Genomic DNA, 72,089 nt, shown 5'->3' with positions numbered 1-72,089 from the left:
GTGGTGAGTGTGTTTCGAAGGCTGACTTTTGATGCAATTTCCAGGAGTCAACCCTTTTGTTCCCTTCTAGTTTTCTTAAATGAAATGGGCTACCCTTCTCTTTCAACACTCTAATTATCATTAGCCTCAGAAATCAATTTTCAATTCATGAAAGTCTGAATTCTTCATGTTGACAAAGCAGAACCTTAATAAAAACAAACACTTTTTGCAAACTCATTCCATGGTAATTAATAGCATAATTATATCTGTTTAATATCTGACATACATCTGCAACAGGCAAGGTTCTGTTCTCACTGTTGTCTTCCTATTGCTCAAACTTGCACACTGGAAACTCAACAGTCAGCATGTGTCTACAGTAAATTAAAAGCAATCTGTGGTAACTATTTTACAGAATTCTGTCTGAAGCAGCCAAAAGCAACAGACATGGTCTTTCCTTAGATTATGGACAGATAGAAAGCTCAGTAAATTTCTCAGACCATTTACATTTCTGAAGATCAAAACGTTAAAACAGAAGAGGAGGAGTATCTTCCTGCCAGAACACAGGTCAGAGAGTTTGCCTGCAGCAGCAGCAAAATATTCAGTAGGTGTTTTCATGAATGGTCATGAAAAGGGAGGGACAATTGTCCTACAGTTTCCCCTGAGTAACTGAATACTCCTCCAGGGATGCAATGCCTCAGTAATCCTGCAGTGCATGAGTCAGCATCAGTGCGTGGGAGAGTTGTTTTGTTTTTTATAGATCATGATAGAAATTAGAATATTTGGAAATTTGAAACATTTTCACATTTACAAATGTAAACTTCTGTAGGATTTTTTTCAAGATTTCCATCACTACTGATGTACCCTTTTGCAGTAGTTAGAGGCTTAAAAGGATATCTATACTGTAAATATGAACGTGGCATTATAACTTCTGTGTGTAGCGAATGGAAAGGGGAAATATAATTTACTGCATCTGTTCTGTACTGGGAGGACAGGAAAATGAATGTGAAGACTGCAATGCAGTCTACTTTGCTCCTGGATCTTTCCTCAAATGTGTGGTGCAAACACGGTCCCTGAAAACACTCCCAGGTTAAAGAGTAAAGTAACACGGATGCAACACACCTTCCAACTCCTGGTCTTTTCTCTGTTGCTCTGAGCATGCACAGAGTCATGAATCATTGTGCCTGCGTGGCCCAGTGGGGTGTTTTACCCACAGCATTACTGTCCTAAGTTTGCATGTGAAGAAAATGGAACATAAAATAGCTATCTGAAATATCCTCCGTATATCAGCTAATCTCTAGCAGATCTGGACATTAAACTTTCACCTTCTGAATCCTAATCCTCTGCTTATCAACCCAGGCAGTTTCCATCTAACCTGTACTCAGGTGCACAGTATCTGTTAACTGCTCACCTGTGCCAGAGGAGCTACAGGAAATGCTCCAGGAACCATGACAGAGCAATACATTTGCTTCTTACTATGTTCTATCTGATTATTTATACTGATGACTAGTTACAATTCCAGGAGGATATGTATCTCAAACTCCTTATGTTTGCATCCTCAGCTATATTACAGTGGTATGTAATAGCATTTTTGCATTAAGGCATTCTGTCCATCACTGAATTATGCATGAAGTCAGCAGCTGTCCTGATAGCTATACACAGATACGGGTTGAATTACAATGGAAAGATGTCTCTGTACATATAGTTAGGAATGACCTTATTACTTCTATGCACACTGGAAGGGAAAGGACTTCCAGGAGGAAATTGAATTTTTTCTGGAAAATGGAATTATATGAAATCAGAATGAGTTTTGTGACAAGCCATGAGGAATTACCTAGAAAGCTATTCAACTCTCTGTTTATCACTTCACCTCTGATCTATCTTTTATAGGACTCCAACATGTGAACCACTTGAGACTTACAAATAGTGTATCCTCACATTAAGCAGATTAGCTCACACTGTCTTCCCAGCTCTTTAAAAATTTATTTTAATGTATCTTGCAAAACTTTCTTCTCTGTAAAAGCAGGATTGTGGATTTTGAAGGCGTGTCCATCCACATGTTTGTGTCAGACCAAGAATTCTATGAAGCAGTAGCTGGCAAAGTTTGAGGTTTCATTACTGTCAGAGCCAAATAAGAGTTGCCCAAATGTTTTCTTTACTAGGCCTATACAAGCTTTCTGCATTCTGTGCTGTTTGCCTCTGTCATGATTTGAAATATGCCACAGGAATACTGCATACTTAGGCCAAGTATTAAATGAAAACCGTACGCTATACCAATGTCACTGAGAATGACAGCTTGAAAAGAAACTAAATCTGTTAATTTCTAAATCTGTTTATGCTGTTTAGGCAGCAGCATTGCAGTGCATTTCCTGGATGGTTAAAGTTTTTGACTAAAAAAAATTTTGGAAAATCAGATTGTCATAAAAATGAAAAGTTTCCTATGGGAATAAAGTTCTTAACAGCAATATTAAGGTTTCTATAGGCAATTCTAAGCTTTGATCTTTAAATCCTCCCGCTAACTTTCTCCTTGCCACCTTTGGTTTTTCAAAGCAGCAATGGAATTCTAAGATAATATACTGAAAATGAGTGAAAGGCAGAATTCTTACTGAGAAGTGAATGTAGTAAATATTACTATATTTCAAAGTTTCCCTGTTAGCTGAGCAGAACTGAAAGAAATGCAGCCTATCAAAAACATCCCATGGGCACAAACTGAGACTTTTATTTTAATATTCTGTCTTTGGGCTACAGAGTGATTTGATTTAGGCTAGACATGAGTCAACTGCTCAGTATATCAGCAGCATATCAGCTGCTGAGCTATGTCAGATCATTAGGTACTGATCCCAGGACTTTCACTGAAGATACTGTTGTTTACTAGAATTTCTTAAAGCTCAGTGTTCTATGTGTGGAATGTCATGTTTAATGATACTCAGGATTCATAACATTTTTACTTGCATGGGTAAGCCTTTCCCTTTTCTTTAGCAGTTGAGGAATAAAGAAGTTACATAAAGATAAAACACTACTGCAATATAAATCAGAATATATAATGGTCTTCCATAAATCATTTTATCTATCAGATATTGCACGTGGCTGTTGCCATGTAATCTAGAGCTTTTACAACACAGCTCAGTATCTTTTCACTGGGTTTGTTTCTGGCTCCAGAACAGTCAATGCTTCCTGTTTTGAGCCTGAGATCAAAATAAGATCCATTTCATATTTTGGGTTTCAGTCTGCCATCCATGCTTGCATTTCTACCCTCCTGTTTTCCCAGGTATCATAAATGTTGTCATATGGACATAGGTATAAATGGTCACCTGGATATAGACAAATGTCTATCTGGCACAACCACTGAACTCAAGTTTGTGGGCTAGATTCAGTATTTCCTTCTCCCATCTTCTGTTGGGATTCGTTTGGAGCAGGAGTGGTAAGAGCATTGCAGGCCAGTTGGGAAACGACATGCAAAGAACCAAATTTTCGTGAACAGAACAGTTAACAAACCTTTCACTTTTTTCTTTAAATTATCTGTTCACTCACATCCTGGGTCATGTTTATGACAAGCTTTTTTTTTCTTGATTAATTTTAGTCTGTGAAAGTAAAGAGTGAGATACCACTCAGTTCCATGTGTTATACCAGGCTGCCACAGGGGACAGACCATTTTTCACACACCAGCAACACATTTTTCGGGCCTTCCTAAGCTTTATTTTAATTCTGTTTTTTCATTTCTGTCACAAAAAGACTATATTGTGGTGAGGAATGCCACAAGGGTATATCAAGGAGATTTTTATTAAATCATAATGATGTATATACACAAAACAAAATTCTGCCAGAAGGTGAATTCCATTTTTAAAGCCTACTGTACATTTTCAGACTTGCAGTATACATGAGCTAGGGAAAATCTACCAAACCATGTTAAAATATCTTGCAGAACAACTGATTACAAAACATTCCTTCTATTTTCAGGGAGAAATTTTAGTGGTTGATCTTTAACCCGATAATGGCTTTGATTTTAAAATACATCATATTCATTGGTTAGCAGAAAGGTGGCCTCATGAACCCCAGAGCCTGGCTCTTAATAATAGGTAAAAAAAATAACAATAGGAAAACTGTGTGCTATACTTTTAATTGCCATGGGGCCCTTCTATTTCTAGATAGCCATTATTTATTGAGTTGACAGCAAAATTATTGAGGAGGCATGAAAACACACTTGAGCATATAGAACACATGGGATTTTTTCATAAGATTTTAGTTCCTTTGTTCTCTGTTTTTGCCAGAAAATATGGGTAATTCAGGCAATTTTCAGACTATACGCTTTCATTCCTCTTCTTGATTACCTAGCTTTTCTAGATTAAAGAGACTTTTCTAACTTTGTAACTTAAAAAAAAAAACAAAAACCAAAACACTTTTGCATAAGAATAGAATCTTACTTTATCATTTTAATTCTTGGATTTATTTTCCCTTTTCTACTGTGTTTTTTATAATCCTACCCTGCAAGTGAGGAAAATGGGAGACTAAAGAAGATGCAACAAGTTCTATAAAATGTTGAAACTGAAGTATTGAAGCTACAGGTTCCGTTCAACTGAAATCACAGTGGCTATATGTTCGTGGTGACTAATTCTGTACCACTGCAGATTCTGGATGCAGAAATGGGTTCTTCCTGAAATCTGAAATCTCTGAGTCAGTGAGGGTCTAAAATATTTTTTTTCTTTAAGAAGTTTCTATTTGTGAAGATGGCTAATGATCTCCTGTGGGACTATGTATTAGAATAATTTTCTTAAGCTTACTCAAAGTAGGAGGACAGAAGCTGATGCCTCTGGTATTAATGAATAAACTTCCTTTATAAATAAAAAGTTGGAAGCATCTGAGTATTCATTCAGCCTTAAATAGAAGTTTTGCAACAATAACAGTTACCCCTTGATTTTTATAACACTTTATGCTGAGTAATTTCCAGCACATTGGGCACTTACAGTCTTAAGAGAGAAGAGCAGTTCTGCTCTAGAGAGAAAGATTAAGCACATGGGCATCACTGTATACTTACAGTAGTTTCTACTTTTCTGTAGACTACAGAAATACAGAACCTTGGAAGACCATGTGATCTAGTCCTTTGGAATGAAGCTGATCAATGGTCTACACTAAGATCATTCTGAGAGCTAAGATCATTGTTCTCCTATGAAAGTTGTGGAGTATACCTCACCAGAGGTTTTTAGGATGGGTTAGACAAAGAGCTCTCAGAATGATCTTAGTATTAATTACTAACACTTCCATTTACTGCTAATCAATGAAATGATACCACCAGTACCAAGATGTATTCAGAGGAAGGCAAGATTTTAGTTACAGGCTACCACAAAAAAAAAAAAAAAAAAAAAAGGTAGTATGCATACAGACTAAGAATGAGTAAAAAGTAAATCTCACAATCTAGCCAAGCAGGCAAATTTTACTCTGGGTTGCATTCACACAGGAGCTGACAGAGATGTGGGAGGTAATTATTCCTTCTACTTGATCCCAGTAAGATGAAAAACATTTTTCTCTGTTCTGTTCCTATAAAATGTTATTGTAACAAAGATGATGATAAGTAATTCTTCAGGGCCAATGGGATAAGAACAAACATAAATTAGCTTAAATTATACCAAAATTATCTCACTGGGTATAAGAGAATACTTCTTTTTGGCTGTTAAAGCACTGAAATTGTTCTCCTACGGAAGTTGTGAAGTATCCTTCACCAGAGGTTTTAGGATGGCTTAGACAAAAAGCTCTCAGAATGATCTTAGTATAGACCATTGACCAGCTTCATTCCAAAGGACTGGATCACATGGTCTTCCAAGGTTTTGTATTTCTGCTCCTCTATGAATCTGATTGAGTTTACCACCAGCTGGATCTCTTCTTGCTGTGCTTCCCATTGCATAAATTTCTTCCTTGCTGTACAAACTTCATGTTTATTATACTGTGAGTGTACAGGGATTCAGTAAACTTCCTGTTATTTGAGTAATCTTCTCACTGGTGCATTTCTGGGGACAAATATTCAGTGTCTCCCTGCAATTGCATGCAACAACTCAGAACAGAGTTAAAGCCAAAGTAAGCGGCAACTTAGAGCCCTAATGTCCAGTGCAAGTGCTGACTCTTCCCTTTCTTCTGGCTGTGCTCCTTATTGAAAAAACCAGCAGCTTTCTGCTGCCAGATATCCCATCTCTTCCTTTGGCAGCAGGATCAAAAAAAGCTGTGCTATTTTCAGAATTTCTCTTGTAATACAATCATGACAGGGTATGAAACTGCTAGTTAAACTCCTCAAGTCATGTGGGGAAAGGTTCTTGGAAGAGTCAGTGTTTCTTCAGATGTTACTGGGCTACAGTGGCTCCTCCTGGTACGGTTTGCCAGGGTCAGCGGGGTGCCTGCAGGGCCTCCTACCAGGCTGCCTCCCACAGCAAGGACGGGACAGCCCCACACATCTGTCCTATCTCATAACACTTGCCTTAGACTGGAGGTGCAGGCTTGACAGCTCAGAGCAATCTGTGGTAGTTCCATGGAGAGGTGACACCAGGAATGCTCTCCCTTGTCATCTGTACAAAATCCCTGGCATGTCACTGCAATGCTGAGCATAAGAAAGATTAAGGACTTAGGACCCTCAGTCTGAAAAGCACAGAAGAATTTAACTGGGACTTCGGCTTTAGCAGGTTTTGCTACTTAAGTATTCAAAATGCAACATTTTGCTTTGCCTTATTTTAGAGTTGTCCAAGTCTCCAGTCACATAGGTGCTCATTAGCAAAATCTCTAAAGTTTTACTTTTAAGTGTGTTGGAAATGCCCCAGTTTTAACAATATCCCATTCTAAGGAGACAGATGATGCATAGCTCACTCAAGCTTTGCAGATGAGGTTGTTTCTATCTCTCTTGCTCAACTGAGCAGCAGTTTAGATCACATCTATCAGAAAAGGCCCTGCACAAAATATAGAGGCTGCTGGTAGTTGCAGTACTTCAGATCTACCACCTAATGACCTTTAATGGTTTAAGCATTCACAGAAGGGGGAACAAGGCCCACAACAACATTTTCTAAGAGAGTACCTGATAGTGGGCTGGAGTGGAATTCTCTTAACTTCCACTTCCCAGGGAATAATTAAATATTTATTAGGTCAGAGGAAGGAAAGAAGAGTAATATGAGGACACTAAAGGGCTACGCCTTAGGCTACTCGTGGAACAGAGTACTTCTTTTCAAATATTTAAATTTGAGAGTGGAGAAAGTGAGATTCTTCTCTTCTCCCAGATGAGAATCATAAGAAAACAGTGAGCTATAGTGGCATGTTCACTCATGTCTTTTTTTCTAGGACACAGTGAATATTTAATGCATCTACGAGGATGGATATAGCTTCCACAACAAAGAATCTTTTCCACCTGAGTACCATTGGAAAAGTAATTTGGGTGTGGGAAACATAGGTTCAACCTCCTATAGCACAGGAACTAATCTATTCTAGTTGTACTTTTTTGCATAAATATCCAGATAACTCCCCCATTGGAATAGAGCCACTGTTTAGGCCATACTTGGTGAGAAGGACTGGCAGAAGGGACTCATGTCTGGTGAAGTCTGGTGGTTTGAAACCAATATGGGATTAGGGGACTCCACACAGGCTGGAGATGTGATCTAAATCTCACCAGTTTCTGTTGGCTAACATGTGCCACCTGCCCAGCTTGCTAGATTTGGGGTTATCATATGTCTAGAGCCTACATTTTTCCATGTATTGCATGTGAAGCAATGCATGAAGTTATCTACATAACTCAGGGCTGAGGCATCCTAGCAATTTGGTCTTTTAATAGTGAGTAAAAACTTCCTTGTAAACCTAGATCTGGATTTTGCATTTTCAGTCTGCACTGCAAATGGCTGCATTTCAGGAAGGAAAGACAGAATAATTGTTGCTATTTTATACTGTTGCTAAGAAGTCAAGTTTTCTGGACATCTTCCAGAGGTGAGTGCTAGCTCAGTGGGTCAGTTGCCAAGAAAACTGCTTCTTGCACATACAGGTTTTACTCTTGTGATTCATGGTGTCATTGTTTCAATGGATGTAGCTGTCACCAGAGATCATGGCCAGACTTGCACTGCCTTTCCAGTAGCATGAATCCAGGGGCCTGCAATCTTCAATGGGAGATGGTATTTAGAACGTAGTGAAATAAAGCTTAGGCACCAATGAATTTCCAGGTGAGCCCTCTCAGTGGATGTTATATGCAATTGAATGGTTAACCATTCAAGGTGGTGACTTCAGGGTTATATATAGAAGGCTTTTCTCAGCAGTTGCAAAATGGTGTGGCCACAAATGGACCGCAAGTCCACATTGGAGGTGACTGTCTGCAGTCATGCACATGAGAGAAACTCTTTCCTCGCTGTGAGTCTTTGAGTTCAGACACAGAGCTAGACAATTTCCTTGTTTATTCAGCTTTTCAGAAGAGAGAAACAGGTCCTTTTGAAAACTAAAAAAATATATACTGAAAGAAAAAAATTTTTTTTTAAAAAAAAGACTCTTTAGAAAATGAGCTTGAACAAAACATTTCAGCTTTTCACAACTGTAAGTGATTCAGTTCCCTATGAAAATATTGTATCAAAGAGGAGGATATTATCTTAAACTGCTCCTCCACCATGCCATTTCTGACTCCTCTCCTGAGTTTGAGAAACAGTCGGCATCAGCAGGGTGAATCATCCCTGCTGCACACAGCCCTTCTTGGCAAAGTGCAAGCATTCATCTCCTGGGACTCTGCTCCAGTTCGTACGTTTATCCCCACTGGAGGCCCTAGCTAAAATAAGGAACACCACATCTGCAATGTGCATTTATTCTGCTTCCTGACAAAATAAGTGCAGACAGATATAAAATAATCTTTGTGAGGTGGAAGGCAGAATGTTTAGTGAATGGGGATATCTGAAGAATCTTTAAAGCCTTCTGAAGGCTGGTTAAAAGCATGAGGTAAAAGTGTGGTCAGCAGGGGAGTTTACTTGGAAACTTGTTGGACTCCTTGCAGGAAGCACAAAAGGGTTTATATATTTGGAGTCAAATGTTATATTAAAGGTTAACCCACTCTAGTAGTGTTTATTTCTCACTTCTAATTTGGGTAGTTTACCCAGATCTCATGTAAGGCAAATAAGAAAGTTTATACATACTTCATTTTTTATTATTCAGTTGTTTACAGAGTCGCTGACTTTTTATTGTTTCTTTCTTAAAGATATAGAATTTATCCCAGGACTAGCAGCTGACATTCTAGGAGTTTTATAGTATAAAATATGCCAGCTACTAAGTGAGGTAGCTGTAGTGGAAAAAGATATGTTTCCTAAGAGGCTATGGAGCAGTGTGTGGCTAAATCTGACAAAGAAGTGAATGCTTGCATTTTCCATTGATGTCAGCTCTCAGGACATCATCTTACAAATGGGAAGCTGTCTGAAGAAGTATTGCAGTCTGACAGTGAGTGGGTAGATTTAAAATAGATTAAGAAATTAGTGACATAAGGAAATACATAGCCTGAAAGGACAACGTTTTTAATGCATCTTGATACCTTGTTGTGTATTCAGAGCTACTCTAGTAAGTGTATTGGGTGTTTTTGCAACATTTATAACCAAAAAGCTCTGCTTCATCAATCCTATAACCCAGAATTATTTTAATTGTGCTGCTAGGCAGGTAATTTTGAGGGGCTTTTTCCCTTTAAAAGTCCTAACAAATGGTTAATCAATGCACGTCCATCTCTAATCACTCTTCTGTGACTATCTGAGATTATCAGCGTTCCTGTACCTAAAGGGTATGTGGTGATAGGAAAGGGGGGGATGACTTTAAACTGAAAGAGAGTAGGTCTAGATTAGATATTAGAAAGAAATTCTTTACTGTGCAGTGGTGAGGAACTGGAACAGGTTGCCCAGAGAATTTGTGGGAGCCCCCTCCCTGGAAATGTTCAACACCAGGTTGGACGGGGTCCTGAGCAACCTGGTCTAGTGGAAGGTGCCTGTGCCTATGACAGGAGGGTTGGAACTGAGGTCACTTCCAACCCAAACTATTCTATGATTCTATGGTTCTGTGATCTAGAGAGATGGAATGATATTTAATTCTGTTGCTTCCAAAGGTGTCTCACTGAATCACTGTGTTCCCTTCTCGACATGTTGCTTTCTATACCCCCTGTAACTGAAGACACTGCACTTTGAACTGCCAATTCTATCTAAAACCACATGATATTTTTACTGTTACATGGAATCAGTTCATTCCCTAAGCGAAAGTCACCTTGAAATACTCTGTCTTTGATTCCCTCAAATGTACATTTGATTCCCTAGTTCAGTGATTATTATTTATAATAACATCAAGGGAAACACACAAGAAGATGAAAAGTGTTAATGATGGCTCACAAGAGGAGGTTTCCAGTGCAATTTGATCAAAAGAATGCAAGTCAGATCCGATTTAAGATCAAGAATAAATTGTAGAGCTCATTTTAGCTATTCCAGCTTGTGACTCACTGTGCAAAGCAATGTTGCTTCTAAGATATCTTTCTGTTTCACCCAGCAATAGAACTAGCTCAGGAAGCAAAGAGCAGCAGGATGAAGAGAATTAACAGCTGTGAAAAATCTCACAATTTATAAAAGTTTTTGAAATAATAAACTGAAGCACTTAAAAGACAAAGGTTTCACTTTTGTAAATTTTATTTTTTTAAATAGGCTTCTGTTTTTCTTTAATTTCTTATCCAAATGAAATTCACTGCAGAAAATAAAGCCATTTTTTTCAGTTTGTTGTAGATTGACAAAAATGTGCTTACTTATTCACTGCTTTGCCTTAGTGCTCCTTTTCTTTCATTCTGTAGAGGGCTCAGACATTTCATTCCCTAAAGGAAGGATTCTGGATCAGCTGGGACAAGATGTTCTCATGGAAATATTCAAAAATGCAATTATTATCTGATATGTCCTCACATGTCCTTAGAGCTCGCTAATCATATGATACCCTGTTCTCCTGTGGAAAAGTCAGCCTACAATCTTCCCTTTCCCCATTTTGTGGGAGATTCTAAGGAGTGGTCTGGGTCTAACATTTGCTCAGTTGGTTAGAGCAGGATAGTAACAACACAGTTGTGGGTTTGACCCCCATATGGGCCATTCACTTAATGGCTGCACTCGAGGATCCGTGTGGATCCCTTCAACTCAGAATATTCTGTGAAATCTGTGTGGGTGAGGTGGATGGCTCTACCTGAGAAGATGGGTATATTGTTGCTGTTTCTGTAAGCTCCATGACAAAGCAGAGACTTTTGAGTTTTTTCATCAGTGCTGATCACTTTTTAAACATCACCTCCTAAGGACATGGCAGCAGACAATTCCCAAATGTCAGAAGTGAAGCAGGAGACGCAGAACAGGAATCTTCTCTTGAAAATAAAGGAAAAAAGAAAGGTGTATGCCCAGTGGATATGGGAGGAATACAGCAATGTTTCTTGCCACTGTAGGGAGAAGATTCATGTGGCCAGAGCTCAACTGGAGTTAAAACTGGACAGAAATGTGTGGGATAATAAAAATAATCTTTTCAAATATATTAATGGCAAAAGGCAGCATAAAAATAACATCAGCCCATTACGGGGTGAGGATGGTCACCTCAAAAACAGGAACATAGACAAAGCAGAGGTGTTTAACTCATTCTTTATCTCTGTCTTCAATACAAATGACAGACCAAGGGGGTCTCAGTGCCCTGACCTGGAGGACCATGACTGAAAGAATAATCAACTCCCTGTCTACCCTGAAGCTGCTGCTCCAGCTGGATCCCTACAAATCTATTGGGCCTGATGGCATTTATTTGAGAATCCTAAAAGAGCTAGCTGATGTCATTAGAAAACCTCTCTTGACGATTTTTGAGTGCTCTTGGGAATCCAGAGAGGTGTGAGCTGACTGGAAGCTGACTAACCATGCCCAAGTTTTTGAGAACGGCAAGAAGGAGGACCCTGGAAACTACAGGCCTGTCAGTCTCACTTCAGTGCCTGGTAAAGTTATGGAGAGGATTATTCTGGGAAGTATTGAAAAACACCTGAAAGACAATGCAGTCTTTGATCACAGCCAGCACAGCTTCGTGAATGTCCTGCTTGTCAAACCTGATTTCCTTTTGTGACAGCCCACCTGGCTGATCAAGGGAAGCCAGTTGATCTTTTTGGATATCAGTAAAGCTTTCAATGCTGTCTCTCACAGAATCCTTCTGGATAAAATATCCAGCACACAGCTGGATAAACACATCATGTGAGCTACTTGGTCATGGGTCAGGCACAAAGGGTTACAGTGAATGGGGTGACATGAGACTGGGGACCTGTCACCAGTGAGGTTCCACAGGACTCTATCTTAGGCCCTGTGCTCTTTAACATCTTCATAAATGACTTGGATGCAGGACTGGAAGGGATCCTAAGCAAGTCTGCTGACAATATAAAACTTGGAGGAGCTGTTGACTCCATCAAAGGCAGGGAGGCCCTGCAGAGAGATCTGGACAAATCAGAGGGCTGAGAAATCACCAACCATATGAAGTTGAACAAGGAAAAGTGCTGGATTCTGCACCTGGGATGGGGCAACCCTGGATGTACAGACAGACTGGGGAATGAGATGATGGAAAGCAGTGCCAAGGAAAGGGACCTGGGGGTCCTGGCTGATGGAAAGTTGAATGTGAGTCAGCAGTGCCCTGACAGCCAGGAGGGCCAAGCAGGGGGCATCAGGCAGAGCATCACCAGCTGGTCAGGCCCTTGAAAGGAACAAGTTTTCAGAATACCTGAAACCTTTTCTCTTTATGTGAGAGCAGGAGGGAGAAGAGGCTCCTAGAGGTCAGCTGCATGTGTGTGTGTATATCCCTCATATCTACTGTGAAAAGCATGCACCAAGAGCTTCCTGTTCTTGGAAACACATCGATGTAACTGACACTTTCTGACACCTTTACCTGCAAACTCAGAAAAAAATCTGCCTCTTGTGTGTTACTAACAGGAATCCCTCATGTCATTCTTCCCCAAATTTCAAACCTTAGGAATATTCTGCCCCACAAGACCCAGATGGGAATGTAATTGTCATTATCCATTGTAATGCCAGTGTGATTGCTTTCTTTATCTCTTTGTGCTGTACAAGTGAGAGAGAGAATGGCCAAGGCAGAAAGTCTCGGCTTGTCCTTCTGAATTCCTCAGGAAGGAAAGCCAGACTTGCAAACATGCTTTACCAATCATATACTGTATTCTTTGCTCCATTTTACTGCTTAAAAATGTGGCTATTGAGTCTACATAATTTTTTTTCAAAATACATTATTCAAAGTCAAGAGCATATAAACTGAAGATTTATTAATATGCAGGTGGTCTAACCTGAACATCTCTTCAAGAAATATTCCATGCTTTGGTCTCTGATTTGAGTCTTCTGGTTTGTACAATAGATAACACAAAATGCAACCGATGACATTGATTATCACTAAACTCAAGAGGATTTCTGCCACAGGACTGACAACCAAGAAATTTCAACAAGAAAACTTTTCCAAGCAAATGTTATACAGATATCTCATGAAGGACTATCAATCCAGAAGGATATGCCCATGTTGTCCATAAACTTTGAGCTAAGAATTATTATCCAGACAGCACAGAGAACACCTTAACTAGGAAAACTAATTTTTGTGGGTTTGCACCATTAGTTCCTGATAGTTGCATGATAACAGGACTCTTTATAAACCCTCTTATTAACTGCTTCATGAAGTCAGTGGTAGTATTCCAGTATATATTTCTCTTATTTCACACCACCTGTCTTCTAAGAATTTTTTTTCCTGAGGGGAAAAACCTCACAAGAACTCATAGAAATGGGCTTGAAAAGTAGTTTCTAATCCTGCTTCTTAAGTGCATTTCGAACTTTCACTGAATACAGACAGATATGGCCAGAGTATCTTTTTGTTTGTTTGTAAAATGTCCATAGAGATATACACAGTGAGTGTAACACGACAGCAGGGCCAAAATGGTGTTATTCTGCTTGAACAATTCACTTGGAGTTCTAAATGGCTATCAGGGAAAAAATCTGATTAAAAGTAATTGTAAAAGTCTCTTTTACAACAGAAATATTTTTCAGTTTCTACTGCAGGAGAAATATATCTCCAGCAATGCTTGTCAAAAAGTTGTTACCATGAAACCGCAGGCCTAGAAGCAGATAAAAATCTCTGTGGCTCGGTTTACAGAGCTATGCAAGGCAAAAGAATGTACCAGGCACACTTTTACTCTCTGTATTGCCTGTGCCTCTACGAGATGACAGCCCAACATGAAAGAGACTTCTTAGCAGTCGTGTTCAAAAGGAGCAAAAATGTTGTTGACTTTCGACTGCAATCATCCCCATTACTCCATGGCCAAGCTGAAGTGGCAGCAGCTGGCCTGGGCAAAAACTCGCCTCAGATGGCTCATTAATACTGGGATTTGGTAAACTCCTGTCTGTAAGCATGTCCATAATCTACATGGTGCTCCCAGAGGTGAGTACAGTGGGTTCAGGAGTAACAGATTTGGAAGGGGCTGTGCAAGTGATAGAGAAGGGGCCTGGTACTGGGGCAGTGGCTCAACAGCAGAGAGCGAGGGCTGGTCTACACTGAGAGGTGGGGGAGTCAATGTCCTCCAGCGGGGATATCCTTAGTCTACACCTGATGCTCTTCCTGTCGGAAAGTCCACCAACTTCTAATGGGTTAGGGATGACCTACAGACTGGCTTACTACTCTGCTTTGAAGGTGAACTTTCTGGTCATTAAAAACATGCTTTTAGTAGAGTGTAAGATCAGATAGAGGGGGGAAGTTGATCTGTGTTAGACAGTATGCCTTGAGGTAGTTCACACAGCGGGAGAGCACTTAAAGGAGATAGCTCACTTGAGAATTCACCTTCTCCATTAATTCTCAGTGACCTAATACCTCAGTATTAGAGGTGTTCCTCAGTGAAACCGATAATCAAAGTGGATTTTTTTGGGGAAAAAAAGAGTTTATTTGGTCTTTTTCTGAAACATAAACCCATTTTTGCCGTGAAAATTGCTATTAATTGCTTGTTCTAAACATATGTGCCTTTCTCAGGGATACTGGTTCCCTTCCCCATATCAGACTGTGAACTTTCTTTAACCCAGGCCTTCTCATGTCTCTTTGACCTGAGCTGTAAAGCAGTTGACCTTCCCACCTCCATCTCCCTCATTCATATGCACTTCTTCCAAGATATCTACATGACACAGGCCAGCTTTTTGGGCGAATATAAAGAGCAGTCAGACTTAACTACCTAACAACAATGCCTATGTTTTAAAAGCCCTCAACGTCTGAAAAATATCATTATATCTTGTGTAATATATGACATTGCAGAGCACCTCTGACTCTCTAAATGATGAGGCTTACAGGGAACTGGGACAGCCATTCTCATCTCTGGATATGTGAAAGCTTTGGAGTGAAGATGTGCAGAATTGTGACGAATATTCCTCCTAAAGAAGTTAACTTAAAAACCAGAAAGGAGGCAAAGCATCCTCTGTACTTGTATTCTGTAAGCTTTGTCCCTTGGTACAATAAAGAAGCCCAAGAGACTATAATTACATTTAATTTCTTTGCAGTGTCTCCAGACGGAGAGCTATGGACACAGTGCAAACCTGTCTTCTGAGCAGGAGGCAGATCTTGCAGTTTTATGTCATGTCAAGCTTAACGGAACCTCTCATACTCCCTGCTGCTTTTGGAAAGACTTTTGGAAAGACTTTCGGAAAGTGCTTTATTCCTTCAAGGTCGTATAACCCATGGACAAACACTACTTCTAAAAAAAAACTCAAAATGTCTGTTTTGTGAGTGAAATACACTTGCTTTGCACAGATATAAATAGCAGCAAATATACAATAGAAGAGAAGACGCTACTTAAATACCTTTTATTTTGAGCAATATCAAATTTGTTGCTACCAGCCACCAGAAAACATGCACGTTTCTTATGTCTTACACAGAAAAATCTATGGCATGAAATAGGCCAGCAAATAGCATTAGTTCTCCTCTTGGCAGCTGATATTTGGTGCCACCATATGTTGATCCTGCGTGCTGAAATTTGTTTCCTTCATCTAATATTACCATTTTTCCCCACAGCTGGTTTTGTAGAAAATGAGAGATCTTAGTGCAGTGGCTGCTTGCATTTGTCCTGCCAGGCTCTGCTTGCTGCAATAGACTCATTATACATCTCATTAAATAGTCAAGGTCAAACCAGCAGCTAAGATCTCCTGTACGTGGTTCTCTGTGGGTGGCTAAATAAATGAAGATTTCAATAAATATTTGATGTCTTCTGAGAGATGAGAAGTAGCTTTCTTCGTTCTTACAGAAGGTCCTTGGCTAGTACCGATTTTTAAGGGAACAGCCAGCCTGTAATGTATGTTGAAAGGCAATTGACTTGGATCCTGAAGCTACAGTATTGGCAGACCTTCATGTAAGGATAACATCTTTGCTCATATGATTTATAGTGCCTGATGCATGAATTCAGCTGGCATGGCTGAGCATCAGCTCCTGTTAGAGCTTGTGTCTCTTAGATATCCTGTTAGAGCTTGTATCTGAGTAATACCTGCAAAGAGCAGCAGATCTCTCTCCAACTAAAATCCTGCAAAGACATTTTCATGATTATGACATTCCCTTTCTGTCGTCTACGGTCTCAAGAGGACCAATCAATTACTTGTGAAATCCCTTGAGGGAGTTGTCAGATAGCAGAGACATGGCAAACTCCTCTCTTTGCACCCAGTGACACATTTTTCTCTGAGTAGAAGCCACTGTGTCCATGCCTGGGGAGTGATTCTGCCTGGAGTCTTGTCATATATTAAAGTTTCTTGTTGTTATATATCCCAGAAGGATTAATTGTTGGGTGACAAAAACCTGGAGCTATTTGGGACTGCCTGTTTCAAATGTAGATGTTGAATAAACCATGTATCAAGGAAGTGAATTATCAGTAATACAGTGACCTGGAATTTTTAGGGGAGTGTTCCTCCATTCTTCCCCAAAATGCTTTGTCCAGTCTCACAGATGAGATCTCAGAGACCAGTGGTCTTTGACCATGTCAAAACAAGGCCCTGGTCCAGGATCTGGATCAGAGATTAGCTTAGTTTAGTGACAACCACGAACCAGGAAACCAGGGAAAAGGCCTTGCCATCAAATGTAGCATCACAGAGACCTGAACTGATTAGATCAATGAAAAATTGTGATCAGGTGTGCAACAAAGCTGTCAGACATCTGCTTCTGTTCTGCTTGATATCTGGTGGCAAGCTATGGCTCACGCTGTGTGTGTGAGGCTCAGGCAGAATAAGTCTCTGGCAAGCAAATAACTTCCCTTCCAACCTTCACAACCCCCAAGGATAATGGCTGTAGAGGGTCTGTTCACTGGCAGATTACCTCAGGATAGCTGTCTTTGGGATGTAAATGTTCTGCATTTCAAAACAGGACAAAAGAAGTTAATTTGATTGTGAGGCTGAACTTTGTAGAGACTGCCTGAAGAAGATAATAGGCTTCCCTGAGGTCAATAAAAAGAATAATTAAAACTCAGGAGTTGGACCCCAAAAGCATAACTCATGATCTAATACACATGGCAAAATTTCAAAATATCTGAGGCATATTTATATGAATGCCCATTCCATCAGGATTTTAAAAACCAAATGTGATGAGCGACACTAGAAAAACTTGTACTTATTTAATGCCCCTTCTCTTTGAGCTGAAATCTGTAGGGCTGTTCATTTCTTTCCCTGATTATTCCATTTCTAGAAGTAGAACAGTAGAATTTTGTGCTGATTTACATAAGATTTACAATTATACGGTGAGCAACTGTAGACTGGATGGGCATGTATATCTTCTTTTGTGTGATAAGTCAAAGAATAAAAGTTGCATTGACAGTATCACGAAATGTAGTTATGCAGTAATTGTCAGTTTTGGTAAAAGAATATAATACTATGAGTGTTATTCTCTTGAAAATTGCAATAGCAGTTCTGTTTCATTCTGAAGCTGAATACAATCCCTGTCATTAAAACACTGCAGCTCTCTCTCCCTCCTGTGACTAGCTGAAGTTTTTTACTCCAACAAACCATGGAGTCAGTCTCAGTCCCCACTCTGACATATCCCATATAAGCTTCTGAAAATATTGCATGTCAGTACCTCCAATATTAGCACAATCAAACAAATAGGTACTTCCAGAGTGTTACCGATAAATGGATCCCAGTAAATTCACAGTAATCCATTGAGAGATCCTTTTGTTTATAACCAGACCAAAATGGCTCCAAGTGTTTTATATTCATTCATTTTGCTCAAAATCAGACAATCTTCTTTGTTTGAAGCATTCAGAGAACATATTTTTTTCTTGCTCTTAAAACAAGTGAAAGCATTATGATCATTACAGAGCTGGTTGCTGGGACTGATAAAATGTCCCACATATTTAGCCCCTATGTAATGGCTTCTCTTTTGGAATTTTACTTGCAAAAATATTGTCAGAGAAAAAGAAACTTATAAATTAAGTTTCATTTACTACTACACTATGCCACTGTGAGTAAAGCTGCTGTACCTTGAGATAATTAGTCAGGGCTCGTCGTCATGATTGTGGTTTCTGGAGTTACTAGTTCTAACAATCATTCTCACCACTGCTGTATGTGAAAGATAAATAGAGAATAATACAGGCAAATTCAGACTGGTTGACTTTGTATTACTTGGTTGGGGGCTGGTTTTGGTTTGTTGGGTTTTTTTCTATAGCAAAATGAAGCAAATCCTTGGTGATATACCTGAGATTTTTTATGATTTCTGCAGTAATACATTCCTGAAAATTGCCACTAAACTTCAGATCTCATATACTGAGTGAATTGAAGTTGTTTCACCGCCTCCCTGGTGTGTAGGTTGGAAGAAAACCTGTCTGCAAAAAGGAGGCTGAATCACAAGTAGTACCAGGCAGCCTGCAACAGACCTTTAAAAACGAGACGTCTTGTACCATTTGCCAAACAGTGGGGAAAGTGTGAAGATGACTGAGATGATTCAAAGCCCTTTTAAAAGCCCTCACATGCCTCATCATGTTCAATTTTACAGCGAGTAATTTACTCCCACCACAACACTTTGCTACATTCAAATGAAAACCTGGAAACTGGTGTTAAGTTAGTGTAGTACTAGTGGAAGGTACTAGACCTCATCTTAGAGAGCTTTGCTCTCTGTGGGGTCTGAATGGGATTCTGGGGGGAAAGGGTAATGTAAGAAATTCATTTTATGTTCACTGCAAGAAAGCAGGAGCTAAACCGGTCTCCACGTTCATGCGGGGTGAGGACAGGAGCCTACTCACACTAATGAATTCCCAATTAGAATCTCAGGCCCTATCCTGCCTCAGGAATTGCCACCATAAACCTGAATTAATGTTGAATGCTATTATACATATTGGTCTACAGCAATAAAAAGAGACTGCAAGACAGTAAGATGAGAAAAAGGGGTTTTACTGTCTGTTTGGGCATGAAATAGTATTTTTTTCTCACCTTACTCTTTTCATATTTTTGTAGGATTTAAGTTAGCAAATTTCAGCACAGGCTACAAGACTCCACTGCTCTTGACCAAACTCCAGGGCAGCAATTACTCCAGCTCATGCATTTTCTAAAAGATAAGACCAAGAACCAAAGAAAAAAAGAAGTTGCTTCCAGTACTGAATTACCTATTTTGTTATCAGCTCAACACATTGGGCAATGTACTGCTGCCTGCTTTCAGAAGAGATTTCCTACTTGACTCAATGTCTACCTCTTAAAAATTGATAGCATGGTAACTTCATTTGTATTTTTATTTTTGATTTCTGGGATAAATACCTTCAAGTAGTGGGAAACTGTTTAAAGTTAGTGTCCTGATAGTGTTTTATCTTTATGGCCAAAAAGAATAATCTCGGTGTAGAAAATTTCCTGTCAGTTATCTCGAGAAAGTAATGATGTTACTGACATCTCTTTTTCCCTAGTTTGCTCCTCTGTGCATGGTTTGCTGTATTCAAGAGCTTTCATGGTATAACTGATATATTTAGACATTTCTATGTCTCTCTCTAATGTATGTTGCTTTCTGTGTGGTGATGATGAAACCATGGCCTAGCCCATAATAAATCCAGGTGAGGAACATTAAACTGAAAAGAAAAAAGACACAAGATGCATATTATCCCTTTAAAGTTTATAAATGCCAAGCTTTCTTCAACAGGTGTTTAAAGATGAACGCTTAAAATATTTTCGGCATAAGAAACTGATTGACACTTTAATAGAACCCCAATTAGAACAAGCCATTCAGTTTGAATAGATAAAATATGAATGACTGGGTTCTCACCAGGTGTTGCAAATCTGTTGAAAAAAGCTTGAGTTGTATCCAAATAGAGTGATAAATAACACGACTTGTGACATTTCACTTCTGTGAAATGGAACAGAGCACATAAACAGTGACAGAAGACTTGCTGATGCACAGTTACAGCTGCTGGTAACCACAATGTGCAGCACTTATCAGAGGCCATGGTTGTTTCAGTTCCAGAGTCTGTCTTGACTTGCTATAAGTAATCACAAAATCAACCATAATCTTCTTACACAGCACCTGATTGTGTGCCATACAACAGGAAGTGATTCTTGTGCTTACACCATCTGGGTGATGTTTGTCTCATGGTTATTTTGCCATCAGTGAACTTCCCACAGATATTCTCTATCCAGAACAACTAAGAACAAATCTCAGATAAATATACTCCTGCCTGCCATCCCCCTGGGAAACAGGTTTGAAGTACCAGACGAATACTCTTTTTTCCTTTTTTTTTCTTGATGCAGTGGTTGCAGGAGGAGATTTAACTAAGTTGTCTGGATGTAAGACTCACAGATGACCACAAAGGAAGGTGGAAAAAAGCACAGAAAAAAATATTGTCAGACATTGTTGACAACACAGCTTCTATGAGAACACAAGAAGGATTCAGTGTAGTCACAAAGCCACAACCATAAAATGGATTTGAAGGTGTATGAATTTCCAGGACCGCATTTTAAAGCTCAAACTCACAGAAGGCCACTAATAGCTCTCTGTGAAGAAACTCTGTGGCACTGGTTTAGTTTATGGTCATGAGAAAAAGCCTAGCTTTTGTGTGCAAAAAAACCCCGCAGAACTGGGGGGAGGGCTAAATAAAGGACCTTTGATTGAGACATGGGAACAGAGGTAGACAGGCTCTAATTTACTCCTAGCATTTTTATCTGGTGAAATTCCATTGCTACAAAGTTTCGTGGTATGCCAGTTTTTGCTGTTAAATCTATTTTTATTAACATGGAAAATGAAATAATCTCAATGCTCTGGAGTAATCTCACCAATGTTTCACATACACGTGCAATATTTTCAGTTTTGCTGAAAGAAAAATAGCATGTGCTTATCTGGAACGCTTTCTTGCCTAGCTCCGTCCTGCAGTGATTAATTACAGTTGCATTTCAGCCCCTTGGAACAAAGGATTTATAACAGAAATACTGCACAGTGTGCCACTTTTTTTCAGCTCTGCAAATCCAGACTGGGCTTGTTGCTGCAGGTTTTGAGTACATCCTAAAATGCCTTGCAAGAGCTGAAGCTGTTGCGGATATTTTCAACCTTATAAGTCTGCGGAGATCTTGCGTCACAGTCTTCATGAGGCTGGTGGTATGTGCAGCAGCCTGCAGGAGGAAAGCTCTTTGGTGCAAAGCTGTTTAAGCACAGGCTGCATGACTGGTGGTGCTACTGTCTAACCCAGATTCCCTTGACTGCTTCAAAGGGCTGAGAGCCCTCATTCTCTCAAGCACATCTCTATTGCTCTTCCAATCAGTGGCTCATTTCTTACTGCTGGGAAGTAAAAATAGTCTCATTAGTCAATGTATGAGCCTTGGGCTTTTTTCTGATTGTACAGAGGATGACTTTGGAGATCGCTTTTATTTCTGTGTTTACTTTTATTTTCTTCATTGTAAAAGGCAGGTAATAGTTCCAAATGCTTTGCTTTTAGCCACACTGCTGTCCAAAGCACAAAGGAAATTCAGTTGGACACAAAACCAGAAAACCACAGCCAAGCAGACAGGAGAATCCTAATCTGCTAACCACAAGAAAGGAGCCAGTTGCCATAACTCAGCCATTCAGTAAGTTATCACTATATTATTTTAGCAGCAACTTTTTTCTTGTCCAACTGTGACTCCTGTTTCACAGTGCCCTGGTTATCCCAGGCTCTGTATTTGCAAGACATGGAACATGAAATGGGAATCTACACTGAGGGTATGTGGTGGTCTAGACCACTGTAATGTGGTCCTAGCTGAGGAAGCAGGCAAGTGATGGATGCTGTGGGAGTTGAGAAAGTGAGGGTTGTATATGACACCTGAAGTAAGGCGCAGGGAGGCAATCATCAGTGGCACCTGCTGAATGGATTCTGCACATTTCAGTGACTGAAGGACCAAGGCATTCAGAAAGGCCTGAAAAGTGTGGTGATTATCTGTCTTCTGAGCACAACACCTCCCTGCTGGAACCTTGGGATACTTAGTCAGCTCTAGATACGCCTCAGCAAATTTTCCCTGCTAAGAAAAGGGAACATGCTGAAGGGCTTTCAGAGCTCAGGAAGGACTGATACCTTAATGGTGTCACTGCAGGTTGTGCATATCAATATAGTTTTCCCTTCGTGACATCTTGCAGTGCTACCAACATTCACAAATCATTTCTTATTGAAAAATAATACATCTAAGAATCACCTTTTGAAAGTAAATTGTCATTCTTCCCTATCTCAAAGAAAATATTATTAGGATTAAAAACATTGATGTCCTAATCTTCTTTTCATATTTGATCAGTTTTGTTTCTTCACATATACTTTTATGTTTTCAGCACTCAGACCAATATAGGTCAAAATCCTCTTACTGATCTCTGTGAATACACACTAATAACACTGGGGCTTCATGGAGGCATAAATATCTGTCTGCCTACACTGCACTGCAGAAATAACAGGTTTAGTCAGTTTCCCTTTTTCTTTCATTATTTTCTAGCTTCTGCTTTCATGGTAGCTTAAGTTTTGACAAAATGCTATATTTTATCTGGCAGAATAAACAGACAACAAATTCTGAAACTGGATGGAACAAGTGTAATAACGTTTTTAGAAACCCATAATTAGCTAGGTCACAAGATAAGCATAGAGCATGTACCTAATTCTGTCAACACCCTGCTATCACAAAGTTAGGGTCTAAAAGCTATTCCTGAATCATTCATTAAATGCAGATTAGACTTGCTGTCTTACCTAATCAAGCTTGCAGGCGCTGGATTTCCTAAGAGTCTGGTGTCATTAGCTCTTCCGTCACCAGGAATTCAATGACTAGGAGTGATGGCTGCCTATGGCACACCTCCTTTTTTTCTTGTCTCCCTATCCCTCTTGGGCAAGTTTCATTTGAGTCCTTGAAACATCTTTTAATAAAGCTTTTATTCAACTCTAGTGGGAATCTTTAAGCAACCATAAGCAAATCTGTGGTGTCTGAAATACACAGTATGTGTTACTGGAGCAGACATATGACCCAGTTTTTTCCTATTATGAGTAGTGAATACTTCAAAAGGTACAGTTTTGATCAAAGTGCAAATGGCTGAAGACAAAGCGACTACTTCCTAAGCACAAAATATTGGATTGGCATGATGAGGATTATTTGTTTTGGGTGATAATTGGTATATTGCTTTTCTATTTCATATCAACTCTAAGACAAATGGTCTCTGAATGCCAAAAATAAACACTTTTTCAAAGGTTTATATTACTGAGAACATAACATGCTGAAGGAGGGCAGACTTTTCCCTCTCATGAATTGGGATTGGGATTTATCATGCAGTCAGATATATTGCAGTAGTTAGATATGAGGCCTAAGGTCCAGCAAAACATTATTCATATACTTTGTTATTATCATATAACTTTATTAAACACAGTATGGTGATTGATGACAGATGAGGTCAATTGCTCTGACATTATTCCTCAATATGAAAAAAACATCAATACTCCAAAAGTTTAGATTTTTTTTCCTGTTTGCTATTTCTCTTTCTGAAAGACAGAGGTACTTTCACAGCCCCCTCTTCTTAACCTAGATAACTGCTCAGTTGCAATATCCTCTGAGAAATAGTTACAGATTTTCTTAGGGGAATGATCTGACACTTTCATTTACCTGGAGAGTTTACAAAGATTGGATGACTAGATGGGAATAGAATTTTACTCAGCAGAAATTGTGAGCTGGATCCTGCAAGTCACTTACGAGCATGCTCAGCTTTCTTCACATGAACAGTCCCAACAGCCCAGCTCACCCTGGTTCCTCCATCCTATCCCCTTTCCACTATTCCTCAGGATAAATTCCTAAACTGAAATCAAAAGGAACAGGACACCTGACCTTTCAAGTATTCAGCCTCCTACCTCTACTACTCACAGAAGGAGAATGGCCTTTCCTGTGCAATGAGTGTGGGAAACCAATTAAACTTCAATTAATGGATAGGATTACTCATGTAAGTGATTAGTCACATCAGAGTTTTCATGATCAAGCCTTAACTTCTGGTGTTTCTTCCCCCATACCCTTGATGATGTGACGAGTTCTCCAGGGAAAGAGAACCTTAGGAAATGCAGAGCAGAAGGTGGCATTCAAGAACTCACAGCAGGGACATTTTATTCATTCTGGGACTACTGCATTTTGTATCTGTAGGGACTATCATTAATTGAACACTGTTTATGTCTCTAAATATAATTTATAATACTTTGGTTTCAAAATGCAGTCTGGGTATGACTTCTGTTACTAGTCAAAAAGTATTTAAGAGAGCCTGATGCACTTCCACAGTGAGTAGGAGGAAATTATGTTTACCACCCTCTTTTAAGCTGATCTTCAAAATGCTATCCTTTTAAATGTCTCCCAAGAACAGATTCTGAGTGAGGATGGTACATTTTCAAGCCTTGTTTTTCTCTTTTGTTCCAACAAAATGCTGCTTTTATTTTCTTTACTTTTACTTTCCTTCTTGGAGCATGATTATTAATCACTAGAACAAAACACTTGCTCAGTGCAAGTATCTAGAGGCATTTAGGTATTGATTTTGATTCAAGGAATACATTATTTAAGGCTGTCATTTGAGAATAACACAATTAGACTATGTATAGTAACCTTTGATGTAACTTTTTCTACAGCTAATAAAGTGGTGAAGAGATGCACCATCCAAATTACAATATCCTGCATCAACTTATGTATCAGCCTATTAAATAGGCTCATGTTCCTCTTCTTGAATCAAGCTCAAGTCAGCTGACTGAAGAGGAATTTAAGCAAACAGGAAGCTCTTCCCTGAACTTTGAGTAATTCCAACAAAGTATTCTGTTACACAGTTTTACAAACCCAGGATCACTTGGTATACTTCTTCCTTTGCTGTGGAAAGGGTGCTCCATTTCCCTGCTTAGGTGCACTGGACTCCTGAAGGCCCAGCTGTGGGGTAGAGAGGGAGAGATCCCATGAGTCATTCCACCAGCCTGCTTTTTTCTCTGTAGGTAAGGTGGCACAGGATGAGCAAAGAGGATCCTTCAGTGGTCACAAGCTCCAGTTTTTACACTGGTGAACCTTGCAGGTGGAGTCCTCCCACCTCACTGGAGTGAGGATCCTTACACTTTGGGCTCCCCAAGACAGAAGGACACCAATACGTTGCAGCGAATTTTCCAGGTCTTTGACCACTGAGTAATATTACAAGCCTCATTAAACCCTACTCCTCAGGTAAAAACATAGTTAATATCCACCTGTTACTTGTTCATTGTACACTGTGTCAATGCACTTCTTCACTCTTTCAGGGTGTGAGTTCAAAAGACCAGTGACTGCCTCTATACCTACACAGAATACCTCACACCATGCAAGATTACAAAGATGAGGCTTACGTGCTGCCTTTTTCCAAATGTCCTGAGGGTATCTTTTTACTGTTTAATACGCTGGAGTGCACTGACATCCTCACTGGACAAAACTGACTGATGGGGAATTAGGAGCAACACAGCTACTCCATGTTAGCACCAAGTCTGAGCATCTGGGTCCATCAGCTCAGGCAACAGAGCTCTGTTGCTTCGAGCTCCAAACAAAGTGAGCACTTTGAAGAGCTCCTTGTTAGGGTGAACATGAGAATCACTGCACTGTAATCCACACTGGGCTGGGGACATACCCAAATGGCTTTGGTTTGTGGCTTGGATAAAAACAAGAGCGAAATATGCTCTAAAATTAGTTAGGGATCCCTGAAAAGTTTTGTGCATCTGCTTTTAGGAAGTTGGCGGCTGGGGAGCCCCATGGCCTGAGTGAACCACCGATGGCATTAAGGCACCACAGCTGTTTACCATCATACGGAAAGAGGAAGTACACAGCAGTGAAATGTCCAGTTCCCAAACAGACTTAAAATATACCAAAGATCAGTGTAAGCAACTGTCACCAAGTGCTACATGAATGTACGGGGTGCTGTGGTTTGGAAGTGGTGGATGTTAGAGGGTCCATGGGAGTTTTTCAATAAAGCCACTGCTTGTACTTTCATCACTCCTTTTTTCTGTGGTACTAGATTTGACACAGCTGTTGCTTGCACAGTTTTTCTTTGAAGAGTCAGAAAATCCTAAAGCTGTCATTTAGTGAGTGATACTCTTCTATAAACTATCTGGACTTCTATAAATATTGCTGACTCCATGCAGGGCATCATTATCTTATCTTCCAGGGAACATCTCTAATCACAGTCTACCCGCCCATGTCAATCTAGGACACATCCAAGCCTTAGAAATAGCAGTGGAAAAATCATAAAATGTTCTAACACATGGAGTTGGCAGACAAGTGCCAGACAAGATCACAAACTGTGCAAAATGAACAGTTTGCAACTGAATGTGCTTCCCTCTTTCCCCCATCCAAGTGCTGGCTGACTCCTATGATGATTTCAAATTAATGCACTAGCCTTTTTTTTTTTCCTTCTACCTGAATTTCTCTTTAATCAGAGCTGCCTACTTGAAAGTATGTGCAGTGGAACATCTTTGGTTCCATGACCAAAGTGGTCTCGTAATTTCCATTATGAATTTACCAACAGTTTTCCAGTTAAAACAGGATGATGTTAGAATGGGTGTTGTCTGCTGTGCAACAACTGCAAGACCTAATTACAAACTCTTCATATGAGCAAGCAGTAAATAAGAATAAAGGTCAGAAAGAAGAAGTGGATGCTTCTATTCACCAGTATCTTAACTGAACCCACCATTCAGGAAATGAATTGTGAATGCCAGGGAAATTGTTTTATTTCCCGTTTGAACTATGCATCTCCCTTAGTAAAGGTTATCCCTTGCACTAGAGTTCTAACTGCAATATGCGAATTGGGGTAAGTTCATGTATCATTTTACGCTGGAGAGGGGCTGGAAACGGTTTTTTTGGGAGGATTTTGAGGTGTGGTTCTGTAATTTGGCTTACTTACAGAAATAGAAAAAAGAAGAAAAAGACCGGTATTCCCGGGTAGACCACACAAGTAAAGACACACCGCAGGCTCTTCCTGTACACCATGTATGTGATCTAGAACACCAGCTTGCAGTGTCTGGCTGAATACAGAAGTACTTTATCCTCAGCAAAGGCAAACATATGGCACTGGCACCATTCCAGGTAAACAGACTCACACAAACAAGATGATAAATACATGGCTGATGTTGATTGTCTCTGCTGTTAGTTATTATTTATGGAGCAACCTTGAAGTGTGATGGAACACAAGATTTGAAACTTTTTACTGCAGTAGTGGCTAGAACTTCAGAGGCATTTCTAGGTTTTCAACCTAGCCATTAGTTCACACTCTCTGCCATGTACCAGCCTGGATAATTTTTCAGCTGTTCAGGTACCAATGAGATTATCACTCCTCAGGAAGTCTTACTGCCTAGTATTCAGGGTATCAGAATTGTCAAGGTATAGGTTTAGAGTTCTAAAATCCAGGGCTCTTATATTTTATTAAGTTTAGGAGTAATTCTTTTAATCATCCTTAGAGAGATTCAGATGCTATTCTGGCGTGGTCCTGGGCAAACACGCTGCTGGTGGCCCAGCTTCAGCAGAAGCAGTGGAGGAGGTGAACCCTAGAGATCTCATTCAACCTCAGCCAACCTGTAATACTGTATTTCCTCTGACCTTGCTTCAGCACCTTTAAGCCACAATGAATTGGATCTGTAATTCCCATCATAGAGGTGTAACCTCTCTTGCAGTGCTTAGGAAGAATGCATAGCACTCAGACCAGGGGACGGGTGATGCTTAGAGTCAGAAAGGTACTGAAACACTCAACGTGAATTTGACAGTATAGTTGTTGTAGCAAGAGAAAAGTACCTATGTAGCTCCATGGGAAAAAAAAAAATGAACTTAGAACAACGAACCTGTGTCAAAATAACATCTGTTTTTTCTGTTTTCTGGTTTTGGGGGTTTTTTGTGGCGTAGGGTTGGAGGGTGGGCATTTTAAATATGGAAGCTTTTCAAAGGTTGAGATTTGACAGGGTTTTCTGAAGATCTCTGTATGCATTTTGAGATGGCTTCAATTCCATCTCACACATTTCAAGGTCCAGGTGCTTCAGAACATAGCCTGCCCAACTGATACCTTATAAATTACAAAGTGATTCCTGATGGGGTAGCAAACTCATAATAAGTTAACTTAGAAACTAGGACCAGAATCTAAAGAGCCCATTCTTCAGTATAATTTTGTTCAAAAGTTTTGTGAAGGCATCTTTCATTATACATTCAACTTTGATAATTTGTAGTGATTGCTTAAAATTAACACTTCCTTCTGCTATCACAGAGAAGATACTTAAAGAAAATTTCTTAACATACCATAGAGTCTTGCATTCATGTTCAGTATCACTGAAGTTGATTCCCAATGTGTATGTTTAGTAATTATGTTTAATATGCAACCATGTGAACAGATTAGTGACTCCTTACCGGAATTAAAATAACAGCAGGGAAGCCAAAATAGAAGTATAGATTTATTAGAGATGTTATCTAAAATACAATATTATTTTCCTTTTTAAATTAGAACATATATTATTTCAATGAAAAGGTATTTTGTATTATTTCTATGGTAATAACAACTTTTAAAGATAACATTTAATTTAGAACATTTTTAATTAAAAACCCCAACACTACCATTAAGACATAACTAAGGTTGTTGACAGTATGGGTAAAAATGCAAAACAGTCTCAAAAATATTTACATGTCAGTTTCTTAAAATCTAAGAAGTCTAATTCTAAATATTCATTTTGCTTAATTTTCTCAAAATACTTTTTTTTCTAAATAATAGCTAGATTCTGTATTCCTGTGCTTCTTACAAAGCTTCAAGTTATCGTTAGTTACGTGTACTATCACACCAGTGGATGAGGTTTCTTAAAATGGCTTATTTTGCTACCACCATATCCTCTCCCAAGCAGCCAACATCCTATTATACCAAAGTGTCAGTCGCAGTAATAGTCACCAAAATGCACACAGCCACCCACCCCCTGCCTCCCCCAACCCCACACCTTAAGAACCCTTTCCCATTTGGCCAAGAGCCTTTCACATTTCATTAGCTGGCATTTCAGATGCAGAGCAAAAGAAAGAATGGATCTGGGAGACAAGAAGTTGCCTGGGCACGCATGGCAAAGTTTGATTTGGGCTTAGCAAAAGGGGCTCCTCACAAACACAGCAATTCCTAACACTCTCAGCACTGAGGTTACTGGAAGGAAGCTCTGACTTCTCTGCTCTTCAAAGGCTGACATGGGCGCCAGTTGTCCACCATATGGCACACAGGCTCATTCTCAGCATTGAAGCAAAGGCCACGGAGTTTGCACATCTGTGGGAAAAGGCAAAAATATCCTCAAAAGTGTCCTCTCACTTCAGCAGGATTTTTTGAAACTACACATCTTGGTCTGAACCAGAGCTCCAACTAAACAGTTTTGCCAGGACCAGTAGTCTAGAGATGGCATCAGCACCCACGTGTCTGTATTTCATCCACACCATTTCCCGCCTCGACACAGGCACGAAATACCTGTCCACAAAATATCGTTGCAAGAACAACTGTGAAAGCCCAGAAAACAAGGACACAGGCACACATTTTCTGAACTCCACAAGCAAAGAGTTGTTTGTTCTTGATCCAGACCCGAGTTGAAATCCTTTCAGAGTCCTCTGCAAGTTGTACAGTTTTGGCTCTTTTTTTTTTTTTTTCAGTCCACTTGAAATAATAATAATTTTAAAAGGCCTTACCCTCGGGTCAAAATAAAGCTGTTGAATAAATTCAAGTTACCTTGATTTTCAAATGCTGTGAGAGGGGAAAACTGCTTCACGTCAATAGGAGCATATTGTATAGTTGTGGTACTTGTTCTTAAAGTACAATTGGTGTTTGCACAATCTGATGTAACAAAAGCACCTTTATGTCTAAATAGGCATCTCCAAAGCTCATTAAAAAGACTGTGCCAAAATAGTAACCCACCCCAAAAATGATCTCACACAGAGAGGTGGAAGCGCTGATAAATATATGTAGGTGGGAGATAGGATTTCCTACGAGTCAGGTTCTAGAACAGGAAAACCTCATTCAAGGAAAAATGTCCTCAGCAGTGATCTGTCTCCCCTGGACTTTACCTTCAGGACCAACCAGAACAAATTTCAGAGCTCAACCTCTGCCAGGAACTGCTGTGCCACTACAACAAATGATAACAGGCCTGCTACACCCTGTTGTTATATCCAGCTTCTATCTGTCTTTGGAAAACCTATCCATCTTAAACCTTGCATCAATACTCTGATACATGGTTTCTTGTTTTGATCAGTTTGAGAATGAAAAGGCAAACTGCCAGACAGTGTGGAAATGTTGATGGTAATAGGGAGGGATGAGTGGGGGAGAAACAAGTGGTGTCTTTTACCACTTGTAGGTGGTTGAAGTAGGTATGGTAGAAAAAACCCACTATTTTGGCGAGTGTGCTCCTGCCTTATAATAAGTGTTTGCAAGCTTGGAATTATCAACAGCAATAGGAATAGCCTGAAGTAAGTAAATAGTGTCAACATTAGTGCTCCCTTGCAGTTTACTAATGGCAATCAATCACTGCTATAGTTATTACTTCCAACAGTTACTCCTCATCACATATTCTATCTTCTATTATGTTAAGTTCCACAACGGCTCAGTTGCATTTTCTTTCAAATCAGCAGAATAAACCCCCTAGAATTAGGTGCAGATTGTTAGCATCTCTGTCATCAATAACAGAGACTTAAGAATCTGAAGGTTAAACTAAAGCCCTTCAGGGCTAGTTTGTATTTATAGGCTCTAGAAGCTATTTATAGCTCTCAAGCACACATATCTGAACCCAAGAATGGAAACTTGCCTATACGTAATTTCATTAATGGATGGCACAGAAAGCTAGGGCCAAGAGGGATTTAATCCGCACAAGCGTCCTCCGACTAGGAAGACTATCCTTCTCAGGCTGGTCAACAAGAGTATTTTCTTAGGCAGCAGACTTCTGGAATCTGCAAGTTTTGCCTCTTCCAAACAATGGGAGCTTTGTTAGCATCATCACAATTCTGCGTAGGACTTCCCAGTCTGTTCTGTGACAAATAGAACTTGCAAAAAGAGCTCTGTGCTGGAAAATCAACAGACCAACTACAGCTCTACATGTGAGACTGTGGATGCAGCACACGTGCTCCCCAGGTGCTTAGTAAACCTGGCATTTTCAGGGCAAGTACACCCAGAGAGGTGACTGCACGTACAGCGAACCTGCTGATGCTCACAACACATGCTAGACTAACTCCACATGTGCAGATGGTCCTTTCATGCATGCCTCAGTTTTCTGGATTTTTACCATACGACAGCTCTAACCATATATCCGGAAAATATCTGATACAATTTTTTAAACTTCCCTCCCCTATCTTCCCTAGATGTCCAAATAGAGGACAGCCTTACATTCTCCAGCAAACTCTACATCCACAGGCAGCAGCAGCGTCCTGTCAGAAGAGGATTACCACTTCAGATAGGTATTTCTGACATGTGATGCTAGCTAATACCCTGCACAGCTCTGCAGTAACACTGCCACTTCACAGATCACCTAATGGGCTGAACTGAAGCCATCAGTGTAACTGCAGTACACATCTACTGGCACCATCCATTGGAAACCTACCTGCTCAGAGCTCACAGTGATGGGCTCCTTCAGAACATGCCAGGTCACACATTCAAGCAGCGGTGGAGTGGTCAGTGAGCCAGGGTATGTCCAGTAGTCTCTGCATGCAGGAAGGAGTCCAGTGGGGTCAAAATTTGTGAAGGAAGCTTGCTTTCCCTACGATAAAGTAAGCAGATGGGCTGATGTCAGGAAGAGACCACAACACACACTGGGATTGCAGTAGTGAGGTCTCCTAGGAAAGCTCCATATTTGGAGGAAGGCAGAAATGGAATTTGGCATCAAGTGTTGCATGCCAACTGCAGTATATTTGGGATTAAATACTCTCAGCAATGTATTTCTTACAAGATTTTCAAGATATTGTTTCTCATACCAGATGCTGCCTTTATGTTCCTTGGTCTTAGAGATAAGATTTGACCTTGCTTGAAAAACAGTGAGATTTCAGATGCCACATACATTGATTGCACTGGCAACACAGAACCTGTGAGACCTATTGAAGAGCCCATTGCAGTAAACAGCAATATCCATTTACCTCAAAGGGAGCCTGATGAGAAAGATGACAGCACAGTCTCCTTTTTTACCTTTCCTGTCCACATTTCTCATTGGTACAGGCCTTTACCCACTATGAAGGTACCTAATTACTCACTAAGTACTTTTAGTTTCTCATTACTCAGCACACTAAGACCACATACAAACTATACACAATATTTAAAATACAGAAAGCCTTTTTTTCCGTAAATTATATATCCTGATCAAACTGTTTATCTAAACTCTCTCTAGAAACAGCCAAGAGAAGCATGTTCTCTTGGAAAAAGGAAATTGAGGCCACAGATGCACAGATGAGGGGAAATGCCTTTTCCATCTGTTACCACCAACTAGAAAGGGAACCTAGGAAAGTACTTCAGATTAGGAAGATAAATCCTACCTTACAGGTTTAAATACGGTTAAAAGACAGAGAAATCTAGTCACAAAGATAGGAAATGATCACCGTTTCTAGTACTCCACGCTCTCTACCTCAACTTCATTCCAATCTGTTTTGTTTTTAGGATTATGAGTGCCTGCACTGATGGCAGGAAGGTTTGTTTTACTTTCATACATGTAGCAGGCTGGAAGAAATTAAAAAAAAAAAAATCTACTTTCTAAAGAAGGTAACATAGCGCAGTTGTGATAGGTGTCAATCACTGCAGACAGAAAATGTTACCTTGGTTTGAATGGAGCTCAGAGCATCCACAACCTTCTGCATCTCGGGCTTGGCATTTCCCACCTGTAACACAAACCATATGAAAATGAAAATCACCAGGCATTCTCATTACACCTTAGTTTTCTGTTACAGCTCTTAAGGAAACTTTTTTCCAGCGGCATTTCATTACATAATAGGAGTATTACAGCATAAGAGACTAAAACAGTCTCTGTAAAATCATGCCAGTTGACAGTGAGCACAAACGGGTCAGCCAAGGACATTGGACAGAATAAAGCTATTTTCATTTACAGCGTGTGGATTTATTTTTGGACCTAAGCTGTTCTTCTTTTATGGAAGTCACACTCCTAATAAAATAGTCACCCTCAGTGAGGCCAGGATGGAGTACTACATACTGCTGGAGCACAGACACCTCCTCCAGCTTGCTGTGGAGGCAATTCAACTAAGACAAAACACTCTGGCCATTTAACAAAGACAAGAAAAGGAAAACAGGTGCTATTTAGGCTGGTCACACTGCAGATTCATACACACAACTTGGTCAGTTATGCACATCCCCTTTCACTTGTAAGAGTTATGGTAGCATCACTGTCTTGATGAAGGCAAGAATGCTGCTACAGGGCTGCAACACTGATAGATGGCAGTCATAGTCCATGGCTAGTGTACAACTTTTATAGGTAAAGTAAGGTAAGAATTTGGAGCACCACCTAGTTGGCTATGGATTTAGGCAGTATAACACAATGCTGCCTTATTCTCTGTTTTCTGCTCTTATGTTCCCTCCCACAACACAATGAACATGATGGACAAATAATACAAAAGAAAAAGTTCAACAAACCTTCATGAAGATGCCCACCACAGCTAAACCATCAGGGTGCTTCACAGCTTCAGCAAATTTACCATATTTTACATTCCAGTGAACAATATGGAGCTAGGAGCAAGAAAACAAGAAGCACCTGTGAAGATGATATTCCATCCAGAATACTTCAAAAATGAAGATGCAGGGAAGTAATTTATTAAAAGCAAGATGGTGTTTTACTGCTGAGGTTTGAAAGTTTTTGTGTATCGTTAAGAATTTGTTGAATTATTTATCTACATTGAAGGTTCATTTATTCAAAGAGATTTCTGTAATGTATTTAATTTTGCTTCTCAGTCCTATTTCCAGATGAGTTTTAAAGGCAAGCTGTGGCTGTACCATTCTGCTTTTCATCTAGTGAAGCTCCTGTTATCTTCAGCATAAGTTTTTCTTCACTTACAGCCTGCAGGATTCTGATGTAGTACTTTAATGCTATATATCCTGGAGTTCTTACCACATTGACATACATCGTCAATGTCAGAAGAGGCAGAGGAGACACATTAACTATAGATTTGACTCACAATTCGAAAGGTTTTTTTTTTTTAAATCAGTCCTGTCCTTTTCTGGAAAGACTTGGAGAAGAATATGAAGTGAGTCTCCAGGTCATGTTAGCCAGGACCTTACTTTCTTTTTAATTTCCGAGTTATTTCTAATTTAAGTTCATCAGGCTGTTTCCCCACATCTGCAAGTCAAGTTGAACAAGTAATTATGGTACTGTGTAAGACAGAAGGCAGTTTCAAGTTTCTCACATAAGACAAAAGCTACTTCTATCTCATGAAAAAGCAGCAGAGCCAATGAATTTGTGGGGCCATTTCGTTTATCTGTCAATGCAAACCACAGGTATGTTCCACAAATGTGTACTTATGAATATATTTTATAAGTCTGTCACAGCACCCAGAGGTAGATTCCTGAACAGGGGACAAGGAAAGGTGGGATGCAAGGCACTGAAGTCACTCAGTTTCTGTAGTCAGACTGTAAAATGGAGTCTAAGTGCTCCGAGGGACAGCTGGAGTCACAAGGGTATCACAAAGAATGCCTGTAAAATCTCACTTTGCTGTCTGCCCTCTTCACAGCCCTTCATTCTTTGCTACCAAAATATGAAAATATCTGCCCCAAAATTATTCTGCTGCTTTTATAAATACCTCTGATGTTAAAAATTGAAGCCAGGAAAAGAGGATGTGTATGTACAGAGGTGCTGCAATTCTATTTCTTCGTAATTTCCAAGAGTCACTGAGAAAGCAGGGAAAAAATAGGTATTATTAATGTGGGGTTTTCTGCTTCACTTTGACATGGAGTAGCTGAGAAAAGTATTGCAATTCTAATCTCTGCTCTTGCAAGGAGTATGTTCTAAGGTGGCATCGTACCAAAATCTTCTATGGTAACCTCCTCCTATGAAGATCTGTAGAGAAGGTGCTACTGTGGTGAAAGACCTAAAAAAAACCCCACCTCATTATACAAAGAAGACTGGAGAAGGTAAAGCATGTCCTACCTCTGCATCATACTTCACACCATCCACAGTGTGCTCAGATCCCTGCCCATCACAGGATCCCCAGTGAATGTGAAACTGCACCAGCCTGTAGACTCCATCCAGTGCTCCTCCTTGCAGCACTGCAAAGCAAAGAAGCTTTATTAGCAACTCCCATAACTTTTGTTATCAAGTCTCCCTTCAAACTGAAACAGTTATCTCAAGTCTTCCACGTGATCTACAGTTCATTGCATGCTGCCATGCTACTCCAGATCATCCTCAATGGTACATTACTGCAATACACCAAAATCAATAATAAATGCATAAAAACATAAGTGACTTTACAGTGAGCATCTCATCAGCAATTTAACAGGCATGCTAGTATTACAAGTGATGAGGGAAGATGTAACTTTTCTGTCACCAAATAGATAAAAAAAAGCCCTTTGTAAGAGGCCCACACAGAATTACTCTAAGGAAGTACATTTGAAGACCAAATCATCTTTCATGTACTCTGTCCTTTCATTTTAGACACTTCATCCATTTAGGCCTTAATCCTGCAAATCCTGTGGAAGATTAGGTTGAGTGAAATGTTTTTGGTTCCAAATTAAACCTGAACACCTGTTAGCAATGGGTTGTAGCAAGGTAAAGCAACAAGCACAGGACAAGACAGTGCAGAGATGTGAATTCAAATCTCTTGTCCTTCCCGTTGTGGTAAAAATGGCAATGCCTACATGGGCAGATTTTTTTAAACATGGACTGGAAACTAGTTGCTTATTAATGCTCTCCATTATGTGGCACTACTTGTGCTATGGGACTGCTCCAAGTGAAGTACCCAGCCACACTTTGAATTCTACAAGAGCAAGCTCCCTTATTCTGTTAGTTTTACCCTTCTACCCAAACTGTGACCAATCACCATTACGATATGCAGGATCAAGCCCTACCATTGCAAAATGCTCAGGCCACAGACAATGTCTCCTCCAGTGCAGCATAAAGCACAGAATAATAACAAATAGTTCTGTTAAACAGAGCTATTTATCTAAGCTATCAGAGCAAGGTTTCACACTAGTTTGTGGTTTGGTTGGGGATTTTTTCTTTTATTTTTTTCGCCTGAGCATCTCAAATCCAAATTCAAAATTATAACTTTAAGTTATTAATATTAAAAAATTTAAAAACAAAAAGTAACTTAAAGTGTTAGGATATTTTTAAGAGACCAATTTCTCTCTATAAATATATATAATAAGTGACAGAAGAGTGTTGACATCAGATATTACATGTAAGTGTGCTCTGTGTATGTGCCACAAAATGATTCTGTGGAGTAAAGATGCTTTCCTCTCAGTCTGCAATTAGTCTAGACACTAGCACAATACGTGCATGTGTGAAAACATACATCAAATGCTGATTGGAAAAGGTGGCTGCATGTTCAGGTTTGAAAAAGTCCCATTATATACAAGCATGGACAACATCAGCCGTGGATATAAACAGTAAGGTGAGAAGGATTTCACTAAAAATTTGCAATACATGAAAACAAAATAAGATTTCTTAAAAATACATTAGTTTCCACCAGTGCTCCCTACACATGCAAAATTTGGGTTCACTGGATAAATCTTGCATTTGCCTGGGGCTCCGCTGGTAAATATATTTAGAAGTCTCCCAACATGTATTTTTATTTGAAAATCACGAATCTATGTTCCACTGCAGCCTTTGTAATTTCCAATACTGTAGCCAACAGACTAGGATTTGCCCTACCTACTTCCACACTGTGTGATCCAAAGAAGAATGGCTACTTAAAGTAATCAAATAGGAACATATCTTACTCTACTTTTACATTTCTGCATGTGCTAGTTGCCAAGAAGCATAACTGTTTTAAGCACAAGACTAAAAATCTGAGTACTTTTTTTAGAATGGCAGCTGTAAATGGGCATTAGCTCCTTTTGGAAATGAAGTAACTGGTTCCTGTGTCTTTACAGATGCAAAATCATTTAATCCATACAATATTGTGTCTCATTTTAAAATGATGCCATGGAGTTGTAAAGTTTCAGTTTCAGTTCCTTTAGCTCGTGGTCTTGCTGGTCCTTGCAGATATAAGTGGACTGAGGTTCCACCACTCCTTCACCTCAGAAAGCACTAGCACAGCACAGGTTAATCTGCCATTATTAATCAATGGAAAGCATGCTGAAAAGCAGAAACATGCAACGTTCTTGAATTCATTTACAGTGTTATTTCTCTACACAAAGTTTGCTATAGTCTCAAAAACCCAAAAGATGCAGAAAAATCTCTTTGCAGTTTTTGCTTACTTTTCTCATTCTGTGGTTCTCAAATCCAGCACTAGCTTATTTTGACTCACAGCAGAGCATTCAAAGAAAGTAATAATTAGATTAGTGTGAATGAATACAAATTCAGCAGGCTTAATTACAGAACAGCCCTCTTGTTCTAGCCTACGTTAAGCAGTTATTTTATTTTTACTACTTCTCAGCCTTTCCAAAGAAGTAAAATTTAAAACTAAACTTAAAAGGCAAAATAGAAATGACAGAACTGCTTTTTTCTTCAGAACAAGCTTTTTAAACCATAAATAAATGTTACCAGCTTTTGCAACATAGAAGTTCAGAGAATCAGAACAACATTCACACCAGCAACTTCCCTGTCTTTGTTCCATGTGACAGGAATATCAACTCGAGGCTACATTGAAAAGAAGCCTAACCTTTCCATCCCCTTTTTAAAAAGGATGGGGAAGTCCTGATCCATATTGGAGCACTTCATCATTAGCTCCCTTACTTTTGAAATCAGTATTAGTGAAAACCATCCTGAAAATACGTATGTAACTGTGATCCCTTCTGTTTTATAGCACAGCTTCAGATGCAATGCTGTCTGAAGACAGCACAAGATGAGCTGGAAAAAAGTTATTTTCTCACAGATTTCATCTACTCAAGACAGTTTACATCATAACGTGGTCTTGTGTTACAGCCTGTCTACGTGACAGCTTGACAGTGCCCTTTTTTCTTTTCCACTATTAGATACATTAGACAAATTTGGAGCTACTTTTAGATTAAGAAATGGTAACTGTTTTCTCATTACCATTTTATCTTCTACCCTTTACTGGAGAAGTTATTGTAGTATAACATCCAGTAATTATATTTCACTGTTAAATGATCTCGTAACATGGCCTGAATTAGGTGCATGTAAGTATTAGCAGCACTAATTCAGAAAGTCAAATAACCACACAAACTCTTCCATTTATGTGACTTATACCAACTGTGGGATTTCTTGGATACAGAAGGTGAAGTTGATTTGACTCCATTACACTTTCTTGGGATATCTGAAAACACACAGAAATCAAAGGGCATTTTGTTGTGTCTGGTACAGCTGTTTACTGAGGCTACACACCTTCCCTCTTCTATTTAAAGGCAAGCTGGTGGGCAGTCATCCTTCCAATGTAAAACAGAACAGCCTTGTAAAAAATACCGTGGACCACTGCATACCTTTTTTCAGAAAGTGGCAGCATTCACATCTAAATTTTTGCAGGAATACTGTGGGAATTACTGTTATTCAGCTAACTCCCATGGGATGCTCTCTGTACAGAGCAAAAGACTAATAAAACTCATCAAGCCAATAAACATGTCAATGGAATTATCAAAATGGAGGAACTACATGATTGTTTAATGAGTTAGGTTGATTTCCTTCCTGTCATACAACTTAGTGTGACAAGAAAAAATATTACTGTAAAGTTTGTTAATCTGAGAAAATGCAGAATGAGAAAGTGTTCTTCAAATGACAATCATTGACAACAAAGCTCCTTCCAGTAGCTGAAATAATTGGTCCACTAGAGCACAGTAGATGTCCAAAGCTCCAAGCTTGGAGAATTAATTCTAATTGAGATTCTGCCAAACAAAAACCCAACAGCAGGACATTTCAGGCATCTACCTTTGAGAACAGCCCTCTTGCACACACATTGCTTTAGCGCAAAGGAAACCATGATGTCTATCAGCCTCCAGTAGATGTGCACATGTGAATAACATTCTAGGAATATATTTATGTAAACATATGCAGAGTACATACTTTAATGTTAATATTTTGTAAGCTTTTGTGTATACAGAGACACCTGTACAATGGAAAACAGAACTTGAAGAGACAAAGCAGATGAAGCATTACTTGAGGAAAGAAAAAAACCTACTTGAGCACCATGTACTGTTAATGACATGAAAAAGGTTCTTATGAGGATGCTCAGGAATTAGCCTTGTGTTCTTACGCAAGGATGGGCTTTCTCATCTGGCAGACTAGAGTTCAGTTAGGGTGAGTTGTCACTTCCATGAAACGTGGAGTACAAAGAGTCACATTTCGTGAGATGTTTCCTTCTTTATGTTATCTCTTTCAGACATTCCTCCTAGGACGTTGTATCATGACAAGCAAGAAAAGCAAGAAAAGCATTGAATCATCTGACTGTAGGGCTCATATTTACAGAAAACATCTGTAATTGGTTTCACTATGAGGAAAAAAAAATTGGTATATGAGGGAAAAAAAACCAAAACAGACCTACTTCTGACCTTGCTAGAAATTTAGCCTGATAAGGCTACAAGGATGTTCCACAGAGATAGACCAGAATGAAACAGCTGCCAGAACACAGCCAGTCTGAAGACGTGTCTATCTGCAGCAGGTCAGTGGTTCCAATTCACCTCAGTTGAACTATTTCATTCAGACTGGGCAGCAGCCAGAAAGACTCTGACCTGCTTCAGGATACAAAGTCATTTAGGTTCTTAACATTCCTCCAACTGCCTGGGACAAGTAGAGCTTATTTCTCTTGTAGTCTCTTAAACAGAGATTCTCTGAGAATCGTAAGATGCTGTACTGAGTCTGTGACCAGCCTTCAGCCCTCACATTTCACACTACATAGGCTGACAACAATTTAGGAACCAAGCCAGAAGCATTAAAATTCTCTTGAAAGTAACAATTGGTTTAATTTCTGATAGTAATACTTAAATACTAATCCAGTGGCTGCTTACTGTACTGAAAATTGTGTATTGGACAGTGATCATACTACGTTGAGATCTAATGACAGACTAACAAACTCAAGGTGTGAGCATTGCCTCTAAGTATGCAGCAGTCCCTCACGCCTGTGAGTAAATAAACAAATTATCAGCTGGGAAGAGTGGTAATCAGGACATCTGGCACATAGCTTCATTACATCTTAAAAATAAACTTTTCCAAGTGGCCCCAGCTGATAACAGCTGCCTAGTTTCTCCTGGTTTTGCATTAAAAGCGCCTCTAGAGGACGGATTTGGCAAAAGGGAAGGAAGTTTCCAGGATTCCTAAATGCATAATCCAGGTCAAATTTCTGCTCAGAAGTTGCATGTTAAGATAAAACAAAGAAACAAACAACCCCTACCAACAAACGAAACATACAAACAAAAAAAACCCCACCAACAAACCAACCCCACCCCAGTGTAAATGGAGAAGGGCACTTCTGTGTTCCGTAAAGAAACTAAGACCTGAAACACGCAGGACTGATCTCAAGTCCTCTCATCTTCCTTTCCAGTTCCTGGAAATACTGGAGCTATTCAAGTCACTTGTTTACACACACTTTACAGCTTCTGGTGATCCCAGTTACAGGAAAAATGACTTAAAGATCACATGCCCTTGAAACCTCCGACATTTTAGCCAAGCCATGCACAACATTACTTGTGACATAAGCAGGTGTCTGAATACAGTCCCCTGCACCTATAATCAATCAGTTCTCTTATTTCTGATCCCAAAGGATCAAGACATTCACTGCTTAAGCTATATTGCACTGTGGACCTTCAATCCATGATCCTATACTGATGACATGCAGTATTATTCTGGTACAGCTAATATTATACCTTTGGATCTGGGAAGCCTAAAAATAGACCAGTAGCAGTGACTTTAAGAGTTGTGCCTTAAAGACAGCAGACCTACATGTTTCTGCTTCCATTTACCAATTTAGGTGGCAGCGTAGGAAAAGAGCAACAGTGGCACTACTTTCAAAGAAAATATCTGCCAACAGAGCGGTGCTAATGCACTGGCTCTTCAATAACCACTGTAACAAAATAGATTAGTTTATTTACAGTGAGTCATAATTTAAGACAGCTGAAGTGTACACATTAATATTTACAAGTATAGAAAGAATCAAGTAATATATTGGATTACAACTACTGAAAGACTCTCAAGGGAAGCTAGCATCAAGATGAATACAGTATTTTCATTTTCAAGGTCTTCTCATAAATTTTAAGTTCTACTATGACTTAATATTTGCAAAAATGTCAGATTTACTCGGGACACTGACTTGAATTTCAATAGTCTTTCTAGCTCAGCAGCAAGGAGAAGGAAACAATTAAGAGACTTACCCACTAGAATGAATTACCAGCACATTTTGTAATGTCTCTAGAGTTTTTCACCATAGTTGCAAATCACTTCTGTCAGGTTCTACAGCTAAAATATGGTATTCTAACATTCTTGTTATAGAATAAATTCATGGCTGATTGACTTCTTTCTTTTATAAGTTCATCAAACACTTGATCAGAAAATACAGAATACATAATCTACTGTTGTGAACATGTCTCATTTGAATTTCAGAACTTAGATACATTCTCAAACATTTTCTGCAAAAACTCACACAGAACACATTTTACATATGTTACAAAACCTTTCAGGCTCTTGAGGGTTTTTTGAGTGAACTCACATCCTGTGGTTTTATGGCTCTGAGAAGTCACTGTTCATTTCTGTCTTCTAAAGTGAGGGAAACAATATGCAAGTCCTTACAGAAGACTAGAATGTGCAATGTTTAATATGATAAAAGAAGTACCCTTAATGAGACTCTGCTATAAAATTCCTAGATTACAGTAACCTCATTTTAAGAATTATCATCACCACATACTTCACTCATGCATGTAAGGTCTGGTCCCATTAGAAGAGTGGATGAACCTGAATTCAAAGTTTTATTCCCAGTGACACTTTTTTTCTGTCAAAGTTAAGAAGAAATTTAAAAAATTAAAGAATCTTAGAGATGAATCCCTATAAATACTTCACCTTCCACTACTATTAAAAGACAGTGGACATGCAAATTAAGAAAGCAACTGCAAGAACGGAAGGAGAAGACTGACAAAGTAACAACTGAAAGGGGAAGTTCACAGTTCAGTTTCTACACACAAACCCAAGAAAGCATTCCAAAAGGCTCCAAGGATATAAGATAGAATACTATATTATGGAAGGGACAAACATGGAATTTTTCCAAACAAAAAATGTTCATAAACATGGCAAAGCTGGCTTGTGACTATCCTTTCCATACACCATTTCTACCAACTTGTAACTGTGAAGTATGAAGGGGATTCACTTTGGGAATTAACAGAGCCTTTACAAGTATATTCTGGAGTCTAACAGCTGTCACACAACCCAAGACAGTTGCTACAAGAACTGAAATCAAAGATTTGGAGGTAATTGCTTAGGAAGAGAGTTTTTCTGAGCATTGCTAGTAACATCTAGGCATATCTAAAAAAAATTAACATGAAAGTAAAACAAAGTCAGGTTCCAAAGCTATCAAAAAAATCAATATAATTTCTCTGGTAGAAATTCATTTTAAGAGAAGACTGTATAGGTCATAAGCATAATTACAACCTGAATCAAGAGTTATGTCTTTAAAGCTCCACCGATTAATAAAGATATCTTCTGAAAGCAAAGAAGAAAACATTTTCTTCCGTGAAGTTACATCAGTCACATAAATTGCACATAAAGTTATTTTTGTTGAAAAAGCTGAACTTCTATTTTGCTTTCTTACTCAAAGTAATATAGATATCATTTTAAGGAATTCCAATTTTTCTTTTTGTTTTTCACAAATATGGGCAGAAGCTTCATACAACTTTCCTGATGCATACATGTAATGTAACAAATATACATTCTGAAAGAAAAATACCAAAATTTTTATTATTCTTATATCTACTTGTTCTTAATTGTGATCAACATTATCCACATTACATATTTTCTGAATCAAAGAAATAAGTAACAGCTGTTTTCAGAGCATTTTATCCAAATATACATTTTAGCTTTCTTACCTATTTTTATTATGCTACTACTACCTGTTTGGGGTTTTTTTTAAACCACAAGAAATCATTCTGTATACTCAGAAGAGCAGGAGTGATCAAACAGACATTAAGACCTAGAACTGCTGTTCAGTTTGCTTCAGTGTCATTAGTTACAAGGCTGAAGATTCTTAAGGAAATGGATCTACTTTGCGTGCAGTTACTCATCTTGAAGATGATTCACAAACAGTGATCTTATTACTTCATTTTGCACCTACTACTACAGATAATTCATTACCACATATGGGACAGCTCACGGAAACAAGCAATACAACCTGTGGGAAGTATTTTCAGGATATTATTCCATTGTCTTCTGTAAAAAATACCAGCACATCACAAACTCACATAGCTTCTCCTTGTCACTGCTGTGTGATGTCTAACCAAGAACTGGGGATGCATGTTTGAGTCTCAAATTCAGAATCAAGCAGATACAAGTAAAAGACAGCTCTATTTTGTGTAAGGAAAGTAGGTTACCTAGTTAACAGCATACAAATGAAGCCATTAAGTGTGCTGCCAGGTAGATTCTAAGCACTGTAAATTTCAGTAGGAAGTCTAGTACTGAATGATCCACCCTTACCTAGCTTCACAGAAATCTGTTTAGTGGTTTTTGTTTCTAAAGAATAATAATTTTCTGATTCACTAATAGAGATACTGAGAATATTTCTGCTTGCATCTCCTATCCTCCCACTCTGAAAGCTGTGTCACTGTATATTTGTCAAAGGATCCCTGTCACAGATGTTCTGGTTCTGCACTGACTTCTCATAAAAAGCATTCTTTCTACAGACGTTTCTTTAAATTATTTTATGTTTCTGCCATTTTTCCCTCACAACCCAATTTTCGCAGTTCTTTCCAGACTTAGGCACACACAAAGTGAACACAATAGTTTCTTATACTGTGGAGACCTGAACCTGATTCCTTTGGGCTCAGTGAGAGAAGGATGGCAGCAAGAGCAGACTTGCATGTATATGGTACAAAAAGAATACCTTTTTTTGTACTCTGGATCATCTACCTTATTCTCCATGACACTGTTATTGAACATGATGCAGCTCCTTTAGCTTCCCAGGGTTTCAGAAAAATAAACACTAAGAGGTCAGAATACCTTTTTCCTCTCTTTTTAAAATCCATACAAATATTAATGTTGATGCTCTTTGCAAATTATATATGGACCTATGTGTATTTATGCAACTGTTAACACTTATACCTGACCACTTAATATTGTTCAGCATAAAGACTATAATTAAAATACAAAGTCAAATTCTTAAGAGCACTGCTGAATGTCTGTTATACTGTTGTATTACATTAGTTACAAAAATCTCATATTTTCAGTAGGCACAGATCATTTGGTTTCAGCACCATTCCCTAAATGACATGGCCAACAAAACACTTAGGAAAAATAGGACACTTGCTCAAGCAAGTTAAATCAGGCACTGTCCATAGAGAAGGCAGTGACTTACAACAGGATTGTTTTTGTTGTCGAAATTAAAAATAAAGGCACATTCATTGTGGCAGGGCGATCATTTCTGCAAATGCAGCCAGATGAAAAACTACAGTTAAAGACAACCCACTAAACCCTTGTTGCAAGGACAGATTGGATTCAGTCTGTCCATCAGAAAGGCCATTCCTTTCAGTAAGGATTACTTATGGTTTGCTGGTTTCAGTGCTTTATTTCACCACACAACACAATGAACAGCAAGACACTGTGGACCGACCGCCTGCGACAAACTTTGTAGGAGTGCATCAGACACTTTATCTAGAAAGCCCAGCATCAAGAAATTTCAGCGATAATGTTTTTTTTTGAATTACAAAAGAACAAAGAGGTATTTTCTAATCACTCCTCTGTTTCTGTACTAACCTGGGAGCATACTGGCTTCAGAAATGTGAAATAATATTTTGATAACCAAAGAAAGTATTTCCAAACTATTTCCACTTCAAATTGTTAACTGTAATCCTTTGCTATTCTAAGGCAAATTTTTCCTACAATGTATTTTGCCTCTTCTTTTAACCATTTATCAGTAGCTTATGTCAACCTATGCCTGAAATTATTCTTGTTAAATACTTTTAAACTTTTTTCTTTCCACAGCCAAGCCCTTATCCAGATCCTTTTGATTTATACAAAAATAAAACACTTCTCTGGAGTTTAGCTGCTCAGATAGCCTTAGTTTTCTTTTAACAGGATCTCAGTTTCCTGTTTGCTGAATCCTCACCTTACAGAAGCCAGAACATTTTGGTATGTTTTCATCCTTAGAAAACCTTTACGGATTTAGTGTATGTGTTAGTAGGAATCTTAGTAGCAATTTCTGCGATTCTCCTCCTGCACACGAATGTGAGGTCTCACCTGACTTGTCAGAAGAATCATCAAACTCCACATTGAAGGAGTGCCCGTTGTTGACGATGCTTCTGGCCGTGCTGGCATCATAACTGAAGCTGAGAGGCTTCAGAGAGGAGTCATACTTGGCGGACTTGCTGCAAATGTCAATAGGGGACTGGCGCTCTCCATTGGCGATGGGAAAGTGCTCATGCCAGTGAGCGGGTCCTGCAAGACAGCGGAAAGAAACTCAGTGGGAAACATAAAGTTCGGGGGATATAAACGATAACCCTCCCTCTGGGAAACGGATGTTCAAAACACCAGCCTTTTAACTGCGTACCACTTGGGAGGGCTGGCGGCAGCGGCAGCACAAGGGAGCGAAGATCCCACCTGGGCACCGAGGCACCCGGCAGCCTCACAGCCTCGGTGGCCGAGGCGGGAGCTGTACCGGGGAGTCCTCGGGGCGACCCTGTCCTGTGGAGTAGCGCCCGTCACTCCCTTCCCGAAGTAAAGGAATGTCATCAAGGAAGCAGGAGATGCGCCGGCACAGCGTGCGGAGCGCCGGACGGGCTGCCCGGGCGCAGGTGCATTTCAAGGTTACGATAAAAAAGCGCCACCGAGCTCATTGCCGCTTCGAGCAAGGGCTCCGCGGGGCAGCAGCGGGCACGTTACGGGCGCGGCTACCGGGGACCTGCCGGCAGGTGTCCTGCACCGCCGGGCACTCACACTCACCGTCGTGGCTGCCGTATCCCCAGTGGTGGGACATGGTGCGCGGCCCTGCTCTGCCTGCGGAGGCTGTCACAGCGCCGTGGCCCCAGCACGCTCTCAGGAGCTTTTATAGGCTCCCGCCAACTCCATGCCCTTCTCGGCGGCCGGAGGAGGGGTGGGGAGTGAGGGCGAGGGCGGAGGGAGACTCCGCTGGGGGCGGAGAGAGCGGTCCCTTATAATCCGCGGTCGGCGGCGGAGCTGTGGCGGGCCCGGCGAACAGCGCCCTCCGCAGGCGGGCGGGCGGCGCTACGCGGTCCGGTGCGGCCGCGGGCAGCCTGGGCCGCCCCGCGCGCTGCCGCCCTCCTTCCGCGCATCGCGCACCTGCGGGCGGTGCGCGGGCACTGCGGGGCGCCGTGACCTTGGGAGGTGCCGGCGGCTGGGCCGAGCAGCGTGCCGAGAGCCGGTGCGGGGCGGGCGGCAGGTGCGAGAGTGCGGTGTGAGAGAGGGAGCGGGTGCGCGTCCGTGTGTCCCTCTGTGTGTGCCAGTGTGTGTGTACGTGCGCGGCGCGGCGCGGCAGGGCGGTCGGGTGCTGCTCCCTGCTGGGAGCGGAGGGAAAGGAGGGAAGAGGGCAGCTGGGCATGGCAGTTTGGCCGTGCGGGAGCCGTGGCGGAGGGTCCTGCAGCCAGGGTTTGCCATAGGTGCCAGGTTTTGGAGGCGGAGATCGGCGGAGTTGCGGAGAGGAGCTGCGGTGGGGCTTCAGAAGAGTGGGGACGTCACCGGTTATTGCTCCGTAGTGCATTTTTCCTCATCGCCTCCGGAGAAGCTGCAGGTCGAGCTGGGCTTACGTTTAATTCTTACCACTTAGGCAATACACACTTAACGGTGAGTGCGGCTGAGCTACCGCTCTCGAGGCTGGATTAGCGAGAACAAAACTGAGCAATACATATTTTAGATGTTTTCCTATTGCGCAACGCTCCGGTGTTCTATGGCGGGACAGGAGGGATCGGACCTCGGCAGCCCTTTCGGCGGCGGCTCCGTTCCGTGTCGTGCCGGCTTCCCTCGGCCCGGCGCTGCGGTGGGGCGGGCTGGCCCCGAGGGGCAGCTCCTACCCGAGTGCGTTTGCAGATGGTCCTGTTTGAAGGCTTTTCTGTGTCTTGCTCTGAGCAGTTTTCGGTATGGAAATGACATTGTAACTTAACCCCATTTTCTTAAGATGGTTTATTCAAATCTGGTTTTAATATTGTTCTGTTGTGGTTTAACTACAGGGGTCTAAATTCTGTTTTCAGTGAGGTCATTGTAAATCTAGAATAACAACACTAGAATGACTTCATCATTTACATTCAGCATTGTAAAATCTGTGTCTTTTGTTTGTATTTGTAAGAGGAGGGAGAAAAGTCTGTTTGTATAATGGGTACTGTTGGTAACAGCAAATGTAACCAGCTGGAAATTGCTTACAAAAATTAAAGGCGTTTCTCAGACCCTTTCAAGTATAAGCAGAAAATATTTAAAGCTTATTAGTGACTAACACAGTGTGTCCTCACATTTGCATGCCTCAGTATGGTTTAGCGACCATAAAATGGAAATGTGATGGCAAAACTGTATACACAGAAATTAGTTAGAAATGGCTGTGGCGTGTGATGTAGAACAACAAATGGAAATGCATATTACACTTTAATTAGGCATTCCTTCTTTGCTCATTATTTATACTTTGCATCAATCACTTTTAAATCTGCCAGTCGTGCTATCCAGTATATCAACAGTCTCATAAATGCATAGATACAAATCCATATAGGTAAGAACCCTTGAAGAACATAGCAAAAAACATCCCTTTATGTTGTAAGAAGGAATAAGATTTCAGTACTTTTCAGAAGGTTTCCTTCCATTCAATTTTGCTTGAAAAAAATCCATTCAGCCTCATTCCTCTGCACTCTCACAAGTCAAGTCTCCACTGACGTCAACAGGAGTACCACATAAAGGACAAGTACAGGATTAAACACGACACAGTGTTTGGCATGGTAGGCTTCCTAAAAGATCTTAGGGTTCTTACCAGGGAAATGAAGTCAGTCACAAGCATCACCAAGGGACTGGGATTTTTAGTTACTTGAATCTTCGTTTTCATATCAGTAAACACGTGATACATGCTAAGCACACAGACATACATCCACAAATAGAAGGTCCAGTGCTCTTAAAATCAAATACCTATTTTCCTTGATCATTCAGCAGTACTTGCGGGCTTGAGCCCATGCCAAGGGACTGTTGAGAGCCTGGCATTGACTTGGGCTTGTTGATTCCAGCCTCTTTCTTTTCTGTCTCCCACCTGCATCAGACTCATAATCTGTGACTGTGGTTTTATGGCAGAATGCAGTGCCTCAGAGAAAGCCATAAGCTAGCCCTGAGAGGAAAGTGGATACTAGAAACAGTACAATCGATAATACTGCACATGGGTGAAGCTGCAAGTTCAGGCTTCTCACAGAAATCCAGACTATGCTCCATGAGGCTGCTCTTCTCTGCCACAGTTGCGATGAAGTCAGTGGAATGACGCACACCAGTGAGGCCTACTTGGATGTACAGAATGTGTAGGAGCAGTTCCTAGAGCACATGTTCCCAAATCCTGTGGCAACAGAAGCATTATAAATACATTTCAAGCAATACAAATACAGGGAACAGATTAGGTAATTACTGTAGCCATTTGATTACTTGTGATTGACATTAATATTTTGGGTAGAAAAGATGCCAGTGTAATCTTGTCTCCCTTTTTTGTCACTACTGGTACCACATACTGGGAAGGTTTTTGGAAACTAATAAAACCAGATGCTATTCTTCATCTGTCCTCAATTTCTTAGAGTCAGATCACATCTGAATGTGGTAAACAAATGGGTGTTTCTAGATTTGATGGTACTTTTGAATCATATTAGTAAATACAAATAGAAGCAGCATCAATAGCTTTAGTAAGTGCAAACTCTTCACTCACTCAGATACCTCCGTGTCATTTATGGTACTCATTCATGGGCAAAGGACAGTACAAAGCCCGTATATCACTTAGGCCCCACTTGAATTCTGCTTTGAAGCTTTACATGTCACAGAACATTTATTGACTCTGTGCACAGAAAGGGCACATCCTGTTTGTGTATGTTTATGAAATTTCCTGAAATATATTTTTATTCTCATTATTATTACTTGTGAAGCACAGAAAATGTCAGTACAGATGGAAAATGACACAGATTCTTCCATATCAAAGTCTTTTTTTTCCTCAGTAAATTGCCTACTTCTAGTAGTACTCTGGCTGCAGAAGTGATGATATGTCACACAGGTTTTAACCTGCTAGACAGTTTCAGCAGAAGTGCATACAATGATTATGCTGTAAATCTACCTTTTAATTTTCATGGTAGATTTTCAACTCCGAGAATCTATTTGTGGGCTTTTTTTAACATTAACAGTCATGTTACTGTTCAGTGCCAAGCAAGATGCAGAAGAACCCTGAAGTATTCTGATTCATTCCAGCAACTGTGAAAGTTAAATGCAATTATGAAAATAAAAGTAATTTTTGGTCCTTCAGAGATGTCAGGTTCCAGTCCTTTCCTGAATTACAAAAATGATGCTTTACTACTAATTTCTAGTGAGAGACTAATGCAAGTACTAGCAAGGCAAGCTTCATGACATGTCCGTGCAGTGGAAAAAGCCTGATTGCCTCTCTTGCTGACTTCTAACTATTGCTGATACAAGCTGCTTTAATGCATTTTGATACACTTTGAAATATACCATATTTAAGTAATCTCTATTGTAAAAATGAACAAGCTTGACTACATGAATAAACTAGTTTCCAGACAAAAACTATTTGTCATGGTTCAGTGAAATTACATCCACATAATAAACCCCTGTGCAGTGTAAAATTAATGTCAATAAGGACATTTTAGTTAAGTCCTGCATCTTTAGGGAAATCTGTGTGTGTGTGCCTTCTCATACCAGGCTAATGTACTGGTTCACTAGCTGCCACGATGTTTTGAACTGTCTCACAACCTGGCCTTTAGTTGTCTGGTCTTTACAGTTCCAGGTGCCATTTCCTTGTTCATGTGATAGTGTGCCTTCCTCCTCACACATGAATGTATCCGTGGTCATCATCCTGACTTCTCACTATGTAGCTTTTTGTAAATATACTCCAAAATGTTTTGAAAACCTCAGCCTCCTGCAACTGGCATGGTGCATGCAGTGAACCTAGGTCAACTCCCACTGGAAGTCTGTTACCAGGATGCACATGAGCGTATTGCAAGGCAACAGCAGCAGCAGCAGCAGCTCACCAGTCTGACAGTACAACACTGCACGTGCAAAGGATTTAAAACTGGTTTATAAAATAATCAAAGCCATCAACTTCCAGCTGGTCATGGGGAAGTCACTTACTATTCCTCTACAAGAGGTGCCAGCACTATTTGGAGAATAGAGGACATAATGTTAACTCTAGAGTTCCTGCCTACCAAGGTCAGCAAGTTATAGATTCCTCTTTTTAAAAGTTACTAGCATCCAAAAGGTTCTTGCTTCTGAAAGTCTCAGTAAGTTCTGGAACCAAAAAGTTACATTTGGCTAGAACATAAAATATTTTTATTGTACTGGTACACTGACTGATGAAAATGAAAGGCTTTTCTCTGCTGTAGTGAAAAATAGTTGATGTAGCACATACTCATATTTGGACTCACCAAATATTACAGCTTTAGGAACATTAAAATGAGTGCAGCATGGGTGAGAAGGGAATTCTCAAAAGACAGAACAAAGAGTTTCAAAGTAAACTTTTGTATCTTTCTAAAAGCAAAAGAAAAGGTAGGAAATCAGTTTATGAAATTGAACTACAGAAGAGGGAAATGGAAACAAAAAGAGAGGAGGACCTAATTATACATGCTACGAGATAGCTATGGGAAAAGGATCAAACCTTACCTCTATGTACAGCTGAAAGAAATAAAGAAAATAGGTTTGTGAGAAATTTAGTATTTACCTTGGTGCCAACTATTACCATACAAATGTTCATATACATAAATAATTGTATGCATGTAATTCTGCTGGGTTCTCTGATGAGTTTATTAATGCCATGTGTCCTGCTAAATGTAGATCAATTAAATCACCTGAACTTAAACCACCAAAACCAAACATATCGCTTTCACCTTGATTGCAGGTAAAAATGTAAAATGTAGGAAGAGATGAGATTTGAACTTCTGTGACAACTTCTTACTTTTATTTCAAATTAAACAAACCAAACAAAAACACAGAGCACACTGTGACGTATTCTATTTTTGTTATTAGAGACCATGCCATACTCTGCTTTTGTTTGCTGGTTGTGTAAAGTGAAGGCACTGGAAATAGTATTCAATGAGATACCACTGTAATGGGTATTCTAAAATTTACTTTACATGAGATTCTATACAAAGCTCTTACTTTGAACACAGGAATGCTGCTTCTCAGGGTACAAGAAAATGGTGACAAGTTCCTCTTTTACCCTTTGAAAGAACTTTCTACTCCAGCTATAGACACTGTCATGAAAATGCTCATGGGTTGGGAAAACCAATGCTAAGCACACAGAAGGACTATGAGCTGTGTGAAGAGCAGTGACCAAGGAGAGCTTCCACAGGAGCTCTCTGAGTTGCCTGCAGGATGGGAGGGAGTTAGATGGTGGCTGAACACCAATGACTACACTGTGCAAAGCTGCCAAGTGTCATGTCACAAGGGAATAAATACTGATTTTTTCTTTTGTTTCTCTTGCTCAGGTTTCACATCCAAATGAGAAGGAAATAGCAGAGCAAACCCTCTTAATAACAAAAGACCTTCACATGAATCTGTGTCTTTTGCTATCAATGGGTGTAAAGAAGAAGGATGGATACAAACCCTAACCTTTGATCCAAAGCCTGCACCTGAGGCCTCTAGTTCAAATGAAATACTGCAAATTGAACTGGACAATCTTAGCAGCTATGTGAATCTGTCACTGAATTGGAGGTAGTTTAAAAGTAGCAATGAAACCTGCCAAGGTTTGCAAATACTTAATAAATCAATGAAATGGCCACATAATGCATACCTCTTTTTTGGTCCTGGGAAAATAGTTGAGTTTTATTTTGATAAAATATCTGTTGGTTCATTTAAGTTTCTGTCTAGGAAAAACTTACAGTAAGATATTGAGAATCTCTTTTGCTATATATTTCTACATCAAGCTGCCACTAAGTGAAAGCTTCTGCATTCTCTGTGAAATTCTGTGATAGGCTGACATATTGGGCAAAGGACCTTCAGATTCTCTAGGGTTAAGTGTAAGTCCGAATTGTAACAAGCTTGTATCTCAGAACTAATGTTTCTTTCTCTACACTATTAACTGCTCACTCATTCTTTTCTACCTGGGTAAAAAATTAACATTATTGTCCTACTTGTGTCAGCATTAGATGCCTTACTGAGTGATAAGGAAACAACCTCGTGACTTCAGCAAGAATTCTTTGGAACCTTTCCCATTCTTATATGCATATACTGATTTTTGGACTTTAAAGGCTACAGAAACCAACAGGAAGTGCACACACTATTGTAGGCTGGTTTTGTTTACATTTCCTCTCCTCCACTTTATCTTCCTTTCTCTTATTCCAGAGAGGTATGAGACATGCACACACATACACAAAGACATAATTTTTCAGATTTTTACATGATTCCAATGCTAGGCTTTTTTAAACTTTGTTTTAGGGAGGAGAGAGCTGTACTGCATTCAGCAGTGATGAACAGTAACTTCACTCATGAAAAATGAAAAAAAACTCACCTGCTTTATTTTTAGGGGGTTTTTTTGTTTTTTAAAATTTTTTTGGTTTGGTTTGGTTTTTTATGTAAGATACCTCAGTATCTGGCAATGGAAAATTTGGTATTGGAAAATCTGGCAGTAAAATATTGTTTATTTAAAAATAAATTCTATTCACAGAAATTGAAAGAGGAAAGCTCATTATGGGTACTATGTATGGTTAAGGCTTTGTATTTACTCAGCCAAGGTTTAAGCCCAAATTGGTGGGTTTAAACAGCTTAGTACAACAGCTGCTATCCATCTCACAAAGTTCAAATCAGTTCAACCTTTTCACTGGCATATGCAATCAAAGCAAAATGTAAAGCCAGCCTTGTAGAACAAGCTAAACTGTTTTCAGCACAGACTGAAAAAATAAAAAGTTCTTTCACATCAGTTTTCTGAATGTTGACCCGTGGAGTTGCTGATAGCTTCCTCACCCCTTCACATAAAGTACTGGGATAACTGTTTCAGATATGTTATCTCTCAAACAGTTTAAACTGAGGATAATACTTCATCTCCTACTCATGTCAGAGCTTGACCCCAGAATGTCCCCTGCAGATTAAGGCCTGAGGTGGTGTGAAAAGAAAAAGCAGTACAAAGCTGGCCGAACCAGTTTTTAGTCAGAAAGTCATTGAAAAATCAGCCCCTGTCAGTGGATAACATCACTGGTTATCCTAGCCACGTTTAAGACTTTGTGTTGGAATGGATATTGTCTGCTCTCCACCCTATTCCTTTCTGTGAAAATCTTTTACGTGCTTTTCCATCCTGGAGTGATGTGGATTTCATGGAACATCTCTTCTACTTGCTTAGGATGCAGCTACCTTGCAACAGCCGGGCTAACTGAAAATATTAGTGTCACCCTGCAGCACTCTGCACAAATTAGTAAAACATCAGTGACAGAAGTCAGCTTTTTGGTTTTCTTTGGAAAATACAGTTTTAGGTAAAGTGAAATTGCCTACCTGCTGCTATTAGAGGAATGGTAATTATCTTCAGAAAGAAGCAGTGGGGTGACAGTATTTTCAAAAAGCATAGGAAAACAGAAAAAATAAAAGTTCAAGACTTTTTATGTTTTTAGCCTTTTAAGATGCTTACTTTGGACTAATGTAAGTTAGCACCCATTAAAAATAAAGATTACTGTTAGAAGCTCATCAGAGTTTAGACACTTTACAAAGTCATGGATTTTAAAATGCTTCTACAGAGTTCTTTTTGTTATTCATATCTGTCCAAGCTTTTTTATTTTTCTGAAGAAGTAGAAAATGGAGGAAAATTAAGAATCCAAATTCATCTCTACTTTACAGCTAGAGGAAGACCCTACTTGTAGGTAGAATGCAGGATTTGATCTTCAACAAGAATGAATACAAAGTACATACTTTGAATTTGGATTGCTCTAAACTAATCAAAACTGAAAACTACAGTGTTACCTGAATACTTCTAATTTATCATATTCTAATTTATTATGTAGCTCACAAAGTCAACTTTTCCACTCAGAAAGCAAAGTTCAGTAATGTAACTACTGTTTTTATATTTCTCCATTTTTCATGGTGTTTCTCGCATGCAACTCTGAAAACTTCTGTTCAGTAAGCATTAGCATTAGTCAGCCTTCTTAAGGATTCTGACTGGATTAGTATTTTCCCAGGATTTATATACTACACAAAACTGGTATGATTATGCAGCTCATTGTAAAAAGCCTTTCAAAATGTACAAATAACTGTACATTGTGTACCAAATTGTCTGCTATTAAAGGTAACAAGTGCAAATAATGATGAGCAGCTACCACCTCTTTTATATCAAAGCATTACAGAAATTATGTTTGCCTTTAAATTCTAAGTGGCTTTCTATATTGGGCTGGCAGCAGGATATAATCTCTTTCCCACCACTTGTTTTGAGCTGAACATTCTTCAAAGAATGAACTCAAACTGAATTTAGACATAGAAATTAATTGCATCTCATTGCCAGAGTTCAGAGGAGAAAGAGTTGCTTATAAAAGCTGATTTTACCAAGAACATGGTTTTGGTAGTCATGACTTTGTCTGTCAGCAATTCCCCGGGAAACAGGCTTGGCTGACCAGTTAAACTATGTATGTGGCTTTCTCAGAATGCACAGCTGACATTTTTTGAATAATAATTTTTAACATGTAAATTGTTGGTTACAAAAATGGTGAAAACCCCTAAATAATAAGTTCACGAAATTGGAGACAGTAAGCACAGGGATGTATTGACCCAGAAGAAATCCACGATGGTGCTGTATAAGATGTTATAGCTCTTCCACTGTCAGTGATGTGTCGCAGTTGCCAGCGCTGGGGACAAATCCAGTAGAAAGGGATGCAGGCAGAAGGATGGTAACATGGGGATAAAGCTGTGTACAGCCAGCCTAGAATACAGGATGCTGTAAATAAAATCAATAAAAAGACAACAATGCTCTTCTGTGCTTGATAACTTCCAACTGGGAATTAAGACTACTAGATAAACTTCTAAAAATGGCCTATTTTCCTAAAAGACATCACATGCTGTGTCTGCTGATTTTTTTTTTTTTTCTGTGATCAAAACCAAACATTATGGCAGTCAGTTACAGCTACCATTGGAAATTTCTATGCACAGAGCAGGAAATTATGGAACCTCCTTCCAGAATGCAAAGTAACACTGCAGGGCAACTGGCATAGCTGCTGTGCTGAATAAAAATAGCTAGTGAGGTTGACTGTGCAAAGTCACAGAGACTATGCTTTATTTGAAGAAACAGCTCAGATGAGGCTTGTCATTTGACACAGGGATGGTTTGACAGTATGAAGTGGAAGCATCCAAGCTGATTTGCCAGCAGTAATAAGGCCAGTCAGCTTCTGTTTGAAAAGGAAACCAGCACTTCTCAGACTTGTTATCTTGGTCAGACATACTTGCTGACAAACCGGATTTAAGGTCGTTTGTCACTGAATCCAGATCAAGTTGTATGACATGAAAGACTTCTGTGGTAGAGCACCACTGTTACAGTATTCATACACTGCCAATACTTATTTTAGGAAATCAAAAAGCAGATTTCATGCAAACAATAGGAATTTTTTTAATAGCAGTTATCACCATAGAAAGACAGGAAAAGGAAGAAATAAAACTTAATACATTTACATCGCTTCAATGAGTTTATTAAAACCTCTGATGCAATCAGAAACCCAGACTTTGAAGATTCCTGCAAAGTCTCTCCTGTCCTAGAGCAGTTATTAATTTTGAAGTATCTCCATGATGAGATGCAAGGTAAAGTTCAGTCAAGCTTTTTCAAGCACTTTGTTTTTATAAGGAAGATTAAAACAGGATGCATCTTGAAGCACATCCTGCTTGTCCTGCTTAGGCCATGAGGCATGATGATCTGCAACCTCCAAAATAGGTCCTCAGACTCAATTTAGACTGCAAAAGTCTGGGTTTTTCCAAGCACCTTTGTAGAGGGATTAATAGGAAGTGTTCATGCTAGTGATTTAGTTACTGAACAACTCTGAATAAATTGCTAAGACTGTTTATCAGAAAGTTCTGGAAAAAAGTGTGTAACTTCCGTTTTGTCTCCATCAATAGAACCGAGTTTTAAGTCATTAATGAGTTTGCTTAATTTAGAAGCACCTTGTCATTAGAGACACACAGGTGATCTCCTATAAAAGGAAAGAACCATCATTTCTGATGAATTTTCACAGTGACTATATGGTCAACACAGGACCAAGCTCTCTGCTAGAGTAAAGCTGTACCAAGCTCTTGTACCTACCTCTCTGCTAGACAAGCACAAAATCTGGCTATTTAACAGAAGATGACTTCTCACAACCAACACTGGCGAATTTATAAGGTGATATAACAAGCTGATCTATGATGAAGCCTTGCAGCACACTGACTGCATTATCATCAAGACATTATTGAGGATAGTTCCATCGTGATGGGCAAAACTCTTAACACAGTTTGAGGTGTGAAGGACTAAGCAGCTCTTTATAGGGAAAGAAAGAATTTGAAAAGAAGACTCATAGCTGATAACAGTGAGAGCCAGGAACTGGTGAGCCACAACCCAAAACTTCATTTGACTGGTCATGAGACATGTACCAGATCCTTTGAGAAGCTGAGGGAAGGGAGAACTCTGGGGATAGTTCACACATGACAGCAGCTTCTCACCGTGAGCAGGGCCAGGTTGTGCTTGCAGCATGTACACCAAGTGCTGGTTTGACTAGCTGGATTCATCAGCTTGTACCAGCTCACTTCTTCCCACAGCTAGGGGCTACTCATGAGATCCTACACTAGCACAGACTCCCTGTCAGTCAAATGGCACACTCCTCTAGTGTGGGAGCTGTGCCTGAATTGCTGGCAAGTTACAGGGAACTTACAAGCCAAATTACAGCCATCTCTGTCCCAAAAGACACAATTGACTAAGTGTGGTTAACATCAATTCATATCAATTATTTGCTGCACAGAATAATGGAGACTGAGATAAGGCAAAAGCCCCTTTGGGCAGGAATAGCTTTATTTTGGACTGGAGTGCACACAAGGCAAAGGACTGATCAATAGTGTTGGCAGAAACAACAGCTGCAAACAGAAGAGCTCTGAACACCACTGCAAGTTGTGCAATACTGGGCGTTTATTGCATATAGACTGGCACAGCCAGTTGTGCGCTCCCTGACCTTGTTAACTCACCCTCTCTGCCTCATGATTGTTCTTTACAAGCGATGTACAACAGTCTGGCATTTCCCCACAATAAGGGTCCTGGGGAAAACATTACTCAGGATCCACCTGTAGCAAAACTATTTCAGACCCAAGAAGCTACTACGAAACCGAATGCCACTCTGGACAGTAACTATATGGCACTTCACTAGCAAATTACTATTTTTTCAATTATATAATTTGATCAGTTACAATAACATTCCAGAGGCAGCCTTACACACACACACACAAATATAAAACCGTCTTTATAATTACTTTTACAAGAATCTGTAATTGTTCCCAGGAAAAAACTGCAATAGAGCCAAATTCAGAATGCATGGATTTTTTTAATATGACTATTACATATGAAAACTCGGTCTAAACTGTATTAAGGGCAAAAACATAGAGTGATATTTCAAAATTTAAACTGTCTTATAAACAGGCTGTTTTAAGATTTTAAGACACCTCTTAAAATAGTTTTATCAGAAAAAAAAATTAAATGAGGCTTAATTCAACATTTTTGGACTTTCTGCTTGATGACATTTTTACGCATCAGCTGTATAGTTTTTGCCAATAAACTCCTTTAACTGATAAACAAACTATATCTTCTCTGAAAAATACCGCCCATGTCCCTTCCAGATGAACAACCAACATCACTCTTAAATCCCTCCCACTTCTCTTGTTTGACTTTACCTCACAAAAGAATAAGGTAGTAGGTGTGGATAGCTCAGAATTATGTATATGGGATAATCATATCTTGATCTTTGTTAAAATTCTAAGCACAGAATTATGACAGACTCGATAAGGAGATTTTATTCAATGGCTTCAGTGTAGGCCTTTCATATCAATTTGTGTCCTCTTGCTTGGCAGTATTGGTAAAAATGACCCTAACTTACCTGCCAGCCTTAGGTTTGGTCAGAACGGAGGCAGAACTCAGGAAAGGAATTTGTATTATCAAAGTCTATCGTCTCTACCTGCTCTACAGCCTGCCTATTAATATATTCATGCCAGCATCAAACCTCCTTAAATGCTATGCTGCATTTATCCATCATTATATACCAGGAAGAGTCTGTGTAATAGCAGCAGCACATGACTGCAATGACCTAATTAAAAAGGAATTATTTTTCCTTGAGAAGACACAGATAAGAGATAAGAGGGTATCCTTTAGTGTCAATAAAATATGAAATAGACTTGACTGCATGGGATTCGGCTTTGAAACAACCTAAATATTTTGTTTGATTACAAAGTATTTAATGGCTTGTGGATGTGGTATTGATCTGAGACATCTATTTTATGCTAATATTTGTACAGGAGATGAACAGGTTCTTTTAGCTTAAGTGTTCTTAACATAAAAGGCTGATTCAGGTAATAGTGTAGACACAAAATATAACATAATTTACCTTTTCTCCTAACTGGCTCCTACTTTAGCTTCCAAGATTCATGAACTAAATGCTGGTATTATTAGTATGTAATTTTTTCTATGATTTTTATTCTTTAATTCAAGTTTCTTCTCTTTATAAATTATGCTTATTTCAGTAAATACTATTCAGTAAATAACCACATTTCTTTTGAAGCATCTCAGTCTCTGTCCACTCTTAAGTCAATCTTTCTGATGTGCCTTATTTTCATTCTACTATCTAGAAGGGTCTGTTTTGGAGCTGACATTTTCCTTTCTCCAAACTCTCTGCTATATTATTATCTTTCTCCTTTAAGAATGCCTCTCTTTCCTTTCTCACTTCGAGTCTACTTCTGTGGCTAATTAATGGAAATTATCCAGGCCTTTTGTCTCTCTTTTTCTGCAAATACTCAGCAATTCATCTTGCTCTGGTTTTCACTGTGATTTGATGGATTTCTGACAATATCAGTTCATGCCTTATTTTTCAGCCATCTTAGCTTGTCTTTTGATCTTCCTGGCTGTTTCCTAAAGAGCTCTGCTTGAACTAAATATGTCATTTCTACCTCTTTTCTCCCTGACATTTTCCATAGTGCACATGCAATATTTGACTCTTCTGGAGGACATCTAAACTCTTCCAATAAAAGACTTGTCTACATCACAAGCACTTTTATTGTTAATGACATCTATGCTCCAATCCCACAACTATGATTTCAACACCTTTATATGTCTGCAATGATAGATAGCAGCCTGAGTTAGCAGACTTACCTTATGGGATAGTAAGATCTGAATTGGCAAAATAATTTTAGAAGAATATAACTGAGTTAGAAAACTAAAGCTTACCTTCTTTTTTTCCCATAATTTCTCAGTTAATGGCTATTGTCAAGCAAGTTATTGTTTCTCTAATGGAATGCTTACTTTAACTATGAGGAAAAGGCAAGTAAATACCTTCCCATGCTGCTTTTCCTTTCCTAACCCCGCTGATGTCCCCTTAATCAACACACTTTCCTACCAGAAAGAGAAAAAAATTTCAGTAGTCAAGCCCTTCCTGCATTATGCTACCACTCCATTATAATACCACTGTTGCAATTTTACATGAATAAGCCCTGTGTAGGTGAAGGCAATAATTTTCTAAAACTGGTGAGAGACAGTGGGTGCAGAAAAACTCAGACCATGATAAGTCTGTTTAATATGTCAGTTTTCATTCCTACAGTTATCAGGGATCACAGTCTTAGGTTACACAGAAAATGTCCAGGAAAACAGGATAAATAGAAGCAAGACAGAGTAGATGAGGTGGTTCCGAATTCATAAATCACATGTCTGAAATGCTCCCTGTGACCCACTTTTATGAAACTCAGGGAGCAGCAGTCAGCAGTCAGCAGGTTTCACTCTTTTTTCTTTTTTGCAGGTTGAAGTACTGTGACTTTTCAGCCCTTCAGACCCACTCCAGATCATACAGACATTATTGCATAGTGCAAAGTGCAGGATTTGGACGCTCTTAGGGCTGCTGGGGAACCAGAAATTCCAGGCATTTGGGGAAGGGAGGTATAAACAGCAAAACAATAAGCTCATGTGCTCAAGCCCCTGCAGCACAGTACAAGGTGTGCTAAACATTTTATCAGGGTGGAGAGGGGGGGTAGGAAGGGCTCTGCAGAAAGCCAATGAATTATTGCTATTATACAACTGCTGTTAGGCAGGCTGCCTGCAAGCTTTTGTTGAACTGCCATTTCATGAACTTAGGATTAATTATTTCACTATGTCCTGCTGTACTTGTATTATTTTGCTGGCTACTTTTCCTCTACTTACTTAATATCTTTTGTTTTCTTGCACAGTTTTAAGCTTACAAGGAGATAAATATAGATATTTGAGCATAAAAGTTTCATGAAAATTCGAGGATACATCCGCACCTTGGAATATAAACCTAGCTTTATTACAGAAAATCTGTAAGAGAATTCAACATAAATTGATGCTAGCAGAAGAAAAACCCTCAACAATATGCAGATACAAAAAGAAAATATTTTCTCCATAAAATGCAAGGACAATGCAAAGAATGCAAAGATATACCTAGTCACAGTTACAGCAGCTCCATTTTCTAGGCCTCCTACATAACTTGGAAACTAAGCAACACCTAGATAAAATCATGCATCAGATGACCTCTGTCAGTAAAAACATATATGTGTTCTCATTCAGTCACTCACAGATTTCACTTTGACTTCAACAAGTATTAATTATCTTGGGTGTATTTTCAAAATCTATTGGTGTACAGAGCAGATCAGATAATCCAAAAAACATAGCATACTTCCTATTTTGATAAACAAAGAAAGGAGAAACAATAATAATAAACTCACTGAGGCACAAAATCACAGATTTAAGGGAGGTAGGGAAGACATTGTACAGGGCAAAATGTCATACAAAAGAAATCATGCTAAATAATTGTCATTAAATGCAACAGTTCTAGAAAAAAGCTCCAGCTCTTGAGTTTTATGGCAATGTTCATGTTTACCTCTGAGGACAGAGAAAAACAGTGGCTTGGCCAGCACCAGGTGCAGCCGAGCTCTCTGTGGTTTTCTTCCTGCCCACCCTGAGAGACCTGGCAAATGAAAGCAGGTTGGAACATTTCTTCTGTGGCTGTGCAGAGGTCCCATTAAGAAAACTTCTGTAATCACCTGCCACTGCTGCTGGGGTCTGCCAAGGAGCAACTGGAGAGAAGCACTTCCTACAGCTTTACTAAGGCCACTTCTCAGTTCAGATAAATTCTAAATCAATCTATATTGTGCCAAGGGGATATTGACTTAGAATTATTCCCAAAGTTAGAGAAAATATGACTTATCTAATAGAAATAGTTCCTCCATTGTTTGGGGGTTCATCTTTATTCCTTTTTTCTTTCCTCAGATAAAAGGACTTAAACATGTGTGAGAGATAAAACTGTCTCTCGTTTACTCCCTGAAACACAGCAGACAACATGCCATACCAGATCTGGAAGCCTGGCCCTGCTGGACCTTAAGCAGGAATTTCAGAACCACAGGTCCATGACTTTTTGGTTCTTCAACCTGTAGCAGAAAAGCCTTGCAAGCTGCTCTGCTGATTTAGGCTTTACATTTTAAACCCTGCCATCTAACACCAGTGAGTCTTTCTTCTGCCTCTGACAAGGTTTATAAGGCTCGTTTCTGGCTGCATCGTGGAAATTTTAACTACTTGGATATAGTGTGCCTAGCACAGGGCATACCGAGTAGGAGAGCATCTGAAGGGCTACAGGAAAATGGCACAATAGGGCTGACCCAAGAAGACGCCAAAAACAATGGAGCTGAAAACCACAGCATATTCAGAAGGCACAGTCTCAGCTGCATTTGCCGGTGTCTGCCTGCATTATTACTGTCGCTCAGATGTGCATATAAATGTGGTTTATGTTCTATCTCTACTGCACTGGGTCTTGTGACTGCATGGAACTCTTATCAGTGACGACACCCCTGTAGTGACGAGAAGTTTCTCTGAAAGGTGAAAGCAAAGGTCTACATTTGTGCTATTAAATCCAACGTGCATATATGGGGGAGGAAAGCTTATACCAAACATAAACACACTGCAAACGCCCGAACACGTCCCGCCCAGTTCCCTCCGCTGGGAGTTCAAATCCTCATTAATCTGCTCCCTGCTTGCAGCTCACAACCGATTATATCTCCCCGTGCCCCACATCTCGGCCCACACGCTTGGCTGTGCCATGGGGTATGCTCAGCCCAGTACGACGATGGCTATTCAGGCTGCTCCCCAAATCCCAGGCTGCTCCCCAAATCCCAGGCTGCTCCCCCGCTTCCCAGGCTGGGCCGGTGGGAGAGGGCAGAGCCTGCGCCTCGGCAGAGGCCGGGTTTCCCCCTCGTTCAGCGCCACAGTTCGCACCGGGCAACCCGGGACATGTACTGGGGACAGACAGAGCGGGACACGAGCGGACAGTGGCTCAGCCTGCCCATCGCCGCATTCGCTTCTCCCTATGATGAACTGCACTGTCACAGCAGGCGGCCGGTGCTCTTCACAGACCGTCGGGAGCGCTGCCCGGCGGGCTGGCATCGGGGCTCCCGGCAACTCCTACGTTGAGACTGCCCGTGAGCAGGGAGGAATGTGGCGCCAGCCCCAGCGGAGCGCCGCAGCGGGCAGCGAGCCCAGCCCATCCCGGCCCATCCCGGCCCATCCCGGCGAGGCGAGGGGCGAAGCTGCCGCAGCCCCGGGCCGCTGCTGCCGCTTGGCGGGCGGAGCGCGGCGCTGCCCGGCGGGAGGCGGGCGGGGCCCGGCGTCTGGGGCTTGTCCGGCCGGGCGGCTGTCGAGACGCTGGCACTGAGCACTCATCGGCACAAGCGGGACGCGACGGGAAACGTCCCCCGATTTCATCTCGTTCTGTGGAAAGTGCGGGCTGCCCAGCGCCCATTCGTGGGTGACTGCTGTGAGCTCAGTCTGTAGCAAGTTCAGCCTCTCACCGGTGCCCACGTTAGGAACTGCAAGGCCTGTTCAGAAACTCAAATCGTCGAGCACATAAAACAAGTAGAAATTAACTGTCATGTACGACTTCACAAATCAAAGGACTTGCTCAAAGCTGTCCTGTCCACCTATGTGGGTCAGGCTTCCTGAGAGAGGCTGAATAAACACCAGGCCCTTCCACCCAATCCCTGTGCACACACTGGCTGGAATAATGCTCCTTCAAACACACTCCATCCCCTGATCTTTATGCGGAGGGTGTCAGAGCACTGGAACAAGCTACCCGGGGAGATTGTGGAGTATTGTCTCTGGAGACATTCAAAATCCACATAGATGTGTTCCCATGTAGCCTGCTCTAGGTGACCCTGTCTTGGCAGGAGGTTGGACTAGATGACCCCCAGAGGTCCGTTCCAACCCTAACGATTCTCTGATTCTGCAATCTTGTTCAGAAAGATGCAGATAGAATCATAAAATCACTGAGGTTTGAAAAGACCACTAAGATCACCAAGTCCAACCACAACACACTTCATAAATATTTTCTTCTGAAAATAGGAGAGCAAATTTTATTTAAAATGTGACATTTCACACTAAAAGTGAGATATCAGAGGGCTGGAAATTTGCTGACCACGACCAAAAATATTTCTTCACACCTGTTTGTGTTGAATGCTGCTGCAAACATTTATATTTTTTTAAGCTTACCCACCTCTAGTACACCCCTACTTTTATCTATTCTCTTCAGTTTCATCAACTACAGGCAACTATTCTACATAGCCTCACAACAGGGAAAACATAATTTTATTCTCTAAGGCGAAGTCCTGAGCACTTAAAAACTTACTCGAATGTCTGCTACTAAAAAGCAGCCAGGGCCAGGTAGTACGTCCTTTGAGGGGAAGAACTGTATATTTATTTTATGTGTACCCAGTACCTAAGTACCTCATATAGCTAGATAATGCCATGTGATTGAAGATATTGCCACCATACACACAGCTAAATATAAGAATGAACACTGAATCCCATTATATGGGGGAGGTATGCTAGCTCATTATTTTTAAATGGTAAAATCCTACAATTAAAAAAATAAAATCTGCCAAAATGCAATGAGCAATTACTAATTATATTTTTTCTGACAAGAATCAAATGAACAGTTTTGAATTGCCTTTGGCTTAGTCCCATTCTTGATGTTCCATATACATGCTATGTTTTTTGCAGGGGGAGAGGAGGGAAGATAACTAGCACTTCTAGACCAGACTTGGAAGATTATTTGTAACATGGGTTTTACACTCAAGGAAATAGCATATACACTGGTTTTGGGTAAAGCAGTTACTCGCAAGAAGAAAATTATTATTCTCCATGGCAGTGCTGGTTTAAAACACAGATGGAAAATTAAACCCCACTTAAGCTGCTCCCATCCCCTGCTGGTGAGAATGAGACTAAAAGCAGAGATTCTGGGTTGAGATAAGAATGGCTGCATTGAAAGAGTTGCAGTCAATGGCAAGTGAAGGGGAGGAGCATGCATCCAGCAACCCAATTGCTGTCAAATGAAATTAACTCTCCTCGCTACCAAAAGCCCAGTGTCTGACCAACAGCATCTTAGGTCAATCCTAAAGGGCACTCCCTCTCTGTAATAGAGACACTGTAGGGATAGTAAAATTGCTGACACTTTGATAAATTCAACTTCTGGCAATTGTTTTTCTGTTCAGATAATTGTTGTCCATAAGTGCTACATAAGTGCTCAAAATTTAAGTACTCTGTGTAGTATAGTGGGAATGTAAACTTCCATTTCTTTCAGTTAAAAATCGTTTTGTGTGGTTTTGTGTGATCATTTATAAAACTCCTTATGTTTCATGATAATTAATGGGTACTGTACAACTAAGCTAAGGTTGACATTTTTGCTCACATTAGTATGCCATACAAATATGTCTGCTTATTTTTTGTAAAAAATGGATAACAATGATATCACTTGAGTTCAGATACGATGTTAACCAAAGTCTTAGGCTTAAGTTAACGCAAGGTTTTGTACAGCTGTGTTTAAATACTAGTATTGACCAGCTCATCTGAATGTAGAGCTGCCTGGAAGGCACTTCCAAATTTCTTATTCATGGTACTGAAGTTATTTGATATTTTGAAACTTGTCCTTGCATGCTGGTGTGATCCCATCAGCTTGTGGCTGCAAAATACAGATCCTTATTTCTGACTCAGCTATCTACATTGCATAGCATCAGCTACAGATTTATCTGTGCCTCAGACAAAAGCAGGGTCATTCCTGAGTCACTGTTCCCTCAGGGACAAAAATGCCAAGATACTGTTATTTTGCCCACCTGAGTATATCTGTTTTAGTATGAAATTAATTTAGACTACAAAAGATAAGTGCTGACTCACTGGTCCAGTTTTTTGCAGCATGTTTTTCATCTCAGCTGGGATTCAGGTTCTTTTTTCAGTATTATCATCACTAGGTTTGAAAGAGGAATGGATAATTCATCTGATAGCTGGGCAGATCTATGCATACTGTTCAGAAGAACATTTGGCCTGATACAAAGAGGAAAATGACCACTTTGATGGATATTTAATTAATCTGGCAGTGTCACATTGATTTGGAGTTTCATTATTTCAGAGGTAATTATTTGTCACTCATAAATTCACCTACATGTATGGTGGCAACACCTTCAATCATGAGACATTACCCAGCAATAGTAGGTATTTAGGTACTGCAGACACATGCAATAAATACATGGCCCTTGCCCTCAGAGGACTTACAACCTAATGCCAGACCCTGGCTGATTTTTAGTAGCAGACATTCTAGTAAGATTTTAAGTGCTCAGGACTTTTCCTTAGAGAGTAAAACAATGCCCTTTGTAGGGCAGGGACACTGGGGCAGATTTTTAGGACTGTGCAACAGGTGCTCTGGGAGTAATGACTTCACACCAGCTGGTGGGTCAGTGCCATACAGGAACACAACCTTCAGGCTGGCTTTGCAATTCCACCTCTGTGTGTGGCATTGGTGGCAATGGCAGGTGTGTGCACCCATTGATACAGAGGCATGTGGCTGCAAGTAGGCAAAACAGATGCAAAATGCTACCCGTGGTTTCCATCACACCAGCTAGAGAATTTTAAGCTTTCTCATAACAATGAAATAAACTGGTATCTCTGTTTATAGCTGCTCAAAGGGTGGATCAAATATTCATTTTGCTTTAATGTTGTAGTCAGTAATCATGGATATATGTGCTACCTTGTAGTAGCATAAATTCTCTGTCTTTGCTCACCACTGAAGTGAAGGAATTGCTAGGTAACTGCCTTACCTCTTCTTTTGTGGGAACATTGGTTTTTCTCTTCTCCTGTTTCCTTATGTCTTGGTTTTGGGTGGGGAAAGCATATAGCTAAGACAGTTCTGCCAATTCTATCTTTGGTTTCAGAGATGTGAGCCCTAACTGCGTCATTAAGGCATGTGTATTCCAAGGATGTTCTCTAACAGATTCATGTTCTCTAGGACGTCAGCACGGCTGATCTCACATTGTATTTTTATCCTGATTTCTGGGACCAATAATTATTCTATCACAAATCATGAATTTTCAGGTAGATGTGATTAGAATTGGTCCATTGGGTCAGAATTTTAGCCTGTACTAAATGATGAATGATAGATGAGAAGCAGAACAGGAGACAGTCGTAATGGGTTTGCCTGTGCAGAATCCAAGAAGCTTAGAATAGGCTGCATTGGAAGGGACCCACAAGAATCTAGAGGTTGTTAAACTAAAAGAAAAAATAATCTTTGCAGCAGCAATCAGCATACAAACAAGTGTGGAGAAACATTTTTATTTTTGGTCATGGTCAGTGAATTTCCATCCCACTGATATCACACTCCTAGTGTGGAATGTCACATTTTAAATAAACTTTACTCTCTTATTTTCAGAAGGAAATATTTATGAAGCGTCAAAGATTTTTCATTTTTCCAAGTTTAATATCCAGATAAAGAGCAGAGTCTTTGCCATGTGCAGATCAGTAAAATAAATCCTCCCTATGAAATGCCAGGGGGATGAGTACCATATGGCTCATGGCAGGTCCTGCACTGTACACGAAATGAGTGTCTCCAGAGTCTCTGGGCCACTTTTAATCACAAAATTTCATCTGTTTTGAATATGCCATTAGTCTTGGTCAGGGCCTGAAACTTGAAAATTATTGCTCCTGGTTTTTAATTATATGTCGTTGGTTTAAGGTAGATGATGCAAAGTAGTCTTGTAAACTGGCATCTGTTTATAAATGTACAACATGGAAGACCTTGAAACACACTGTCTTGCATGTACTTTTAGGTATTTTCAGATGAATGGCTGTTATGATTCAATGTTAAAGTCCTCTGCCCAAATTAAGGTACAAGTGAGACCAAACGGTGGTTCAACAATACCAGGTTTATTTTGTAAAATTATTTGTATAGAGGAACAAGAGAGAAAGACAAACAGAGCAAGAAAAAGGGAGTAGGAGACAGACACTGCAAAGATAATCAGCACCGTGGATCCAGTAGCATCCCATTGGTCCTTCAGTGTCCTGGGCTTCTTGCTGGTGGGGTCCTACCCAGTTAATTCCCTGAGTTTCTTTATACAGTCCCTCATTAGCATGACAGGCGAGAGAATGTGTGTTTATACCACCCTGTTTTCTCGGGTCTCAATTTGGTGGTTGTGGGGGGTCTGCTCTGGGGGTCGCAATGGAAGGTTGTGATGAAAAGTATCAGTTTTGGTCCTGCCTCAGCAAGGCTAGATCTGAGACTTTGTTCCATTTGCAGCTTCTGCATGGGCACCCATGATGTTTTCTGCAACAGATTTCACCACCCAGTGCTAATTTAAGGCATACACTGCAAATGTCATTAAGCCTTTACTTCCAATGGCCCCCATCATATACTGGTGCAGAGAGTTGTTGCTCCCCAGATGCAGCACTTCATATTTCTCCTTGTTGAACTTCATGACATTCCTGTTGGCCCATTTCTCCAGCTTGCCAAGGTCCCTCTGGATGGCAGCACGACCCTTGGGTGCTTCAGTCACTCCTCCCAGTTTTGAGGCACCAGCAGAATTGCTGTTGGCATACTGCCCCATTATTGAAGATGTTAAACAGGACTGAACGCAGTATTGACTCCCAGGATACACCCGTAGTTACTGACTTCCAGCTAGGTGCCATGCTTCTCAAGACCACCCTCTGGACCTGGCCATTCAGGCAGTTTTTGGTCCCCCTAAGTGTCTGCTCATCCAGCTTTTCTATGAGGATCTTATAGGAGACATTATCAAAGGCCTCACTGAAGTCCAGGTAGACAATATCTGCAGCACTTTCCTCGTCTGTCAGGTCACTCATGTCATTGTAGAACTTTATCAAGTTGGTCAAGCAAGACTTCCCCTTGGTGAAGCCATGCTGACTACTCCTGAATAATTTCTTGTCCCTAATGTGCCTAGAAATGGCTTTCAGAATTAGTTGCTTCAGAAGTAGTTAGAAGATGACGAGATCACACCAGCAATGCAAGGACAATGCAAGTTGTTTTCTGAGCATCTGAAGAAAGCACTTTGAGGTAGCAGAAAATAATGTTTCCAAAAGAAGGATTAATTAAGGCAAAACAACAAAAGATTCCTTAGGGGTCTTCTATACTGAGTGTTTGGCAGTGGTAGAAGGATGTCAGGCCTAAACTTGAAAACCAGTGCCTGTCCTTATGAGAAAGAATTAAAACTTCCAGCAGACACCAGTTCTGCAGACTGGGGTGATAACTCACAGTTTGAATTAAACATCCCGATTATTCAATGTATTAAATGTTGTCTTTGTGCTGTTCCTTTACAATATGAAAAAGAAGCTGCAGAGCTAAAAAAAAAATTACTTGGTACAATTAAATTGCAGAAATGAATAAGCTTTTGTGTCACCATAATCCTGGTGTAATAATGAACACTGAGCAGGCACTTCATCTCACAGAGTTATTATAAAAATTTGATAGTAAAGATAAAGTAACTAGAAAAGTCAAAGGAGCTACCAAATGCAATTCTAAATGTTTCCCTTGTTCAGTATGGCCCTGGCTGCATTGGGATCATAAGTAATGAAAGCAGGAACAAACAACAATAATACACTTTTCATTGAAATGAACACATGACCTTGTGTCCTGTGATAATGGGGTAATTTTTTGCCACTGATCACATGCAAGCAAATGATAGAAAGGATTAGTTGGATATAAATTTTACTGTTGATAAGAAGTGCAAAGAATGATACAAATCATCTTGCGTATGTATTTACTCACTCGTCATGAGTGTGTATTTTTGTTTTCAGACAGAAGCAATAAAGGTTTACGGAGCACTTTGTGACCTGTTTTTGAGAGTAATGCTTTTCTTGGCTGTAAAACACAAAAATTCCTTATTACAAACTTGACTTTGGTGTTATATTATGTTTTCTAGTTTTATGGCTTTGTAGTGATTGTTTCACAGGTTATTGCATTGCACTCAGATTCGAAATAGTTCAAACTGATGCACTCAAGAGACAACACTGGAAATTGTGTCTCACCAAAACACTGGTGATTCAGCAAACCTGTCATCATATCCCCAGATGTGTCCAATTTTTGACATATGAGGGGGAAAAAGACAAAAATATATTATCTATTCAACGAGATCCAAATAGTCTGGTCTGTGGGTTGTATCTCTCTCTTCTGGGGGTTTTGGGTTTTTTTTTTCCTGAAGAAAAAATAATGATTGCCCACATTTCGCTGGAAAATACTGCTCCTGCCTCAGAGAGATGAGGCTGAAGAGTTACCTTCTTCTACAATGCTTTCAACTGTAGCCTATGAGGAAGATATTGGAACCATCAATGATGAAAACACCTTGTTAATTAAGCCCAGAGTTTGAAAGAAAAAAACCACCACCCCCCAAAAAAACCCAGCAAACAAACAAAAAACCCAAAACAAACACCCTAATAAATTATTCTAGTTCCCAAAGGCAGAATGATGAGTTTCTGCACTAAAATTCTTGATGTCAGTTTTGTCCTTAGTACAAAACTCAAAACCATGAAATCAAAAAAAGACATTAAAAGCTTCCTCATACTTCACCAGGTCTAAGGCTAAAAGGAGTGTCTCTAAAATATACAAGCGTGCACAAGAAGTCGAAGGCATCTACAAACATACAAATGCTGCTGATAGATTTTTTTCAAGCAAATGGAATTACAGGGATTATTTTTAATAAATTTTGATAAATTTAGCCATGCTTAAGCCCAGGAAAAACTGAATCATTTAGGTTGCATGTGATCTCTTCAGATCATCTAGTCCAATCCCCGTGCTCAAGCAGTACAAGCTGGTACAGGTTGTCCAGGACCACGTCCATTCAGGTTCTTGAATGTCTTCAAGGATGGAGACTCCACAGTCCTCCTGGGCCAGGATTCATAGCACCTTTCAGGGGTTCATGGCAGTGCACCCTGGGCTCTGCTGCGAGGCCTGCTGATGTTTCTAGCACCTTGTCCCGGCGCAGGGCCCCAGGGAGTGTGGTTCAACGGGAGAGGGAGGCACAGGAGCCACAGGCCGGCACTAGAGGGCAGGACAGGCTGCGAGAAGCGGGGGCAGTGAGCTGGGCGGCGCCGACGGATTCACCGTCACAGAAACAGTCAGGACACGAGCTGGGCTCCCTTCACACACTACATGTTCAAGGTCCGGTCATATTTCTGAAGTGAGACCCCTTCAGAAGAAGGGGATAGGTGTCTGTCGTCGCTGATGTCACATAAAGCGAGGCAGAAAATGGGCATTTACAGTGACGGAAAGAGGTGCTGAACGGCCCACACTTGTGCCTTCAGAACAGAAACAAAACAGAAGAGTATGGACTGGGAAATCAAGAGTGCCATGTTAATGAAAAACAGGCCAGAAACTGTCAGTCCTTTGCAGAGACAGTGCTTTGCACTTGTGCATGTTAAGGACAGACTTTATTCTTGCTGACCAAACAAGGCCGTCGGTCTGCGGCTCTGCAGAGGTTTAGAGTAAGGCTCGTGGAGGTTTGCCTTTGCACTTTGTGCCATGGTCCTGATGGAGCTGTGCTGTTCACAGCGGTCCACCAGAAACATGGAGCTGAGATCCTACTTCATCAGAGCTTCAGGAAGTCTATTCTGGGACAGGGGACTGTGCAGAATGATGGTTATGCAAACTAGTCCAAGTGATCTGCTTTTAAGAGCTAAGGTAGGAGTTTGGCAAGTAGAATTGTGCTTGTCCTGGGA

General features: G+C 40.1%; 1 protein-coding gene across 2 annotated transcripts; it reads right to left on the bottom strand.

The window, feature by feature from the left end:
* Window positions 1-28,969: 28,969 nt before the first annotated feature.
* Window positions 28,970-46,872, bottom strand: LOC116453341 (carbonic anhydrase 2). 2 transcript variants are annotated; one of them, XM_032128641.1, is made up of 7 exons: window positions 46,628-46,872; window positions 45,926-46,123; window positions 35,534-35,652; window positions 34,027-34,119; window positions 33,198-33,260; window positions 32,000-32,155; window positions 28,970-29,691 (listed from the first exon to the last, which is right to left on the bottom strand). In XM_032128641.1, exons 1-7 carry the CDS (start codon window positions 46,659-46,661, stop codon window positions 29,572-29,574), a joined length of 783 nt encoding a protein of 260 aa, XP_031984532.1. In that variant the 5' UTR covers window positions 46,662-46,872; the 3' UTR covers window positions 28,970-29,571. The 2 variants fall into 2 exon arrangements, with proteins under 2 accessions (XP_031984532.1, XP_031984541.1); XM_032128650.1 differs by lacking the exons at window positions 45,926-46,123; window positions 46,628-46,872 and adding an exon at window positions 37,804-37,823.
* Window positions 46,873-72,089: the final 25,217 nt, after the last annotated feature.

The sequence above is a fragment of the Corvus moneduloides genome, chromosome 1 (genome assembly GCF_009650955.1).
Source record: "Corvus moneduloides isolate bCorMon1 chromosome 1, bCorMon1.pri, whole genome shotgun sequence".
Classification (NCBI taxonomy): domain Eukaryota; kingdom Metazoa; phylum Chordata; class Aves; order Passeriformes; family Corvidae; genus Corvus; species Corvus moneduloides.
Note: the sequence above shows the minus strand (reverse complement) of the source record. Positions and strands in the feature narration are given on the sequence as shown.

What these genes read in the sequence shown, in the direction of transcription:
- LOC116453341 (XM_032128641.1), bottom strand. Translation starts at nt 46,661, where the DNA reads ATGTCCCACCACTGGGGATACGGCAGCCACGACG. An exon ending in TGATTCTTCTGACAAGTCAG is followed by an intron (nt 35,653 to 45,925) that starts GTGAGACCTCAC and finishes TTTGCTTTGCAG; the next exon opens with TGCTGCAAGGAGGAGCACTG. An exon ending in TCACTGTGAGCTCTGAGCAG is followed by an intron (nt 29,692 to 31,999) that starts GTAGGTTTCCAA and finishes CTTTTCCCACAG; the next exon opens with ATGTGCAAACTCCGTGGCCT.